The 60,948-nt window shown below is 44.5% G+C and overlaps 1 protein-coding gene and 1 long non-coding RNA gene across 3 annotated transcripts; one reads left to right on the top strand and one right to left on the bottom strand.

The window, feature by feature from the left end:
* Positions 1–23,259: 23,259 nt before the first annotated feature.
* LOC128848578 (uncharacterized) lies at positions 23,260–47,892 on the bottom strand. 2 transcript variants are annotated; one of them, XR_008447072.1, is made up of 3 exons: positions 47,797–47,892; positions 28,024–28,153; positions 23,260–24,203 (listed from the first exon to the last, which is right to left on the bottom strand). It is a non-coding gene; the product is annotated as an uncharacterized LOC128848578 (long non-coding RNA). The 2 variants fall into 2 exon arrangements; XR_008447073.1 differs by lacking the exon at positions 47,797–47,892 and adding an exon at positions 29,472–29,828.
* A 1,035-nt stretch (positions 47,893–48,927) lies between these two features.
* Positions 48,928–55,359, top strand: FOXF1 (forkhead box F1). Its single transcript, XM_054048913.1, has 2 exons — positions 48,928–50,408; positions 53,566–55,359. Exons 1-2 carry the CDS (start codon positions 49,376–49,378, stop codon positions 53,724–53,726), a joined length of 1,194 nt encoding a protein of 397 aa, XP_053904888.1. The 5' UTR covers positions 48,928–49,375; the 3' UTR covers positions 53,727–55,359.
* Positions 55,360–60,948: the final 5,589 nt, after the last annotated feature.

Below are 60,948 nucleotides of genomic sequence, written 5' to 3' on the forward strand. Positions count from 1 at the left end.
CAGAACTCCTGGAAAAACAAGCTTCTGGAGAACTAGGAGGAAATGCAGGCTCCTGGCCTGTTTCATTCTGAAAAGTCTGCACTTGCTTTTTATACCATCTGTGACGAAGTGGGGGATCTTCTTGTTTTTTCCCTGTTTTTCCAATGGTTTGCATGCAGAGGGAGTGGGACTCAGTTTCGCTGGGTGTTACTGGTTTAATGAGGTGAGGGGAGAGGGAGTTAGTTGTTACAGAGGACCGGAGAGGGAACTTGGGATCCCAGCCAATGGCCTGGAGAATGGACACCCCAGCGACTGGTGACCCGGCGACCTGGTGACCCGGAGGCCCAGCCGGTTCTGGCCAGTGGGAGGACAATGGGCCGCGAAGAGAGGACCCTGGTGACCTAACGAGCCGGTTCCAGCCAGAGGAGGACAGAAGAGAGGAGAGGAGACCCAGGCAACCCTGTTTACCTGGAGAGAAGATAAGGGACGGAGGCGGGGTTTGGGGTCAGTGATACCAGATGCCCAGCTGGGAAGCAGGGGGTCTCGGGACTGGAGAGGGGGAGCAGGCAGAGCCCACCTGGATGCAGGGGAGACTTCAATGTGCTGTGCTGAGGGAGGCCAGGCCTGAGGCCCTGAGAGTTTCCTGTGCTGTGTTCAACGCTCAATAAACCCTCCTGTTTTACGCTGGCTGAGAGTCACTCAGGTCTAGAGAACAGGGTTGCATCATCCCCTTTGGGGGTTGGAGGCCCCAGGGTACCAGAGCGAGTGGACTCCCTGAGGTGGCCCACAGCGAGAAACAGGTGTGCTAAGGCTCAGAGAGGTGCGGCTCCAGGAGGTGGAGGGGTTTAACCCCGAGAAAGAGTGGACTCCCGGGAGAAGGGCTGTTACACTGAAAGGGGCACCCCCATGGACCACACGGGGGCAAGAGTGTCAGCGGGCCTGGGCTATGGGGCTGTTTAATTGTGGTGCAGATGTTCAGGCTTGGGCTAGAGCCCGAGCTCTGGGAGCCTGCAAGGGACAGATACTGGACCCTAAATGTCCCTACTGAGGATTTCCCTTGTATAGGTGAATCTCTAGTAGGATAATACTAGCATAGCCTTCCACCACTCTGTTTCACAGCTTAGGCCAGGGGTCGGCAACGTTCAGCACGCGGCTCACCAGGATAAGCACCCTGGTGGGCCGGGCCAGTTGATTTATCTGCTGAAGCAGCAGGTTCAGCTGATGGTGGCTCCCATTGGCCGCGGTTCGCCATCCTGGGCCAATGGGGGCGGCGGGAAGCCGCGGCCAGCACATCCCTCGCCCGCGCCGCTTCCCGCCTCCCCCATTGGCCCGGAACGGCGAACCGCGGCCAGTGGGGGCCGCGATCGGCCGAACCTGCCATGTCAGCAGGTAAATAAACTGGCCTGGCCCGCCAGGGTGCTTACCCTGGTGAGCCGTGTGCCAAACGTTGCTGACCCCTGGCTTAGGCATTCATCAGCTGCCAGAACTGCCTCTTGTCACCTGTTGTAGCTAGGCATAACTTAGAGTAGCCCTTAGGCTGCACCAATCTCCTGTTGGCCCCAGGATCAAGAGAGTAGTGAAGGTGGCTCATGTATCTAGTGAAGCTCAGCTGAATCAAGGGACTGGGTCCCAAGATTTGTCAGTCTCTGAACGTGGGTCTAGGATCAAAACCCTGGGACCTTCCACACAATGGAACAATAATTTATTGTTACTGGGGGAATGAATTGTTTTGTTAAATGCTTTTTGACCAGAACCTGCAATTTGAGATGTCAGTGGAAAGGCAGCATCTTTGACAGTTAATGATTATTCCTGGAAAACCCCGACACAGCAATCTTTCATCCCCTGGAGAATGCAGTGCCCACCCAGCTAGCCCTATTGTTGAGTGATGTTGGCACTACCAAGTTAAAACCTAATAGCACTGGCAAGAATCAAGCTTCTGCAGACAGTGTGTTTTAATACAGAACTATATGTAATGCACTTCAGTTCAGTTCTGCTGTTATATGGGTGGGCTACACCCAGTAGATTCCCAAGATCCAAGAAGAGGTGGAGGACCTTCCAAAAGCCCCCTGTGTGGAAACCTTCTGTCTCTGCACTGACTCTGGGAACTCCCTAAAAACTCCTTCTGGCTCCCTGGTGGTCTGTGAATGTCCCTGGACTTCCCACTCCCATGAATGGGGCTCTGCAGGAAAGGTAGTAGAATTAATTGCAAGCTTTCCTGCAAGCAGGAGGGATAATACTCATTTCACTGCCAACACATGGATCTTGTATCCCACGGGGTCGCAAAAAAAGGGGATGGTGATGAAGAGATGGCTGAATTCCCCCTTCCATGCAGTCAACAGGCAGATTGTTTGTCCCAAAGGTCCCTGTGGGCATGGATTGATAAGAATGATTGGGTCCAGCTTGTAAGTGATTTGGGGCAATCTTTTCGTTTTGTGTTTGTACAGCATCTAGCACAATGGAGTCCTGGTACGTAACCAGGGCTCCTGGGCACTATGGCAATACAAATAAATAATGACGATACACATTAGAGCTGGGTGGGAAATTATTTGACAGCATTTTTCTGATGGAAAATGTCAGTAAAATTTTTCCATTTTCCAGCCAGACCTAGTACCCATGCTGTAAACGAGAGCTGGTCAGAAAATGGGGGAAGGGAGGTAGGGCTGTTTTCCTGTGGACGTTTTTGACAATTTTTAAAAAAATAACTTTCATCAAAATATTTTGCAGAACGCTTTAATTTTTGTATTTAAAAAAAGTTAAACTCTTTGGCCTCAAACGTTTGGGTTTTCAGATTTTGGGGTTTTCCATGACAAGTTGCAGTTTTTGCAGGAAGCAAACAAGATTAATTTCAACAAAGAATTTTCTACCAGAACTACTGCAAACCTTAACTTAAACCTCCTCTGATCCTTTGTATCCTGCACTTGGCTTTGCATATTGGATCCTCTTTCTGTTGCTGTTTACACCAGAAAGCATCTTTAATTTTTTTTGGAAAGCTCTGATTCTCAACAATGCTAGGTGTGCAAAAGGCTCCTAGTGAAATGTAAAGAGATCTGTGGGTTCCCTGCACTTCGAAAAGCCAAGACATTAATAATTAATCAAATGTTTAATCAAATTTTATTAAGCAAGTGCATAATTAGTCTGTGGAACAAGATATCACGGAGGCCAAACAGCTTATGGGATTCAAAAATGGATGTACATTTCTATGGATAATGAGAACATGAGATTATCTTACAAAAACAAATCCAAGCCACTAATGTTTGGAAGGAATATAAACCCTCATGTTTCAGGGCATAATCCAAACTCCAGCTGAGGAGTCAGGAAGAAATACCACTATGATAGGTTATTACATAATTGCCCACTCCAGGATGTCTGGTACCTTCCTCTGAGGCATCTGGCATTGGCCACTCTTGGAGCCAGAATACTGGAGTAGTAGGACAACTGGTCAGCGTCAGGAGGGCAAATTGGTATAGAATAGAATTCCTGAGCTATTAGTTGAAGATAAAAACAACAAGGAGTTCGGTGGTACCTTAAAGACTAAGGGATTTATTTGGGCATAAGCTTTCGTGGGTAAAAAACCTCACTTCTTCAGATGCATAGAGTGAAAATTACAGATGCAGGCATTATATAATGACTGTATAGTTGAGGATAGGCAGCTCATTGGCCTGATTATCAGTCCATCAGGCAAAAATAGGTGTTTTGCTAATGCTTTACCTATCAGCATCTCCCCTGATCAAGCTGTGCCATCTACTTCAACTTGAACTTGACCATGAGTCAACAAAAGGTCTTGATTTTTTTTTCTTTAAAAGCCAGTTTCCTTCAACAGGTGTTTGCTGTGTCTGAGGTTACTTTGTTTATATAACCCTTGTTCCATTTGGAAGGATGAAAAATATCACTCCATTTTATTGTAAACAGACTTAGGTTCTATTAAACACTAAAAGGAAAGGTTACAGGATTAGTCATACTCTCTCCCATTCCCTCATTTTTAAAAAAAAATGCATAGGGGCCAACAACTATTCTTTCCTCGGATGTAATTTGGGGGGCGGCGGGGAGAGAAAGATGATCTTAAGGCTGCTAAAAGAGGGGGTAAAACCTCCATTTTAACTATAGTAGTGAGCCGGGTGATGTCTACAAAGAGCTGTTTGCAATGTGTGGGGTCCTTGCGTGCTGGCTATCAGTTTTCAAATATGAGCTTGGAATCCTGTCCAGGTTTTATCTACTGTTCATTGCCAACAATTTCCATTTTGATTTTTTTTTTTAAACTTTCTTGACAAACAGCCATGAGTGGAAGCTTGATCATGGAAAGACAATCTTTTATAATGACAGAAGCAGAGCCAGGAATCCATGTCAAAGGGCCAAGATGCTTTAAAAAAAGGACAGGGCTGAGATGCATGTGGGGGATGGAGAGGGAGGGATTGTAGCAGGGCCTGGCCTAGATACAACAAGGGTGGGCAACAGGTGAGCTGTTATTAATGGGAGAGCAAGACATATAGTAAGTGATGCTACACTCAGTGCAAGATACTAACCTTCTTTTCCATTAGTCTCCCTCTCACAGAGCTTGCATGTGTCCTGCCTTCCCCCGCCTGCCCCCCCCCTTAATTCAACCTTGCCTAAGCCCCACTCCTAGCATTGCAAGCTGGCATGTTGTAAACTAAGTGAAGTGTATAAATGGGCTCCCTTCAAAGTGGGTGCCTCAATCCTAGCAATGGGGCATAGCAACTGACAAGGCCCCTAACATAACGCATCTGTGCAAAAGCCGTGTTATGAATCATTTGCTGGTTTAAACTGAGCTATTAAGAATCCAGAGTCAGAGCAAATTCCATCATTGCTCTGGGAGTAGGGAAAGCAGGTGTTTTTTTCCATAAACTGTCCTTAGCACTAAAGTTAACTGCAATAAATTGAACAGAGGAGGAGAACAGCAGATGTTAGTACAGGAATCCATGTGCTGTGTCTGAAAAATTAAGCTACATATAGATTTTTTTTTTTATTAAAAACAAAATAAAAAACAATGACCTCTTTCCTTTCTGGGGTAACAATTTTATCCCTTGTTTTTAGTTCCAAGATATGCACTTTTCATCCTTCATTAAAGAATTATTAATGGCTCTCCTCTGCCCAAGCAAATTAAAGCTGACAGCTCATGGTTCACTCATGCATCTTGTCAGCTTAGGTCTTATCTGCTATGTATGCTCCACTCACAGCCAGGCCTGCGTGTAGGTTTTTGCTGCTTAGCCTTATTTGCCAAGGACGGTGTGAAGGGAGTATTCTGAATGTATGTTACTGGAGATTATTCACAGGCTTCTCTAATAAATAATTCCTCCCAACGTAACCCACAATCAGGACACACAGGAAACTGATTTTCTCTAATTGTGTGCTTCCCTAAAAACCTGTTAGATCTTTAAGGATTTTTTAACTACCAGCTCCTAAATGCAGGATGGGTAAATGTCAAACCTGGACTTTGCCAAATGCAGCTTAATAATAATAATTCTTGAGTGTAAATTGTTTAAAATTAGAGGAGAATGGAGTCTAATGCTTCAATTTCTTGAACAGTATCAACAGTTCCCTTATAGTTGCAAATTAATCTCCCTCTGCAGCCTTAATAAGCAAGAGTTTGAGGCTCAAGGTAGCTGAAACAATACCTACGGGGTATCAGGAGTGTTTCAGAAAATTGTTTGTGGGAGGTACACAACTGCCTGAGTGTACTAAGGGACAGACAACCTGCATCCATTGAAGACAAATGAAGGATCAGCCCATGATCTCGTCGTTGATGTTAGATATTTGCATCCCAGCAAAGAGCCCATCTGATTGCGTGCTTGTACGCCTACCAGCTCCCTGAAAGGTCACCTTTCCCAATGCACAACATCATCTTCATTTCCCACAACCGCCATGGACCGCCCCCTGATTTCTCCTAACCTCAGACCTGGAAAGCCTTTCCAACTGATTATTCTGCCAGTAATAGATACCACCCAGGAGATAGTGTGCTCACACACACACACGCTCACACACACTTCTGTTGCAGCTGTTACCAGGCTCGTGCAAGGAGAGCTGGGGGGAGGGTCATAACAGGCTATTTGTGGATTTGTGGGAGAATGGGGGGGGGGCTTCCTTACCCCACCCCCCAAATCAATACAAGGAAAAAATGAGTGAGAAATTGACTAGACTGCATTGATAGCTGATTTTTAAGGAGGAAAAAAACCAAATGTACCTACATGTCTTTATCTCTAATTCCCTCAGCCTCTAGTATTTTCATTTTTTCCCCTACACATGTAAAAAGCCACAATAGAAAAGTTCACCCCTGGATGCTGTTGCTTTACAGTGTTAGCGTCAGCAAAATATGAACTAAAATTGCCCATATGTGTGGAGAAGAAGGGGGCAAAGTGGGAGGAGATATTTCTAAGACAGACACGAACACACACATTACAGTGGTCTAATACACCTCAATCTAGAGGGAGAGGTAATGAACATTTTTTCTTTCTTCCCTCTCTCCTTTTCCTGACGTAGAGAAAACTTGTAGACTTGAAAAGCTGAATCTGCCAGACCTAGTCATCCATTTCCATCCCTTCTCCCTCCCCCAGTTTACCTAACAGACTGTATAAACACAGGAAACGTGGTTATTTTCCAGATATTGATGTACAACTGTTTTGTAAGCTATGTTCCCTCGAAAAAGACAAGGTTTAAGGGAGAAGGAACCAAATTCCATGACTTAACAGGCTCCGGATCAGGTCTTGTACGAGTGGTGGTGTCATTCTAAAAGTCTAGAAATGGGATATTGAAAAAATTGTTTATTATTTTGCTTCCGATTTAAAAAAAAAAAAAAAACAATCTCTGTGCGGGTGGGAGGAGGTTGTCACCGATCGTCTCATATTCTATCTTTCAATATCTTATCAGATGCTGAAAACTTTTCCAAGTCAGGTGTTTCCATAGGGCCTTTTTGTTGTTTTCCTCAATCACGTGACAAAAGAAGAAAATAGGTTGGGAGATAAGAATAGTTTCATGTTCAGAGCCAGCACTGCCTGACTGGTTGTATGTTTGCTAACCTAGGAGGAGAAATATTGCATTGGCCTTCCTAGCTGAGTCAACTCCATTTTAAAAAGATGGTAGAGTTAAGGTTTTGTTTGGAGATCAGAGCTGTGCCAGTCTTTATGTTGCAAAGCTGAATTGTTCTTAACTGTAAATAGGGCTTCTAGGAGTTTTTTGGTGGGGGGTGGATGGGATTTACTTAATTTTGGAAGGTTTATTTTTAGCAATTTTTAAGGTTTATGTAGATGTCCAAAAACTGGTGGGATTGGAAGATCTCTCTTTTTATATACTATAATGAGTATACTCTTTGTGAAAGTGCACAAGGGAAGGTTACGTAGTACTGTTTCAAACACCACTGTGGTAAAGCATACTAGGGAAGCTTTACTGCACACCAGAAGGGTTTATAGGGACCAGATAAGGCACAACACCTTAATGCGCTTTAGAAATCACATCCTGGAGTCTGCATAAGTGCTCCATGTAGACAAGCCCTTGGGTACAAGTAACCACTCCCGGTGTTTATTGGATAAACACGAATTTCATTTTTATGGGGGTTAAAACCAAATATCAGAAGCCCTAACTATCAATCAGAGGGTCTCAACATTATCCATGCCCAGCCCCCATGATATATCAGGAAAAAAGTTCTGGGAACTCCTCCTTCTATAATTTCAGAATCCCTCTCCTGTCTAGCTATAAAGAAAACCAAGATGGTCACCACCCCAGGCTGGAAAACCATGTCCTCAGAGTCCAGAGAGATACTACATAAACTCGGTAATTGGCCAGATCCCTACTCAGGCAAAACTCCCATTGAAGTCTAATGAGGACTGTAATTTAGGCCCCCACAAACCTGTTTCCTTGTTACTATATAAAAATAAAATAAGAACTTTGGGTCCTGAGCATCTCCCAGTCTATTTAAATCAGCCTGCTTCTGAGAGCCTCTACCTGGTCCTCAGTCCACAAAGCTGGCATTGCTGCCTTCATTAGAGGGTTTGGGTTTTTCTTTGCAAGCATATAGATTTGCTAGTGTGTCCACTGTTGCAAGTAATGCGAATAGGCCTTTGCAATTGTAGAGCCTCAGAGGATCTCAAACGGGCTTAACCAACGTGAATGAATTTAGCTCAAAATAGCTCTCTTAACTCTCCATTGTATAGGTGGGGAAACTGAGGCACGGAAAGGTTAGTTCAAAACGCAAATCTAATTCCGATTTCCCTAATCCCAGTCCTGTGCTTTAACCACAAGATCATGCTTCCCGGCATTTAACGGTTTGCGACGCAAAATCCTTCAGGAGTAACTTTCTTCACTGAGCATTATTTGCAATTGACTGAAAAGGTGGATAGGCAGAGATACATTTTAATGGCTCTATCGTTATGCAGATGGCGCGTTGTCAAGCAACCAAACCAAATCCTGCCAAGAGCCACATCTAGGCACGGTATTATTTATGTTGCGTGTTAACGTGCTTTCTGTCCTGCTCCTAGATCCGTTTCTGCGAGCAAGCTGCGGATGAAATCCAGGCTTTCCCCCGATCTGATTATTTGCAACTCAGATGAGAGCCAGTCACGTTATTATTAAACACAAATAACACTCATGCAATGCTGCGTGACAGTTTCTAGAAGACTGAAGTCACAGGAGATTGTAACCGTCGGTTATTTCGGGTTATCAGAGGTACATTTCTGTGGGTGCGCCTCTGATCTGAACTGCTTCGACGTTAAATTGCGAAGCTTCAAAATTAAAAATCACTCCTCCTCCTGCATTGCAGCAACTATTGATTTAAATCCTGCACCAAACTTTGCTCCGCATATTCACTCTCCTTCCTGCTAGTCCAGCTGCTCGCTTCAGTTCCAGTTTGTAGGATGCTCCAAAACTCTCTCGATGGAGAATGTTTCCGGTTCCGAACTGGGAAGGCGGATAGGCATTAGGCAGCCTGGAAAGATACATTTGAAATGTGTTCACACTGCAACTGAGTTTGATTCTTGGTCAGATTCTGTTGGAATTAGCAAGGGGCGTATTAATGTGGGCTCCCTAAGACACGTGTGTTCTTATTGCTTTCAGGAGACATTCAATCATAGGAAACCGACTTCTCCACTCAATCGTCCAACTCACTGGGCTCAGGAAAAAACCTGGGGGTAAATTGAAGCCATTAGTAGCCTCAACGTGATGACAGGGCAATAAATTACTAATTAACCTTTCAGAACAGGTCAACACCTTGGGGATGCGTGTGAAAACATGAAGTAGTCGCCTGACAAAGCCCTTAGAAAACCAGCCCCTTCGCTCGAGTAAGGGGTCGCCTATAACCCTTGGAGAGGTCCCAGAAACAATGCGCTCCCCACTAGGGTGACCAGATAGCAACTGTGAAAAAAACGGGACAGGGGGTGGGAGGTAATAGGCGCCTATATAAGAAAAAGTCCAAAAAAATGGGACTGTCGCTTTAAAAGCGGAACATGTGGGCACCCTACCCCTAAATCACCCTGTAGCTTTATTAAAAGGTGGTGGGTTACCACTCCGGGAAGTTTTAAAAACCCAATCCCTGTGCAACTGTTCAGGAGTGATGCGCCCTAGTGTTCGGCTTCTAACATCTAAACTGTATTATTAGATTTCTCTCTTCACCTACATGTGCGTTATTACCGATTACATACTCTATGTATCCTATGACTTTTAAACACTAACTTTATATTTGTGGCTAATCTAAGCACTGTACCCCGCTGCACAGTAACCTCTGTATTATATCCTTTTTTTAAAAAAACATTAGCTTTGATCACTTTTTGAATTCTCTCCCGGCTTCCCAATACGACAGGCTAAAGCGCATGGCCAAAACCACGCTTTGTTTGCCTTGCGCGTTGTTGGTATTTCGGTAAGTTTATAAGGCGACTTAATTTGTATTGGCAGGATGGCAATAAAGGCCAATGTTGTTAGGGTTGGATTTCTTCCAGCCCTCGGTGGTGGCCAGCTAAAGACACTGCTGGGTCTCTATCCTGCTACGTCTTTCTCTGCGTCTGATCGGAGAGAGACCGCGGCGAGCCCTGGGACTGGATTCCCCTGGCAGTCCCCAAGGAGCAGGGAGCGCTGCTGGGTTTTTCCGGCCCACTACGCACCCGCGGAGCAGCCTTATCGAAGCACCACCTCTCCAAAAACGCCTCAGAAATGCGTCCTGCGAGTTAGGAGGCGGGTCGGGTCTCTCTTCTTCCTGGGCAGCCGAGCGAGATGCCCAGGTTTCCAGGCTGGTTGCATCTAGCTCATTGTGCTTCCCACTTAAACTAAGCTGGCAGCGATTTGGGACTAATGTCCATCCCAGGTAGCAGGTGTGGTGATGCTGTAGCCTCCCCCCATCCAGGGTTGCTTTTGAGGCGGCTTCCAAAGCTTTTTCGGTGACCCATGGCAAGGCTGGGCTGAGCTGTGCCGTGATATGCAGTGGGCTCCAGTCACTCAGAAGCAAAATCTTGGTGGCATGCACTAAATGCGGTGTCACCTCCCCACCCCCCCCCACACACACACACACACTCACTCATTGGGGAGCGTGTAGCGCAGCTTTCTTATCCTGCAGTGACTTCCAAACTTACTGCAAAGAGCACAAGGGCACCCAGTTTAGTTTGCGGCGTCCTCCAGACAACAGCTAATAATTAACGCACCGAGGGCCCTGACTCGCTGGAGGCTGATGGAGTCATTTGCCCGCGCAGGGGTTTCATCACAACGTTTGCGGTAATTAACGCTCTGCCATTCCGAGGTGATTAGGGCAATCCGCCTCATTAGGAGAGACAAGCCGATATTTAAAAAGAATCGCAGCTTTAAAAAAAAATAATCCCTGTCACCTAACGTGAGCCCAATCCCCAGACTTTGCAGCGTGTGGAAGAAAGGGGGGAAATGCAACCGCGACCACCCATGAAGTTCACCGCGAGTTTAGAAACGTGACACGTCTCATTTTCAGGGAACAGCTTCCCGTGGGCTCGATTTTATTGATCATTTCCCCAGCATGCGCCTTGCATTTGCTGCAGATCTCTCTCGAATGTTGTATATTCCTTGAATTGATTCCATAGGGCCAGAGGGATGGTCAAAAGCAATCCATGTGAGAAGGAAAACTACACGGGATTACAACTCGAGGGGTAGGCTTTTCTCGGGCATATTTGTTCGGAATTACATTGATCAGACGCATGCAAAAAAAAAAAAAAAAACAAAAAAAAAAACACCTGGAAACTTAAAAACAAGCACTTTGCTCTCGTGTATATATTTGCTGCCTCTGTTAGGGCAAAAGCTGCTATATGCTCAGTACCGAGAAGGCGACTGAAACCAGTATTACAAGAAGCGGTGCTTCCTGTTAAATGTGTACATCCCAGAACAGGACAACAACATCAAATGGTACCATCAAGAGCTGGAGGGGGGGGGATAGGTTCCTGGTGTTGGGGGATGTATTTGCAATTGGCATTCCTCGATATATTGCTGCTGATCGAGCAGGAGGCTTTGCCAATAGTATCAGCATCAAAGGCTTTTCAATTTTAATGGTGTATGACATTTCTGAGACCAGATATGGCTCAGCAAATCATATTTTAATAGCCCTACCTTTAAAAACGGGCTGGCTTGGCGTGTACCCCGTCATATTTTAATTTCTCAGCTCTGATGAGCATAATTCCAAGCAGGTATTCAGTTTCTACATTTATAAATCTTGCTCCCAGATGTTAAATGCCATAGGACTAGAGAGAACAACTACACAAATATAATATTTAATACCAAATGTCAGCTACGGTGTTCCACTCAATTTCCTGGAAAGATTTTTAAACTCTTCTTATTTAGGTTGAATGCCCAATCAGTTCCATACACAAGTCCTAGCCCAGTTGCTATATAATTCCACATAACTAAGTTCTCTAATTTCTGAAATGCAAATGTAGAGCAGATGTAGGTGGTAGCGAGGGAGGGAAGGTTTCTTCATTTTTTAGCAGCACTAGTTATTAGTGTGCTCCCAATGGCGGGGGGGTGGGGGAGGCTAGAGAGCAAACCCATTGACTACTAGAGGGAGCTTGTACATTTGGGACTTGATCCAAAGTCCATTGAAATTAGTGGGAATCTGTCCACTGATTTCAATGGACTTTGGCCCTGGCCCTTATTGGATGGATGCACAGGCTGGCTTTTCAATAGCAAATCATATATATATGTAACCTTGTGCCTCTATCAGGGCTGGTAAAGGCATAAACAACCCTGAAGCTGGTTAACTTCCAGAAACTCTTACAGTAACTCAAGAGGATGATGAATTGGATGAATCAGAGGAAACAGTTTTTCACCTGTAGCCCATCAGTTGGAATAACTCAGCTCAGGTTAGTACTGACCAAACCTGGTGGCCAGTTAATAGCTGTTTGGTGGCTATATGAGATGAGTAGGTGGCCTCACTCCAGTTTGCAGTGAACCAGAGTTTATAGCATTAATCAAAACATGCCATCATGCAAATTAGACCACTGCCTATCATGTCTCATTGTTTGTTGGTATTCCCCATACACCTGTCTGTATCCGTCTCTTGTCTTATACTTGGGTTGTACACTCTTTGGGGTAGGGACCATCTAATTCAAACCAATGGGCAAATATATAGTTGACTTTGTATAGAAACATTGTAGCAAAGTGCCAAAGAATTCAAGAACTTGACAGTGTGAAAATCCACCTAGTCCTAGATCTACAAGTGTTATAATTATTATTCTTATCCTATATTACATCTATTTCTGTTCCAGCTTCATTGAGCCTTGCACAACCACAATATATTTCCATATTTCACTAGGGAAGGAACAGATTTACCCCTTATTATTCCATAAAGACACTACTCAATCATTCAGGGTATGCCTTACTCCCGGGGCAATTCTGCGCAAAAAAAAAAAAAAAATGCTGCACCAAAAAATTAAAAATGCTGCGCACAATATTTTAAAATTCTGCATATTTTATTTGTCAAAATAACACTATATAATCACGCCAGTTTCAATTATTTTGGTAATTTATTCAAAGTACTGTCAGCAAGTATGTCTGTAATAATACAGACACACACAAAAATTCCCCCAGGAGTAGAGTTAAAGAAACCCCTATGACAGCCTAGTTCCTGTTTCTCTGCTCCCGCCAGAGCCCAGCTGGGGAGCCAGAAACACACATCGCCTCCCCTCCAGAGCCCAGCCATGCCCCCCACTCTGCAGCCCAGACACTCACATCCCTTCTCCCCAGAGCCCAGCTGCAGGCTTCCCCCTGGCCCAGACACTTACAACCCCTGCCCTCCTAGAACCCAGGGATCCAGAGGGAAACAGTCTGATGCTGGGTCCTGGGCTTGCATGGAGTTTCCTGCACACCACCTCCTTCCTTCATGGGGTGATGGGAACTGCAACTGTGGGAACCCTCCAGTTCCTTCCCTCTCCCCCTGGCCTGTCTTCTGAAGAAGTGAGGTTTTTACTCACGAAAGCTTATGCCCAAATAAATCTGTTAGTCTTTAAGGTGCCACCAGACTCTTTGTTGTTTTTGTAGATACAGACTAACACGGCTACCCCCTGATACTTGTCTTCTGATTGTGAGCTGGGCTCTGCTGGGTCCAACGGCCCCTAGTGGTGGCCAGCAGCACTACAGCCCATTTCTGTGCGGGGGAGGAAGGAAATTGTTCATTTCTGCAAAATTCTGCATTGTGCAGTGGCGCAAAATTCCCCCCAGGAGTAATGCCTACAATGCAAGGGAAAGTATGTAGTGTGGGTAGCTACATCTAGCTAACATGGAAATGTAGATGTGTCAGCACAGACTTCAGCATGCACTATCAGCCTGAGTACACACCGAGGTTCCTCAGCAGGCTTGTACTCAAGATGCTAGCCCATAATTAAAGCGAGCATGGGTATACCTATCTGCGCTACAATCACACCTTCCTTTGCAGCATAGACATACCCTAAGTGTGCCATAAGACCTCATTTGGTTTTCAAATGTTAATTGTGGAGGGGACAAAACTACCCTGAAATGTCTTTCTTTCTACAAAACTTGTTCAAATTTCAGATCAAAGAAAATATTTTAAACGTTTCAAAAGTAAGAATTAGCATTTACAAAAATAAGTTGTGTTTTGTGGAGCATGTACTTGCTTTGGTTGATTTCTTTATGGCTTTGGGGATCTGATCCCTTTGCTCTGATCATTTTTCTCATAGGGCTGGAATAAGGCAATCTGGAGCTCTAGGTATGCTGTAAACTAACACACAGCACAACACCCCAGGACTCTGCCCCTGTCCCTTGGCCCCTTCTCCCATTCAGAATGGTATCAAGCAGCTCCTCTCCCTTCCCAGAGATGCATGGGGCTAGCCCCCTTCCCTCAGCCCTCATCCCCCACCCAGAGGTGACAGCATGGCCTATCTCCTGTGGGAAGTTTAAGGGGCAGTATCGAGGGTCAGTGTTCTTTTTCCCCATGGAGAGGCAGAGGGGGCAGTGTGATGTCACCCCCAGTATTTTCCCCAGCAGCTGGGGCACATCAACTCAGATGGGTTCACCAGTCTTCTCCTCTTGCCATACCCAGAGCCCTCTTATGAGTGTGATCCTGACAGGGGCCCTCAGAGCTGTGGGTCTGAGAGATAATACCCCTATGGATAGGCATAGTAGAATTCCATTTTTATTTGTTATGATTTTGATGGGTAATAGCAATGTTTATTTTTAAGCATTATTTTATATGTTTATCCATTTCAGTGTTCACAGTTGCAGGAAATTATGGGAGAAAGGGTCAGACAATTATTTAATGACAGTACACATGGCGATTCAAAAAAGTTAAAGCTTCATAAACCATTCAGACACACACTCTCAACATCACATGTCCAGATATACAAAGTCAATGTCTTTAAATCAACCAACCGTAGCTGTTTTTACTGTTAATTCCTAGTCCGTTTGTAACAAGCCTAATTTAAAAGTCTAAATCCAGTGATTTAGACTATAATGAATAAGTCCTGAAGCAGCGTTTTTCTTCCTTTGCCTAGCTGTAAATTTTTATCATCATCAATGGAAATATTTGTTGTCAGTTGTGGGAGTTCGGTGACATCGACGTTTACCAATTAAAAATCTAATTCTTCCAAGCCTACCTATGGAGATTCCCGGTACAGTTTATAGCTCTCAAACTATTGTTCTAGCAGACTCAGGAAGAAAGTCTTGCATAAATTGCTCCTGATGCATATTTTCAAGCTTTTCTTTGCAACCGAGAGCGCTAGAAAATTACTTACAAGCTGAGTTTCTGAGGTACTCTCCAGGAACTGGGACCTTAGACACCATCCCATTGTGCATATACCTTAATCTAGCTTCATATGTTATGTATATTGTGTTTTTCTCTTCCACACTTTCTGTGTTGTCTATTTAAATTGCGAGCTGTTCAGGGCAGCGATTGTCTCTTACTAAGTGTTTGTACAGCACCTAGCACAATGAGGCTCTGATTCCAATGGAAGCTTGTCAATGCTATCGTTATGCAAACAATATTCAATAATAGTTGGCCAGGAGGTGGACTGGATAATCTAATAAACTTTTTTCACTCCTAACATCCGTTATTTTAGAGTTGCTTTTTTTGCTTGTTTGCAGTCAGATATTGCACTGGTACTTCTTGAAGGTGCATTCAGTCCTAAGGGGATATGTATATTATCTTCTAATGCAAGTATTCATAAACCTACCCCCGTCCCCCATCTTCATGCATTATAAAGGACCTAAGTTTAACTTACTTATTATCTGAGACGGGGGGAATATATGCCTTTATATTGAGTCTCAGTATTGTTACTCACAAACTTTTTTTCAAAAAACCTTTTTTTTCCCCAATGGAAAACCTATTTTTGTATTCTGCCACATAAAAGTAGTTTTACCTTCATTAGTGGCTGCACTGATTACAAAGACTAGAAGATCTTTAAATTGGTTGGGTTTTGTGTATTTCTTTCAAAGAAAACCATCAAAATAGCATTTGTGACTCATGATTATAACAGTGATGTTATCATACTTGTCTTATTACTTTTCTCATTTTGATCAAAACTCTGTATGCCAGGCATACCTTTAACTTTTAGGGTCTCTGTGCAATCCTCTTTTGAGACATACAGAGAATACTATATGTTTTAAAGATTGCAGATGCTGAGAAGTAACTGAGCTTAGACTCACTTAAAGAATACAGGACACATTCTCAGCTAGTGTAAATCAATTATCGCTCCAATAAAGTCAAAGGAAGTGTGCCAGTTTAAACCAGCCATAGATCTGGCCCAATATGCCAAACTCCAGTGAAGTTACACCAAGGATGGATGTGGCCCAAAGGGCATTATCAATAACTTAGAGTTGGATTGTACTCTCAATGAAGTTAATAGCAAAACTACCAAAGGCGTCACTGGGAGAAGTGTCAGACCCTTAGCAACTCTGGAATCCTTGTCCAGCACATAGTGTGACATCCATGACACAAGATATTTAGGAATTCTTTTCAAAAGGGTTCAGTTTGAGGGTTTTTTCTCCTACTAGGGAAACTTAGCAACCATTTTTCTCCTTATTTTTGCTTTAAAGGAAGTTTATGGTAACTTTCTTCACTATTTTCCTATAAATAGTCTAGATAGTGTCCAGAACTACAGAACTTCCAGCTCCCACAGAGTTAAGAATCATTTATATCGGCGTTCTTGTAACTGAAAAACATCACAACTCACATTTGTTTCACATTCACAATAAAAAGAAAATGTGTGTGTGTGTGACTTCACTGGGACCAAGTTTTTACCCTAGAAGTTTAGAGTTTTGTAAGTGCCTACAAAGTGGATATGTTTCCTGGAGGGCCATTGCATGGAATTAATACACTTGTAACTTACAATCATCTCTTGCTAAAAATTGTCCTCCACAAGACACTAAAGCAGGGGAGAGGGATAGCTCACTGGTCTGAGCATTGGCCTGCTAAACCCAGGGTTGTGAGTTCAATCCTTGAGGGGGCTGCTTAGGGATGTGGGGTAAAATCAGTGCTTGGTCCTGCTAGTGAAGGCAGGGGGCTGGACTCAATGACCTTTCAAGGTCCCTTCCAGTTCTAGGAGATGGGATATCTCTATTAATTTATTTATTATTTATAAGCCCTGATATTCTTCAGAGGTGCTGACTTTAACTGCAGCTTCAAGTGGTCAGGATTTCTGCAAATCCAGCCCAAACTAGTTTCAGGTAGAGCAATTGGATGAAATGACCGCATATGCCTTCACTTCACTTGGGATCATTATACCCTGGTTGCGTGCATTACCATGCCTAACTATTCCAGATTTGTGTTCTTCCACAACGTTCCATTATGTCATCATGCTCAGGCTCTTTAAAAAAGGAACGGGAATCTCTCTGCAGCAGGACATAAAGTAACTAGTAATAAATAATGCCACAATAGCCCTGGGCAAAGGATGACCTAAGCATTAAAAAGCTTTTTTGGACAGATGAATTCCATTGAAAATTGTCGGTTTAGAGATTTGGTTTGGTGCCACTGCAGGGAGCAATCCATCCCACACAGCTGTGGTGGAGACCTAGTCCCAAAGGAATGAGACCAACCCTTCATTTCAGATAAGTGTCATTTGTTCTTCACAGAAGGCTTGATCCTGAGCGGTGCTGAATCTCTCCAGCAGTCATTGAAATAAGATGGAGTTGCAGGTTGCCAGTGCCTCTTAGGATCAGGAACAGAGGCTCAGATCTCAGAGGTATTTAAGCACCTAATTCCCATTGACATCAATGGAAATTAGGCACCGACATACCTTTGAGGATCTGGGCCAGACTTTATCACAGGCTCTGTGCTGGTCTATGTGATTGACTCAACACATTAGTGTCTTTACAAGTTCTTTAAACTTTTCATACGTTTCAAGAACCATCCAGCCCTTTCTGAAAGAATGGGAAGGAAGGACAGTTCTGTGATTACATCCCCAGGGGCCTGAGGAGCAGAAGATCTTGTTTTTAGTCTCAGCTGTAACACTTCTCTATGTGCCTCAGCTTCTCTCTCTGTAAAATAGGGATGATATTTACATACAAATACAATTGTTGTATTCACCTACAGGTCCCAGCTGAGAACACGGTACTATTGAGTTAAGCATTGTACAAACACATAGTGAAAAATAGTCCCTTCCCTCAAAAGCTTATAAACTAGACAAGAGAGAGATGAGAAGTGACCTCCCTAAGGTCACCGACAGGGACTAGAGGCAGGTCTCCTAAGTCCCAGTCCAGATTCTCTCCCTACTACAAATCAATGCGAACTGGATGGAGGGTGTTATACAAGTATAAAGTCTTCATAGTCTTTTGTAAATGATTGAGAATATACTAAGCGATTTTGTACTTGTCCTTATTCAGATTCCCCACTGTGATTCCTATTCAGCTCCTGCCTTGAAACTTACTCTCTTTCTGACTTCTTTGTGTGGGTGGGGTGGAGGAATGTCTACCAACCAACCAACCGACACTTCCCTTCTCTACCACTGTTTTCACTTATTAAAACTTTTTTTAAAAAAGTCTTGTTGCTGATTCTGTCCTTTTGATGATTATATTGATTTTAATTGTCATGTGTTTCCTTGTATTAAGTTTCTGATATTCAAGGAAATCCAGGCTGGATAACAAGTGACATGTGGGCACAATCAGTCTCAGACAATTTAGTTTTACCACCGTGTGTAAACACTGTGCTGAAATTGTCACTCTGATTTAGGAGGTGTCAAATTTTTCTGCGGGTCTTTCCCTCTCCCCACTTTTTTTTTTTTTTTCATTTTTCCTTCCTTTCTTTCAGGCCTCAGCCCTCTCAGTTGTGAGCTGCTTTCACAAAGGACTTCACCAGCTAAGCAACACGCACATTCGGTTTGCCCAAAGCCTTTGTGCTAACCTCCAGATGCATTCTTGGATGCTGTTAGAAGCATAGACAGTTGCAAACCTCAGATCTTTTTTTCTTCTCCCTCTTGCCTGGAATTGGGAACCAGTTTGTGCACCAAAAATAGAAGTATCAGTAAGCGGCTCAAAGGGACTTAATCCCCTAGATGCAGATGAAATCAATTAAAAAATTTGAAACTGGCAGCCTCTTATATTTTAATTGCACAGTGCGGTGATATTCTGCCGAAAGCAATTACATTGTAGATCTTCCCACACACAGACAGCCCCAGTTGTGCTCCATGAAGACTAGTGGTTAAGTGTATCAGGAATCACGTCTGCGTTTCAAAAATCCGTTTTCATTCCGGCTTTGAAATAAAGTTTCAGCATTTTTGGACAGAAGAGGGGTTGTGGGATTTATTTAATTTTTTGGACTAGCACAATGAAAATGCCCATGTGCCCAGAGGATAATATTGGTTTTATTCCTATTAATTAATCCATTGCTTTTCCTGCAAGGACACTCTTCTGCCTCTTTGACTATTTTTGAACAGGCAACTGTCGGAAAAGATACCCCTGCTCAGCATCAAATGAACGATTCCACTCAAAAGAAAAATATTTCCACAGGTTGAACAGGCCTTGAAGCCCAGTCTTCCAAATTGTGGTTGAAGTGCTCAGATCCAGTTCATGCTAGTGATATCCCTTGCCCTCCCTTCAAAATTAGCCCATATGAATGGACCCTTTTGTAGCAGAGAAAGAAACAGACAGGGATCACAATGATCTCTTTCTAGCCAGGCCTTCTGTAGCTACTAGTGAGTCAACAAGCCTGCCTGCTCCTGTAGGAGAAGGAAAACAGCAATTTCTTAGTGGTTTCCTTGGCATGTTGGAAATTGCAGCAACTCTCCTGTTATTCTCCTGTTGGACCTCTGGCCTGCTTCTTACCATTAGCCGCCTTCCATCCAATACTGGAGTTAAAGTTCATGAATAATAGCATTTCATAGCAAAGAGCTAGGACCCATCTATGTGAGCACAGTTAATACCAATTATTATTATACACATAGTTAGGGGAGAGTACACTTGCCCTCCCCCTCCAAAACCTTCCAAGGCAGCAAACTGAGAGAAGAGGGGGTGATTACTTAGTACCACCATTAGCATGACCCCAGTCATTCATGTTTCTCATGCGTGCTTTACGAGCAATATCGTAACACTCAGTGTAAAGTTATTCTTCTTTCCTGTTATTCTAAAACTAAGTACTTTGCACATTTGGGAAGTATTATTAAATAATAGTCTGACTGATGGTCTGCGGTTGGAGTTAATTTCTTCCCGTTTTCAGAGCTTCTAGTTACACTTTCCTCAATCGTAACTGTCATAATTGCTTAGCATGTGTCAATGTCACTTGTAACAAAACATTCAGCTCATCCCTCAAGAGTGAAGATCTGGCACAAGAGGCTGCACCCAACACGTCTTTGAAATAAATGCAGTTTACAAGTCTGTATTTCTCTTTGGGTAGTCCCCAAGGGATAACAAAGGGCTGGTGATGTGAAGCTGCATACCCCCATTTAAGCTGCCCCAGTTCACATCAGCTGAAGAGCTGGCTACACATTCTAAGGGCTGGTCAACATGAGAGCCTTGTCAATATAATGAAAATGGTGCAAACTCCTGTGTGGACACTCTTATTTCAGTTTAGGAGCACTTAGGACAGTGGTCTGCCGGTCTTCCACTTGTTCAGGGAAAGCCCCTGGCGGGCTGGGCCGATTTGTTTACCAGCTGCGTCTGCAGGTTCGGCTGATTGCGGCTCCGATCAGCTGCAGTTCACCGCTCCAGGCCAATGGGGGCTGTGGAAAGGGCGGCCAGCACATCCCTTGGCCTGCGCCGCTTCCTGCAGCCCCGCATTGGCCTGAAGCGGTGAACCGCGGCCAGTGGGAGCCGCGATCGGCCAAACCTGCAGACGCGGCAGGTAAACAAACTGGCCCGACCTGCCAGGGGCTTTCCCTGAACAAGCGGTGGACCAGCTTTGAGAACCACTGACTTAGGAGACCTGGGTACTATTTCTGGCTCTGCCACCGGCTTGCTGGGTGACCTTGGGCAAGTCACTTTGCTGTTCTCTCCCTCAGTTTTCCCATCTGTAAAATGGGGGTGATGATACTGACCTCCTCTGTAAAGCACTTTGAGAGCTACAGATGAAAAGTGCTATGTCAGAGTTAGGTGTTAGTTTGATTTAACTTAAACCTGTTCCTAGTCAACTTAAACTAAACCAAAAAATGGCACTCTTCTACCAGCATAAGAGTGGCCATATGAGGGTTTCACCATATTACATTTGCACTGTAAATTATACCACTGCAACTATTTCATACAGATATGCCTTTTGTCAAATAGAATGCATCCTATTGGAAGAATATTTCTACGTATTTCCTCCAAGCATTTTTATTAAAATAACACACTATGCCGTTGATTTTTTTTAAAGTAGATTTAATTTTTAAGGGACTTTTACTGTTGGTGAAGAGTGTCAGGTCGGAAGACTGAAGGCCTGGAGTAATTTGTAGAGCTACTAGTGGCAATGCTCCAGGGAAAAATATGGACAAATTGAAGACAGTCCCGCGGAAAGCAAGAAACATGAAAAAAAGGTTTAGAAATCCTGACCTATGAGGAAAGATGGAAAAATCTGGGCATGTTTTAGTCTTGAGAGAGTCTGGGGAGGGACCTGATAAGTCTTCAAATATGTTAAGGACTAAATATGTTATAAAGAGAACTGTGATCAATTTTTCTCCATGTCCACTGAAGGTAGAACAAGAAGTTATGGGCTTAATCTACAGCAAGGAAGATTTAGGTTAGATAGTAGGGGAAATGTCCTAATTATAATGGTAGTTAAGCTCTGGAATAGGCTTCCAAGAGAGGTTATGGAATCCCCATTATTGGAGGTATTTTAGGAACAGGCTGGACAAACACCGGTTGGGATGGTCTAGGTCACCTTGGTCTTGCCTCAGGATGAGGGGCTGGACTTGATAACTGCTCCAGGTCCCTTCCAGCCCTACACTTCTATAATTCTATGCAAACTTCCTTGCCTGTGTGTCCACCACTCTATGCTAGAAGAGCCCATAGGAATGCCAGGATAACTCCAGCTTCATACCCCTTCAGTCACTAGTCTCTCTATTGGGACTTACAACTAGGCTGACAATTGCCATAGTCATTCTTGTGGTGTCGATTTCTTTCCACTGGGAACTGGAATGAGACACACCCATTCAACTCATTTCACACAGGCCACCAACAATATTCATATATTCAGTGACTTTTGGTCACTGCTGACTTCGGCCAGTCAGAACAGGGAGCTAGTGCTTATAAGGTCTGTGTCCCACTATCAGATCACATAGAGCCCCCATTTTTTATTGGGAAAGATCCAAAAGAATTGACTAGCTGGCCTTCTAGAAATCCCTTCTGGCTCAAGGGAATGTGTTTTTGCTTTATTTTGGCTTGGTGTGTTTGTGTGCTAGAATTTGATATTTTAGGCTGATGCTCTAGTTTGTGAGGTGATGGGCACATTTTCATTTGAATGGTGGACTGCAGAAGTAGACATGGTATCATCCAAGACTTTGTGAGCTAAGATTGTGATTTATTTTTCTTTCCTGGAATTTGTGACTGCATCAGGTGGAGAGAGGAAACGAAGGTTTGTTCTTTCTAAAGATTTATTTCAATACATCTGCAACAAGTCAAGGAGAGAACAGAGTAGAAAGACTTTTTGGTTTGGGCCTGAAACAAAGCACAGTTCCTTGAGATAAACAAATGGGAAAAAAGGAATTATCAAAGAAAGAGCTAGCCATAGACCATATTATGAACTGTACTTTAATCGGGTGGGTAACTTTGGTAACTTAAACCAAACTGAAGTCAGATCAACCTCTGCTGAGTAAAAGTCCTAAAGACCTGCAGAATATCAGTGCACCTACGGCCAAGAATCTTCCAAAAGTCATCATCCATCTTCCACATCTCTAATATGTGGCACTACTTTTCAGCCTTGACATGGAAGATATACCCAAGGTGTATATCTTCAAAGGTGATGATCTTCAAATTAGAACCCCAGTCTTATTCCTTGGTTCTACGCCTAACTCTGCCACTGCCTTTTTTTTTAGCCATGGGAAAGTTATTTAATACATCTGCCCCTTAGTTTATCCATCTATATAAAGAGCTAATGACATTTACACACCTGTAATTAATGTTCATAAAAGGCCTTGAGATGCGTGAATGAAAAAAAACTATGTAAATGAAAAGCATAATTATATACATGCATGAGACCATCTCTCAGTCCCTTTCTCCCCATTCACCATGAGTGCAACATTTCAGGTATATAACTCGAGGCCATTTTTTGTTTTAAATGTGGCCTTTAATGTCTGCACCCCAGTCTTCTCATTTATAAACTGATTATGCTAATTCTCACCTAACCCGTTAATGGTCATGGCAACAAATTTGAAAAATCTCTGAGACATGGAATTTGATTAAATCATGGAGTTTATTTCCACAGGCACTGAAAGGAAAAAGTAGTTAAGCATTCAGTACAACAAGATTAAACTAACAAAGAAAGGGTAATAAAGAGCAAATGCCAGAGTGCATACAAGAGGTCTATTAGGAGCCTAGCAGAAATAAATATTGAATTGTTTCTTTATCACTCCTGCATATTGTTTTGCAAAAACTCAATCTAGCAGTTTCTCCAGACAACTGAGAACAGGGAGGATGTCAGTGCATATATGTGAGCCCAGGCCCTCCATACTCACAGATCTCTGAGAAGAAAAATGGTTGCAACTTAGCATTACAATTAGTGAGGCTCATCTCATTATCAGCCTGATACAATCAATATACACTAGGAGTTAGGAAGAGAAACATACAACATCTTGTTATACAGATATTCCAACAGAAGTGTAGTGGATTAAGGGGCAACCATCCCACTCCCACTAGTGAGGGGATGACCCATTATTTGTGATCTGTCCTTGTTGATGAGTATGCATTAAAAAGGCTGGGTTGGTCTGCCCAGCAATCAAAGGAGGCCTAGTTAGTACTCCAGAATCCCCACAGGTCCACCCTAAATGTGCACCACTGAGGTGATGAGATTGCTATCCCTACCAGTAGCTCAAGCCCAGTATGAACTACTGAAACCAGGAGAGTCATTCTGAGGTAAAACTGGAGTCATGCAATGGTAAATAAAACTGACCCTTGTGCCCCATAGTTACACAGAGAAAATAGGGAAACCTATATATGTAGTTCAACTACCATTTGATAACCACCATTGGCTGAAGCTAAAAGTTGTGCATTTTGAATATTCTTTGGGCAGCGTATCATACGATCATTCTTTCTCTATTACTATACTGTAGAAGATCTTCAGAGAAAGATTATATACACAGCACGCTTGCAAATTCAAAGCCCCATGCACGAAAATTCCTCAGAGTAGGTCAAGATGGCTGGCCAAAAACCTGTAAAGAAGAGGGGGGAAAAACGGTTTGTGGCAGAATTATGAAAGTACAAGAAGAGAAAAGGGCAGCTTGTTTCAATGTCTTTCTGTCTGGGATTGTGTTAACTTTTCCTTCCCTAATGCACAGCAGAGCTGAAACTGAGTTTAGTGGAGGATGACCATTAATGCTTCACATTCAGTGAGTGGGGACAATTACAGATGTTTTTGCTAAAATGTGACATGAAACCATTGCTGGCTTTCTGTTTTTATGGAGACAATTTGTTTTATCCTTTTTTTATATTATGCATCACTGAAATGAATAACTAAATCACGGCAAACCCTGTGTAACTATATTACCTCATGCAATAATCAAGTAGCTAACAAGAACCATAGCTAAATGAACTTAAAGTAATGACATAAGCATGGCTCCATGCAACCGATATTAGCGCGCTGAATATTTCTTGAGCTATGTAAGGCAAGAAATTGTATTAAGCTAAAGTTTTCAAACTTGGGTGCCTAACTTAAGGCACCAAAAGTAACATTTTCAAATGACTTAGAAGCCTGCCCCATTTTCAAAAGTGACAGAGGGCCAGAATTTTAAAGGTATTTAGACACCTAAAGACATACATAGGCAACTGGTGGGATTTTCAGAAGTCTAATGGGAATGCCCTTAAAAGTCTGGCCCATAGGCACTTTTGAACCTAAGTCCCATTGACTTTCACTTCTAAAAATGGAGCAGGTTCCTAAGTCACTTAAAGTGCTTTTGAAAATTTTACACCTAAATCCATATTTAGGTATTGTCTCCCATTCATTTCATTAGCCGTGGTGGGTGCCCAGCACCTCTAAATGATGACCTGATGTTCAGATGCCTAAATCTGGATGTAGGTGCCTTATTTTAGAACTCACAAACTAGCGGGTAAGGAGGAGGGATTTGACGATAGGGCCTAATCTAATGTTCATTGAAATCAAAGGAAAGATTCCTAGTGACTTCAGGTGGGCATTCGATCAGGGTCTTGATGCATTTAGCGGAGAAGAACACCTGTAGAAGGGCAACACGTCATCTTCAGCAGGAAGGCGCATTCTTGCAAATAGAATTCCACTGGTACAATTGTTCCTGGGAAGTGAATAAATAATAATGCCTAGCTTTTATATAGTGCTTTTCATCAATAGACCTCAAAGGAGAGTCTGCAGCATTTATCCCCATTTTAGGGATGGGAAACTGAGGCACAGAGCAGCGAAGTGTCTTGCCCCAGGTCATCCAGCAGACCAGTGGCAGAGACATGAATAGAATTCAAGTCTGAGTCCCAGTCTAGTGGTCTGTCTAGCAGACAACACTGCCGATCACAAAGGCCGCTGGAATTAACTTGTGGGTTTCATTCAAAATTTTGTAAATGTTTTTTTGCAGTATTCCCCCTTATCCACAATATGACCTAAACCTGCACTCACTGAAGACAAGAGATGTTTTGCATTGTCTTTTGCAAGTGCAAGATCTGGTCTTTAAGCCCTGTGAAAATAAAGGAAAACTAGGTGTGGGGGAAAAAAAGACTTGATAAATATCAAGGTGGTAATAATAATTCAGGATGCCTATAGAAGGTGCTTCAGAAGGTCTTCATCTCTGCTCTTTTTTTCTTAAATTTTATACTAACTTCAACAACATCTTAAGAACTAAGATTTGAATCAGTATATTTAACATGAGCCTAAGTTTAGACCTCATCGTCCTTATTAGTACGTATTGTTTATATTGTGGCTGTGGTTTGGAGACCTAATGGTGCAGGGAACATAAAAACCTAGCAAATGACAGCCCCTGCTCCAACCAGTTTTCAATACTCTACAGTGAGGTACCAAAAATTTCAACATGCTTTTCAAACATTCATTCATTAAGCCTTTCAACACACTTGCAAGGTAGATATTAATACTTCACTTTACAGAAGAGGAAATTTCATGGACTCGCAGGGACCGTGAAGTGTTTTGTCCCAGAGCCAGAGCGAAGAATGGAAATGAGAATGCCTGACTCCCAGTTCTACAGTCTTGCTATTGAGGTACACTTGTAAAATGCACATTGACAATGCACTGCAGATAATTAGTGCCATGAGGTAATCAAAAATGGACCCTAGTGAGGAACTCTTTGTAGCCTGACCATATGGAATATATTCATAATACAGTGAAGAAATTGTTCGAGAGCAATTAATTGTTGCCCCAGAAAATATTGCCCCAGTGCCAGGAGTGCTGAAACAGATTTTATAATGGGGGGGGGACTGAGAGCCATTGAACCAAACTGGAAACGCTGCAGATAATGGAAACCTCTTCAAGCCAGGGGGTGCGGTAGCACCCCTAGTTCCAGGATCTATGCCCAGTGCTGCTGCCGAGGTCAATGAGAACATAATTTATCAGCCACATAAGTGCTGGGAGACTGCCCCGGAGGCTTGTGGAATAATAATAATAATAATAATAATAATAAAAACATTTTCCAAACAGCTGTAATGTAGGTGTAGATACAGGGTCTGTCACTGCAACATGTTCATTGATCTCTGATGCCGATATTTCTTGAACAAGGCATGTTATTTGGCCCTTCCATGCCAGTTAAAACAAACATTTCTCAGAGAAACTTCACATCAAATTATTTTTGACTGACTCTCAGTGCGCCCAGTTTCCATGCTATAATGAAAATGGTTTGTATGGGTTCATGCATTGGACTGTAACTGTTCATTGCTTGGGGAATAGTTTTCAGCAATCCACATTCTAACAGAACTCAAGCCAGCTCAGTAAGACAAGTGACACCAAGAAATACACCATGATCTTACATTCGGAGAGAGTGCATTGTACAGCTTTATACCTATGCCCAGTCTGTACTCAACTTCCTTTCCTTCCGAGAAAGATATTTTTCCTCCCATATTAAAAGACTTCAATATTATTAGTACACAGAGCTCCTCTGGCAATTGTAATACCCAGATTGCTTCCCTGAAATCCCTGTGTGGAAGCAGCCACAGCTGTCTCCACGGGACTTCTGCTCTCCCCACCCCACCCCGCTTCCCCCCGTCACCCTCAGGCCTTATGCAGGTTTCTCTGCAGGTTCAGGGTTCAGTCCTGGGGCAACGAAAGGGGGTGGGTGGGCTGGGAACAGGACAGGGACACAGATCATCTCCTTCACAGCATCACCGGATAAGATAATACAGCCCCAGGCCTGGATTTACGCCAGGGAAACCGAGTGCAGAATTTGGCCATAAAATTCTGCATGTTCCCTGGAAGAGCAGTCAGTAAAATTCTGTGGAATAAAAACCTTTCCATCTGTCAATGGTTCCCTTTAAAAAATAAATATATATAACCACCACTCTGCTCTGGACCACAAACTATCACTTGCAGTCTCCAACCCAAACTCAGTGAATTTAAAAGCTCTAGCTAGTTTGTTTCTACTTTAGTTAACCTTGGGCCAAATCCTACTGGTTTTGCAATAGTCTCATTGACCTCAGTAGGATTACTTGGCTAAGTAAGACAGAGATTTGGTTCCCCTGTAGGCATCGATACAGTACTTCTAACTTTGTATCCCATTAATGTCATGGCTTGCAGTAAGCATGGCTTGTGTTCCCACCCCAGATGCCTGTGGTGCAGAAAAGGTAATATGGCTGGGGGGCTATACTATCTCTCCATGGAGAATTCAGCTGGGCCATTGGGTGATGGGATGATGTGTCTTCCCACTACCCTGTCCTGCTCACTCCTCACCCAGCCTAGTCCTTCCACATGACCCACAGAGTCATACTGTGAATGACAGCCCTCCTCACCCAGCCTAGTCCTTCCACATGACCCACAGAGTCATACTGTGAAGGACAGCCCTAGGGTGCACTTACTGTGCTGGCCACATCCTGGTACCACAGCTTACACGTCTGATCGCCCATCCAGTGAAGGAAGAGGTGATCCATGCAGGGAGGCTTTCCGGCCCTCTCCCCGGCTGCCACGTCCCCTCTGATGTACAGATCTCTGGAACGTAATAGAGGCCTAAAGTTAAGAAATGTTGTAGATATGTGGCCACATCTGCACTACAAAATTATGTCGACCTAACTGACGCCGGCATACAGCCACCATTATCAAACCACTTGTGTGTGTGCAGGTGGCTCCTGGTGCCGGCGGTGCACGTCCTCACCGGAAGCACTTGTATCGATTGGATTGTCAGCGTGGGGGCATTGTGCAATAGCTCCTGAAAGTCAGTAACAGTCGACGCAGCGTCTGCACTGGCCCTGCAGTGACCTCATTACATTGACCGTGACTCCACGCTGCTCAGGGAGGGGACGTTACTAACTCCGCAGAGAGAGGCACTTATGTCGGTGGGAGCCAAATTTAAGTGATGACGTTTCCACAACTAGGTCGATGCAAAGCCGCTTACCTCAACCTAGCCATGTCGTAGAGGCCAATATTCGCTGCACGAATGTGGTGGATACATGGTTGTGTTGTGAAGAAAGCTGTGGAGCAGGCACAGCTCAACCACATTTGTCATAACGAAGACAGATGTTTACAGAAAAACAGCCGCACTTGCCATAAAGATAGAGCCACAGTTAACCTTGGTGATTCGCCATAGAAGACCCTGCACTTGCTCCCACTGAAATCCAGAGTAAAGTTCCCACTGACTTCAGTCTTCTTAGAAAGATGTGCAACATGCCTCAGGTGGCACGTAACCAGGATTCACCACTGAATTTGGTCTGTTGGTGGATCCATTAGCTTCCTTGGCCCCGGGCTGGGTACTAACAGGGAGTGCCACAATGCAGATCCATACCTCCCACTGACTTCAATGAGGGCTAGGATCTAGGGGTCGTCTTATGTGTCCATTTACCCAAGCAGGTGAGACTGTTACTCTGTGGCACTATCACAGCTATATATCTTGGAGTCGGTCTATGGCCTAACAGCATAATCTGGGAAGCTCTTTAAGAACATTGTTTAGGTGAGTGCTAATGCATAGTTTAGAGAGAAAGAAAAATCCAGATTAGTTTGGGTTATTATAGAGGCATGATTCCATATTTGAGGTTGCATTGAGACTTGCATTTAACCTAGGATTTAATTTCTTGAGTATACATTAAAACTTCACTGAGCACAAAAACTGAATTGACAGAGTTCTGAATACCTTCTCCTATATTTTCTCTTCAAGCCCTGCTCTGGAGAAAAACTGCACAGTTCCCATAATAAATAAATAATTCAGCCATTTTCCTTCATTTTGTCAACACAATGAGGGCAAGCTCCCCCCCCCCTTAAAACCTATCTTAGAAAAATCGTTTAAATAAATCAGATAACAAAATAGAAAACATACCGTTTAATCAACAGTGTGCAATTATGGGATCTCCCTCAGACACAACAATGGAGCCATTGTATCCACCCATCTGAGCAGTCAGCAAATTGTGGTAGGACAAGGCTGTAATGAATTAAAGGCTTTTCTGCAGCAGATAGGATTGCTGTTTGTTACTAAAAAAAGCACGTCCTCTGAAATCCTCTCTAGTCTGCTGCATGCTAAATTCATGTTAGTGTTTCTAGCACAGAGTAAAACCATCAAAACCAGAACCAGGGGGATGAGGCCAGGGAAATTGCCAGACTGGAGTGACTTAATGTTATGCTGATTTTTCTCATTTTGCATGCTAGTGATTTTCTGCAAGTGATTGATAGGAGTGCTTATGGGTAGATTTCTTGCACCTCCCTCTGAAGCATTGGGACTGGCTGCTGTTGGAGAGGATACTGGAGTAGATGGGCTGGGCTGATCCAGTATGACAATTCCTATGTGGCTATGATAATGACTGTAGTAATCATAATGATTCTCTCAGTAAACACACATACATTTATGCTGACAAAATAATTGCTCTCCAGGCAGCATGGCTTAGAGGAGCGGGCACTGAACTGGGAGTCAGGAGAGCTCATTTCTATTCCCATCTCCGCCAATGACCTGCTGCATGATTGGTCAAATCACCCAGGCCTGGATCCTCAAAGGTATTTAGGCAACTAGCATCCATTGATTTCAATGGCAAGTTATGAGTCTACAGACCTTTGCGGATCTGGGCCTTAGTCTCTCTTTGCCTTGATTTTTCCCTACAATCTATTGTCCAACTGGTCTATTTTGAATCCTAACATATCATTTGGAAAGTAAACATATATTGTTTAGAGAGAATTATATTACAATATTGCAGTTAGTGTTGTGATAAATATTTTGATAGGCCTAAGTAATCCAGAGCAATTATTTTGTTACAATTTGTAGAAATGCTGGGCTGGAAAGGTCCTCAAAGTCATCTAGTCCAGCCCCCTGCACTGAGGCAGGACCAAGTAAACCTAGACCATCCCTGACGGGTGTCTGTCCAACCTGTTCTTCAAAACCTCTAATGATGGGGATTCCACAACCTCCCTTGGAAGCCTATTCCAGAGTTTACCTATCCTGATATCTAACCAGAGTTTTTTCCTGATATCTAACCTCAATCTTCCTTGCTGCAGATTAATCCAGTTACTTCTTGTCCTACCTTCAGGGAACATGGAGAACAACTGATCACTGTCCTCTTTATTACAACCCTTAATATATTTGAAGACTGTTACCAGGTCCCCTCGCTCCCAGTCTTCTTTTCTCAAGACTAAAAGCACGCCCAGTTTTGTAATCTTTTCTCAGCGGTTATGACCAAACAGATGCATTGCTTGGGTTTAAAAATGCCAGTAATTGTTTTAATTGCGAACAGGGACCTTGAATCATTGAAATTGACTTTGGCCCTCATCCAGTAGCCATTGGAGTAAACAGGAGATTGTCCATTGACTTCACTGGGAGCAAGCTCAGGACGACAGTGCATCAGGATGCCTAGAACTGCGTCGTAACTTGTCTCCTCTCTCCCCCGTTCCCACCACACACCCACAGCATGTGTCACATTGAAACTAGACGCACCTGCTAGTGAAGTTGTGTGGGGGCAGAGATTATACATGGTTATAAATCCCCAGCCTATCCACAGCCTTTGGTAAACATTTGGACAATCCTTCCTACCTGTCTTTCGTCCAAATATTTGCACCGTGCAGGGCTGCGAGTCGTTTCCTGACATGTCCTCAGACTGCAGGTCGAATCCAGAACAGGTGGATTAATCGTCTTATTTTATAAAATAATTGCTTGGAAAATAGTCGCTCCGTCTACCCACAGGAAATTCAGGTGAAGACGTGAACTTGCAGCCAGGGGTTGTATTTTATTGTATGCGCGGATTTGGGCTTTTCGGATCTGACTCAAAGCTCTCAGAGTGAATGATCCAAAACCTTAGGAAACGTGCCTGGAAACATCCCCTCGTGACTCCCCTGTCTCTTAGCGATCCCGTAGAGAGACCACTTTAAAAGATGCTGTTCCCTTGTCGCTGAGCAAAGGATCCGAGAAATGCAGCGCCAACCTCGCCTTTTAAAAACGAGCAGCAGTCCTGGATGCTAAAGCCAAGCGTGTCAAACTAATCCTCACAAACTGAGGCATTTTCCAGATAAGGTGCAACAGGAGGTTGCTACGAGGTAAAGTGTTTAAAAAGTACGTGTGAACCGTTTAACGTAAGCAACGGTTGCCAAGGCGAAATAAAACAATCGGTTTGTAGCAAGAGTAAAGCGCTCTGGATTCAGCTTTCCTAGTTGACAGGGCTGCCGACATGTAAAAACCAGTGTTTAAGATTACTGTGCTAAATCCCAGAGCTGGCAAGATTGCATCCTACAAACACAATAATTTTAATCCTCGAGTCCATACAACCCGTATTTTATGGCTAAATATACACTATAATAAGACGGTGGAATTTCTGATAGCGTAGTGAAGAAAATATTTGACCTTAAGTTTAATTGTGGGATAAAATTGCTTCGGGGACAATGTGTTCTCCCTAGCTCCGGCTTTGGTCGGGATCTTTTACTTGATCTTGGCTATAAAATCCACGCAGGGCAAAGGGAACATAACTTTAGGCTGTATGATCTTCGGGGCAGAAACGGCTTCAGGGGGGAGTATTGTCCAAACACTGTCCGCACCAAGTAAGCACATAAGGTCAGAACAAATAACAGGCTGTGGAATCAGCCACTGGTGTTTAGAATTTGAGCATCAGCAAACTGGATGTGCATTTAAAATGGAAACCAGACCATTCTTAGGAAATTGACCAGGTAGGAGTCACCAGTTAGGGCGCCTAAGCATTGCGCGTTTTATTTAAAGCCTTGTTTACTATGGGGTCTAGCTCAGCTAGGCAATATATAGGCAGCGATCCCTTGTACAAAAAGAGAGAGATCCGTGCAAAAAGAGAAGGCTGTGGTGAAGCTGTGTTTTTGCCAAATTTGTGAAAGCAGCATGTAAATTGCAGGCAGGTAATCCCCCATTGTTTCTCAAACATTTCCTCCCTGAGCCATGACTTCCTTTCAGGAGAACCAAAGCATCCCCTGCACAGACTAAACAATAGCTTGAAAGTTTTCTTTTAAAAAAAAAAAAACACCACACAGTTCAAGAGGAGAAAGTCACTGTCCCCCTCTAAGCAAGCTGATTGGGGAGGGGAGAAGCAAGGATGTGGCAGAAGCATAAAGCACCTGTTGAAGGCTATTTACGGATTAGCCAAGTGCTGACAGACAAATTGGCAAGATTAATAAGAGCAATCAAGGCTGTGTGGGCTAGAGTTGTTGGCTGACATTAATGTGACATCACTTTCATCTGCTTTTGCCTCAAGTTGCACAGCGGGTATACAGCATCACTAATGCTGCTGGAAGCTGGAACTAGAATGCACTATAGTTAGATACTGGTGCTAGGAAGGGTGTGTGTGTGTGTGTGGGGGGGGTCACTTATTAGATCTCAATACGGCTGCTTAGCGCTTTTATTATTAACAGGAAACCTCCCAGCCCAATTGTACTGCGCACACGGTTAAACACACTTTGAAATAAACCCGTTCAGGAAAACCAGAAGAGGATTGAAACGCTACAAGTTTAAAGGAGAATTCGTTCTCCGATCCTTTAACTCTTTCTAGATGCCGGCGGAATGGTGGTTTGGGGTTTAACTGATACATTCTTGATTTATGGGGAGGAATTATTACTCCGGCGTAACTGGAGAAATTGCAGGTTTCACGAGAAAATACTTCTCCGTTTTTTTTAAATAGCAAAACTAAAAGGAAGTCAGATAACGTCACTTGAAAACGTGGGCTAAGTCAGCCGAGGTGATTCAGGTTTGGGGGAAATTAGGCCCCTGTGTCTATAATGTATTTTTGCCTGATTTCTGCATCTTTCAAAACAGGCGATCTTGTATTGGCTTCTCTACCCTTAAAAAGAAAAATCTTAACACGTTAGGCATAGTCTATATTTATAACGTATTGCTCAGGCACTAAACTTTAGCGCGATATGCCTGAAAGAACGGGCTGGACCAGGTATAGATCACACAAATGAAGCATCCAGCGAGGAGCACCGTTGGCACCAAGTGAAGTTAGAAACCCCCTTTAGGGTAAAATCTTAAGGAATACAAGAGAACAGCTAAAAACGCCGTTGTCATGATTGGGTCTAACTCCTTGGGCTTTTAACAAGTTCACTACCTCAAGCAGGCATCGCTTTCATCTCTGCCACCAAACCCAATGCGGAAGTTCTACCAGCAACTTTAATTCGGCCAAGCAATCGTGTTTCTTGCATGCGGAGGTTATTGTTTAGATGTTTTTGTTGTTCCTTGTTCTGTTACATTCTGGCCTGCGAACGTTCCGCGCTCATTCCTGAACTTTTGGTAATATCCTCTTCAAACGGGATTTGTTTACACTTCGTTTTTCCTTTGTAGTTTAGTCCATGAGGAAACACAACCGTAATAAAACATATGAATCTAAAACTGCTCTGACCCAGCCCTGCTTTCCTTTAACAGTGTCCTCTTGTCGAGAACTTTTTCCGCACAAAAGGAAAGTAGGAAACCAGCGAAGGAGACACATACCTATCTGGAAAAGGCTGACGTAATTTGTGGGCATGGAATTAATTTTGTACCTAAAGATGAGGACAGGGGAAGTTTGTAAAAATCCTATTTATTAAAAGTAATCTGCACGCAAGAGATTCCATCAAATGCATTGGTTCGAGCGCATGTACCAATATCTCGAAGAAACATTCGAATTCGGTGCAGTCCCTGTGGTCCTAAATGTTTAGGGATGGTGACTGATTGAAAAGTCCGCTAGACTCGACAGCCTGATCCTGCAGTTAGGGTAAAACCCCCTGCTGGGGTCAGTGGGAGCTGTGTCTGGCTAAGGACCTCAGAATCGGGCCCTTTGCCTGCCATTGTGATTTAAAGGGGGTGGGCAAACGATTTGGCCATCGAAGTTAGGGAAATCTTGGGGTATGCGAGGCCACTGATTTTTGAGCAGATGATAATCTCGGGGAGGGTCTGCTTGAAATAGTCCTGAAAAGATCTTGTATTTATCAACCCCATGGTTTCTACAGTTATTACTATTTCAGGTGTGATCATCAAAGACCACGTGCCAATATGTGTTAGCCGTGATCATGGAAAACTGGGAACTCTGTAGGGGGAGCCTCTTGAGGAGTGTTTAAATGCCCGATCCTGCCCTGCCTACTCCACGGGACGAAGCAGAATCGGGCCCTTTGATACTGTACCAAACACGCTGCAAACCTGAGTGCTTTTCATACATCTTTCGTGTGCACTTTCAGTTATTTTCCAAATCCAATCCCAGCACCAAAGCTAGTCTGTCCTTGTCTCGACTGTGTCTTTCTTAGGAGCTGATGGAAAACATATTATACAGCTTGGAGCAAGACAAAAGCAGCAATAACCACACACAGAAAATCTCCCCAAATAATGCAAATGTGTTTCTGCGAAAACTACAACAATCATATTTGCTCACAGAAACTGATTACTTATACAATTTACCAATCCAGCAGCAAAATCCAGGGCATTCGGTGGTCTGTTTGTAATCTCATCCTTTTTTATGAACATAAACACTACTCAACAAAAATATACATGGCCACCTACTAAGCCAGTAAAGTGAATGTAGAGACCATCTCATTGCTTTCAGCGAGCATATTAGCTTGCCTTTAGTGTGTGAATGAATATGTGTGTACATGTCTCTCTCTTTCTCAATACTTCTGCCTTACATAGATTTACAAGTATTTTAAAATATATAGAGACATTCAATCAATGTCTATATATACTAAAATACGTACATTATAGAGATATAGAAAGATAGATATATAGATTGATCCCCCACCTCCAAAAATCTATTTTGGTGTTTTTTACTTTTCTCAAGGGAAAAAAAATATATCCCTTGACATTCACACACAGCCAAACTATCCCTATACAACAAAACTTTGGTAGGTTAATTAAAAAAAAAGAACAGGAGTACTTGTGGCACCTTAGAGACTAACAAATTTATTAGAGCATAAGCTTTCGTGGACTACAGCCCACTTCTGTAGTGGGCTGTAGTCCACGAAAGCTTATGCTCTAATAAATTTGTTAGTCTCTAAGGTGCCACAAGTACTCCTGTTCTTCTTTTTGCGGATACAGACTAACACGGCTGTTACTCTGAAACTTGTAATTAAAAAAAAAAATCTTTGTTCTCAGTCTCTTTCCGTTCTTGTCCCTCAACTTCAGACAATATCTAAGGCTCTGGGTTCAACACTGTATGCAGAATTCAAGCTCTTGGTGACAGTTCCTTTGGGTTAGGTAGGTTGGTCTGCTTTTACTACTGGCTCTGGGGAGAGAAACAGAGAAGGAACAACTGAAACTGCTCCTTCTGAAGTGAGGTGATCGGTATTTATTTGGTTGTTTTACATGCGGGGGCTTTTTTTTTTGACTCGCTCTCGGTCTCTTTTCTCCTTCCCCCTTTACAGTTTCGGAGGGAAATTTACCTGTGCCCCTACGTGTTTAATCTATCTACCTGCACACGCTATTATTCATCGGAACTTGGAAATACTGTTGTTTTCTTCAAACAGATGACTCAAACACTTCACAGTTGCAAGGTGACCTTGGAGAACATTCCAGAGAAATGGCTTCTTTCAATTAAGTGAAATCTGTGCAAATCAAACACATGGCTTCTCTTACAGCTTTGCAGTCTGGAACGCTTTCCCTATGTTATAACCCTCCTTTCTGACACTAATTTCACAACGCACGTATATTTGTTTTAATCAAAGCACTTGATACTGCTTTAACATCCATCAGGGGAGTTGAATGCCTCTGTGGATGGGACACAATCTCTCCCCAGATGCCATCGCTATATAGACAACGGCTTGGATGCGGTTTAAGTGCTTAGCATTTTACCCTCCTGTTGGTTTTGCAATAAAGACATACAGAAGTGTCTGCTGCAATTTGCCTTCTTGTGATTTCTGCTCTCGCTATGGGGCAGTTCTGAGCAACTGTTTCTCGCTCGGGGCGGTTCAAACTCAGTCCTTTTCGTGGCACGGAACAGGGCTCGGTTCTGCTCTGACTCGCGCGCTTCAATCGAGTGCGCTGGTTCCTCCACCGCGTAATATAACGTCGTAGCCTTAAATAAGATTCCAAAGCGACCGGGAGCCGGGTGGCTGATTCTGATGGTTGCGGGGAGCTCTGTTCTGTAGAGACCAGGAACCCAGGCCGCCTTGCAATCACTTTCTGCCTTATCTCTCAGCCTGGCGTTGGAAGTTTCAGAATGATTGGGGCGGTTGGGAGTAGATAGGTAAAGAGGAGGGATCTCGCCCTCCATGGTCGCTCGAAATACAAGCTGCAGACTATGGGATAGAAAAGAAGGCGGCACTCGTTTGAGCCTCGGCGGAGAAAAAGCTCTCTCAATGCTCGGGGTGATTTGAAACCCGGTGAATCGAGGTGGTATAACCTCCCTGCACACAGATCATATAGTCGCTTTAACAACTATGTCTGGAAACGAATGCGACAATTGAGAGCTACATTCATAAACCTTCCGCTCGGAGATGCCTAAAATCATTTTAAAACAACTCCCAGCAGATGTTTTAGGACAACAATTTCATCCAGGACCTCCCTGCTCAAAGGATACATTTCCTGATCGTCGACGATGCTTTAAATTAATGATTTGTAACATTCAAATAATATTACTCTGGGGGGGGGGGTGGGAAATGTTCAGGATTTTTGTTTTTAATCGTAGAATACCCAGAATGTCAGAAAAATAAACAGTGTAAAACACGGTTAATGTATCATTCATTCACTGTTCTTATTCCTTTAAGATATAAATCCCGTTGTTTAAGGCAGTGCTTTCTGAGACAGACAAAACAATACAACTACACTTCTGCCGCGATCTCTCTTTGATTTACCGATTTTAACTGGATTAGCTGCAAACTGATATTTCTGAGGCATATTTTAAGAACTGGAGATGCAGTTGATGTGGAGATTAGCTGTCAGGACCTGAGTGTTTTGCCCTCCAACCACTGAGATATTTTAAAAATTAACGTGTGACTAAGGAGAAGGCAATAGAATTTAAGGGTTGGTATTTTGCATTTTCAATAAATTTCTACAAAGTTTGCCTGGCGCGGACGGAGGAACACACGGAATATAAACGTAGAATGGGAAAACTTAATCTATCAGACCCTATAATTAGAGGGACTCATGGAGAAAACAACTGCTTTATTGCAGAGCACAAGTCACTCCAGAAACAAATACCAGTCTTTTGCAGAGACTCGTGTATCTGCTTTTCTATATTTCATGTTTCCATTTGAATTAACCCCAATCAAATCCTTTGAGGATTTTTTTTCCTGGAGTGTAATTTCTTAGAGTGTTCTTTTGTGTTAATCAAAAACAATGCATATATACTTAGCCTGAAACCGATTCTTAAAAGGAGATTAACCGTTTCAATGATTATTTTTATAGGAAATGAGCGATATGATTGTCCAAACTGTTGTATTTCTAACAAGCACCGCCGCTCTAGTTCGATACAGACTGAGGTTATTGCTTCTAATATACTTGTGTTTGTTAGCACAGTGGGGACTCCATAACATTAATTATAATTATAATTAAACGCTAAAACTATTATAATTAAACGCTAAAACTGTGGTGAAAAACGCCACCAGACCAATCGTTTAAAGCAGGAAGCTTTCGCCCATTCAGATTAAATGAAGAACGACAAATGGGAATCAATTCTTGACCTAAAAGAGAAAGTTAAAGGTTTTTTAAAAAAGGCCAGTTTGAAGATAATTTCTGCGTTAAGGCGCTGGGATAGAGTCCACCAAAAACAATTGCTTAGCCTTAAAGGAGGGGGAGAAGAGAACATTGTATTTTCCTGCCTAGGGAGGAGATGTCAAAATTCGTTTTGCATCGTTTACACAGCAGATAGGCGTCCAGCGCTTTCCTCCTTTGCCTTAATTTCTGTATATAGTTTAAATTTGAGATTTATTATGGAAACAAGAAGGTAAAAATCACGTCTCCTCAGACGTTAATTGGCGGTATAATCTATAATCGGTGAACCTAACTATCGGTGGGGGCGGAGTAATATTATCCAACTCTGTGTATGGACCTACGCCCACTATACATACACTGGTGACATCCTGGCTCAACTGAAATCAATGGGAGTTTTGCCATGGATTTGAATGGGGCCCTGGTTTCACTCACTGTCAGAGAGAGACTAGGTTGAGGGAGGGGGCCCAATCCTGCATCCCAGGGGGAAGCAGACCGCTCACTAAACTCAACACAAATTCTGCCTAGCTGAGCTGTGCAGGATCCGCATCAGGTGGAAGCTAATTCTAATATTGCAAAGTATTTCTACCTGCATTTCTGATGACCGTTATTAAAGGGGGCGGGGTTAAATGGAGTCTTGACAAAGTGACCATTGACTGATCCGTCCAAACATATCCAACTTTACTGTAGCAAAAGAATAGTGACTAATCCCTAGTGCTTTACATTCCCCCAGCTCTGCACAGCTAGCTAGCTAGTTTATCCTTGCCATTCCCATTTTGCAGACGGAGAAAGTGTGGGCATCATCGTGGCGTTCAGGATGGGGTCCAGGGAGAGGTTTATTATGTGCTTTGCCCCTAACCCTCTGGCCTATTTAAAGGAATCTTTAAAAACCAGGAGTTATTCTGGTGTCCTTTCGCCAATGGACACAGTAAGGCAGGGGGGAAAGAACATGCTTTGAAGGAGAAACGAAGTGTGAGGGGATCCAGCCCACACCACGGATGTCAATGAGTCTCTTACTCTGAGGGCTAAACTTTACCCCGCCTCCTAATCCGCTTGGCACCAAAGGGAGCAGAAACTGGCCTCTGGATTGCCACTGATACGTATGTGGATACACGGTCTGAGCACCCAGCCCTGCAACTCCTCACTGACAGGAATAGCAGAGGGAGTACAGGCTATTCCCCCTGTGCGGGGATTTGCAACACAGGACCCTGCCATCCTTGTCTAGGATCTTCATTTTCTATTGTTCTATTTATTTCTTCATATTCTAATCACTGGCAATGCCACCACGTCAAAGAGGCATTGTTTTAGCACGGCACTTGATGATAAATGTTCTTTATATGATGAATATTTACATACGCTTTCCCCGCAATTAGTGTGACGTTACCAGGGCTGGATCCGTTGGAAAACTGAGGCTTAAGCCTTCACGAATCAGATTGCAAAAGAATTGCAGAACCTCCTTATTGCCACCAGACAATAAAGATGCATGCATGTCGCTATCTACGCGGTTATCATTCTGCCTAGAGAGCTGGAGAACTATGGACAGTTTGCCAGAGAGCTGCCTGGAGCTGTATTTAGCACCTACAAGGCGGGAGGGAGGGAGGGGAATTCGTTAGTTCTCTGGAAGTTAAATCATCGATTAATTTATAGGAGCCTTCTCTTAGCAGGTGGCTAACTCACCCGGATGCCTTGCTTGCTGATAATTGTGTATAGTGGGAATTTCAGATGGAGATCTTTCCTTAAGGCAGTTATAAACAATGTGCATCTGTATTAGCCTGGCTTATAGGAAAGGACATTGAGGGTAGAGTTTGCACTGAAATGTATTTTGATTGATCATTTTGTCGAAAATCTCTTCTTGCTTTTACTCCATAGATATGTGAGCACAAAAGCTCACTATACATAGCAGATCTATAGCATGCATTTATTTACATGTGCGTTTTGGGAGTGGCTTTTTTTGGAAGGCCATAATCATCTATTGATGACTGCTACCTATAGTTCATACAAAGGCTTCCTGTCTGAAGATATTCTTTGGTTTCGTAGTGGATGAAGTATGTCCGAACTCTTCGGTTATCTCTTGGGATTTGTCTTAAAATGTTGGTATTTGTGCGAGATTAATTTATTACAGTTCAATACACGTTACTATCCTTAGCTAGTTAAGAGAGGTGATTGTATCCGCTTATTGGAAAGGTATAATTCTGTATCAACCCACGCACATCTTTGGGTTAAGGATACTAAACTCTTTCTATATTACACTCTAGTTGGTAACCGCCGGAAGGGGAAGTGGAGGATGGAATATTTGTTTGTAGGCTTTGAATTCTAGTATGGAAAGGGGTTTAAATAAGATTTCAGGGGAGTTTGTCTCATTCCATTCCGCACGGAAATGTTGTCAGCCCAGGGACACAACTGACACTTTTTTGGTATTAACAAACCTCTTGGCTAGACATAGTTTCTGCCAGCCTGTGAGTGTGGAGTGAAAGGGGCTTTCTGCTGTGTTCCAGGTAACTGGAGAGCTTTGATTGGACACAATGCGTGGAAAGGTTCTTTAGCTGTTGTTGGAGGGACCAGACTGGACTTCCCCACCCATATTAGCAGCTGAGAGAGTTGAACGTTTGCTGTAATGCATTCCCCAAAAGAGTCCCCACAGCTTCCTTCTAAAAATCCAGGGACCCCAAGTCGTTCGCCAGGAACATCTCTTCCCTAGGATGCCAGACTTCGGAGGAGATTCATCGACAGTCATGGGACATATGGACCCAACATCCTGCTTCTAACGTAGCTCTAGTCTCTTCCACTGACCTCTCTGACTCTCCACAAGAGGAGGGCGCTTGGCTCAAAAGCCTGTTAGAAGGCTCTAACAAAAGGATTGCAGGCGGGATAAGGTTTCACAATAAGGCACGGATTGTGCCTGCCAAATAGTCGATACGCACCCCACCTCTGCCGGAGAAACAGTGAATGAAGTCCCTATTGTCTTGCATGTAATGGTGCCGCCTTGTTCTAAACATGTACATTCGGGTATGTTCTCTAGGTATGGACAATCAGCACACAGTTGATCTCCTAAGCTGATTTGGTGATTTATATTTCTACTTTGAACCAACGCCTCAACTATCAGAAACTCGGATCTATTTTTCGGCTCATATAACTCCTTATCTTCTTTAACTTTTCAAAGTCATATTGATATTTCCGTATGATTGTACCAACACACTGTGCTTCTGGACAACACTATGTAACTTATTGAGAGAACTAATTTGGATATTAATCAGTTAGGTATTAAAAAAGTAGGAAGACTCTTTAATGTCAAAGAGAGCAATTAGAGTACATGTAAATTAACTTCTGTAACCTATTTGGTTATTTTATATTTTTTTTACATCCCATTGTGCTATTTATTTAGTAGAAAAATCAATACGCTCACTTGTCCCTTATATCGAATGGAAATATATTGTATTAATTCTTTTCACTCTGCATAACAGAAAAGGTTTTCCTCCCTTCGCTTAACTGTGAATAAATATAAAGCAGTATTTTCTTTTCGGTCCCAAACTCTAACTATAGAGCAGGACTTTTTAAACCACAAAATGGTGTAAGCTTTGCAAAGGGGGAAACAAAAGTTTCTTGCACCATCACAACAATTAAAACTATTTCTCTTGTCCACAAATACAGCTATTTTCCCAAGTCACATAAAATCAAAATCTTCTATCTTTGATGCATGTTGTCGTTTACTTTTGCGCCATTCCAACCACCTGAAATTTGGATTAGGGCATTTCAAATGCATTTTGATTATAAAGGCAAACATTGAAAATAAATTCAAGCATAATTCGGGGGCGGGAAGATACAGTTTATAAATCCTTGTTCTCAAAGGATTAAAGTTGTTCATGCTACAAGAATAATTGTCCTTCTAATGACTCTGTTGCTGTTTTATCTTCATTCAGCAAACCAGTTTAGTTTCTTCAGCATTATTTTCCTTCGGCGCACATAGGAAAGTAAAAGAGATTACTTATCTGAAACACTCGTGGTACCTAAACATTTCTCCTGGACAACAAGTTACTCAGAGCAAGACGATTGTATGGTTAATAACACTAGTTGGGGTTAGAAACGCGTCTTGCCTTAGAAATAAGCTTATTGGTGTGCTACGTTGATCTATACACATATTTATTTGTTCCCAAAGGATACTTTAACCCTATTTTTGTCAACATATTCCTCTCTCTTTAAATAATACTGCACTTTTCATGCAGCGGCTTATTCTGAAAATAGCGTCAAAAATCCTAGGCAATAATGAATGTATTGAAGGGATTCTTGGGTTGGTTCAATAGCGGATTTGCTGACATGGCCCAGAGCGGCGTCACCTTGCAAGAGGTGAAACAGGGAATATCCTGCTCTCTGGTTTAACTACAGGCTGAGCAGAAAATGATCGCGGGAAGGGAGGGTTATCAAACAAAATAAGCTGGGGACTGGTGAGATAACAGACAAGAGTCAAGACAGACCCGATGCTGCAGGCTCACTGGGAACTTTGCCTGAGAAAGGATTGCAAGATCCGACCTAAAATAGCTTTCCTCCAAATACCTGACCATAAGAATACCCTGTCCACGACTGTCGCAGGAATCAGACGTTTGGGTTCAGTCTAATCTCCTTTTCTATAGAAGAGTATTTACAGCTCTTCTTTGTTTTCTCTTGCATCCAACTACCTGATACACCCGCAAAGGCATCGAAGCGATAAAGCCCCTTTTTCACTCCAGAATCAGAGGCTACTGCCCCAGTCTGGGAGTGCTGGACAAAGCTTCTTTTGAATCTAACGATGGTTAGGCCAGATCTACCGAAAGTACAGTATATGGAGACTAGGGGAGACTAACACGTTTTATCAGAAAGTAACAGATTCTGTCTCAAGGCAGGGCCCGATCCCGACCGCACTGAATTTCAGTGAGGGCAGAATTGCCTGGGAGAATGTCACCTAAAGGTGAAATCCTGCTGCTCTCCTTTACTTCAGTGGGGGCTAAGATTTCCCGTTGGGTGCGGAGATTGGCTCTCGGCTTTGCAACAAGTTGAGGCTTTTTTTTTTTGGCCCATATATAGCGAAGCAACCTCAGCCACTTCGCAGCTTAGCAATTCAGTAACATCTTGGCAGGCTGCGGAGTTCGCCTTCTGAATCTCTCCCTCCCCTCTCTATTTATGCCGTGGTAGGCTACGCAAATCTGAGTTCCAGCCAGCGAGAAAATGCTCAAAGGAAAGCATTCTAGTTACCCACCCGTAAGCGAAGATATAAATACACGGAGACATTTAAAGATCTCCTCTGTGGGAAGCGATTGTGTCTTGGAGCTAAATAGTAACGTTTGAAGGTTAATATCTCTGGAACTGGTTTCTGTTTGAGGGACTGTTCCTGCCAGCAAACTCCCCAAAAATCTTGCGCTGAAGAGGGCTGTAAATTCCTGCGCTGTGATGTTGTCAAATATTTCATTGAAGAACGTCATGGAAACTGTGTGCTTTGGGGCAACCTCGGGACCAGGCAGCTAAAAAGCACAATCCTTTTTTCTGACCAAGGCTTGAACTTCTTCCTAGCATACAGCTGCCAGGAGGCCTTAAGTGCCGCATTTATGCTCCAATAGAACCAACAGCAGCTGGGTTCGACAATTGAGCAGCGGTAATTTGTGCAAAGTCGCCCCAAAACTCGGGGTCCAGCTTCACGCTCCCCTAAATTTCACTCAGTCCCAACTCGGAACCTACGCTTGTGAGATCCCACTGATGTGTGTGTAGATCTAGGATAATATCCTACTGAGGCCGTCTACTTTTGTTCATGAAAACCATATTTATACATTCATAACATATGTCAGGGCGCAGATGTACACACCCGTGTGTGTAGACCTATATATGCATAGGTATATGTTGTGTGATAGGAAACACACATTCTAGATGAATGAATACAAAGACCAATTATGGAGTCAGAGATTCCGATCAGGGCTGATTTGAAACCAATAAGAGTTAGGGGAGGGATGAAAGTAGGCCCTGATTTTGGGGGGACTTTCCACAAGCAGAAATGGACCAGGGAATGGCTTATGTATGTCTGGGTGTAGGGATGCTGCACTGTGTGGCTAGTTATATCCTGGCTGCACTCTCATGGCATGGACCTGCATCTGAATCCTGTCCCGCCCAATAGCCTGCTACCCTCTGCCTTTAACCTCTTGTGGCCAAGGCTGGGTTGCTAACGCTGGCTCGCTTGCCTTGCTGGTCTCCAGGGAAATCAGCGGCGCTCCGGGAAAGCTTGTCTTTTCCGCCACATATTTCCTGCATGAACTCACTTACGGTGCTTTTAGCGATGGTGGTTTTTTGTTAATTTTTTTTTCCTACCCGGAGACGCTACAACGCGGATGGTGCGTGAGACCCAAAACTGCGCCGGGTCCGAACGTTAATAATAGCAACAGCGGATGCTAGAACTGCCCTGAGGCTCTGCATTCCCCCCCAGCCTGGCCCAGATCTTCGCTGGTTAATCTGCTTTGCACACGTGCAGTTGGGCTCTTAAAGGTGGGATGGGAAGCAAGCGTCTCTCGGGCTTTTCCCCCTGGAGGAGCCTCTTCTGGACAGTTTATTATAGAGAGGAGATGCCAATGAGCTGCCCGAAGCGCCCCCCCCCCAATAGTGCCCCCTCCTGTCAACACCTTTTAGGCTGGAATATTTACAAGTTAACAAAATGCCCTCCTCCCTCCGTCTGTAACCCGCTGGTTGAATCAGCCCCCATCGCTCCCTCCCCTCCTACCTTATGTAAACGTTTAGGCATCAGTTTGCACGGGGCTAAAGCAAGGAGTTTGGGCGATCGCCTCCAGAAAGCGAAGTAGGGGGGCGGGCTTCTCCAACTGAAGTCCCTGGTGTTAATGAAAAGCAGGGGCAGTGGAGAGGGGGGCGCACGCGTGCCTCTGCCCGCTCCATGGGTGGTCTGCGCTCGGATAAACACATGGGCCTCTTAGCAAAGCAGCACCCAACTGCACAGTCTTCTTACAACAATACTACCTATATACATTTCCATACTCGGATTACAGGCTGGCTTGTTGCAGAGTCTAGTTCACTTAAGCAATTAGCTAGTAAAAATATCTTCAGTGCAGGAAAAGGAAGAAAGCTCAGATTTGTCTATTTTTACACAAAGCACTGCAGATTTAAAAAAAAAGGAGAAAAAAATGTCTTTTGGAAATTAATTTGAAAACAGAGGGTTATTTTTTTAAAAAAAGAAACATTACAGGCCCACGGGGCTGATTTTTAGCCCAACCGTCTGATGTGAAATCTGCATCAAAGTAAGCAACATATTTTAAAAGACAATAATTGCTCCAAATTATATTTTCCCCATCTAGTTTATTTTGCTGACGGGGCCACAGATGAGGAGGGGGGATCTTATATTTTATTCTGTTTGTTTTATGCAGGGAAATATCTATCTACATGAATCACCAGCCTGACGTTTTTCTAGAGCAGGAATTTAAGACATATCCTATTTGCCCTTTAAGAATCGGGGTCTTGACCATATTTTGAATAATTTTGACGTTTTATAACCAACAAACCACTGAAGATAACAAGTTACCTAACAACATGGTCCTCTCAGTCCATAATAAGAGTGACACTGAGGGTTAATATATTGTAAAATAAAATCTCTGTGCTAGATACAATAAATCATGTCTTGGCCTTTATTCCCAAAATCTGTTATTTACTAAATACACTGGTTAGTTTACTACATAAAACGATGTAATATTTCTTCCTTTCCCACAGCTAGGCCTATGAAATACGGAGTAGATTATATGTTTTTTTTAAGTTTACCAGATAAATACGTCGGGAAAAAAATCTTCACACTCCCAAAAGTCACTGGGGGAAACAAAGAAAACAATTAAGCAAAAGATTGTTTTATTTTTTAGAAAATTGTTTCGTTAAGATCACTGAAACAAGCGTCATGTTTGCTCCAGGTGATTGTTGTTGTTTTTTCCTGATACAATAGTGGACATACTTCCTCATGTAAATTACCACCAACATTTTAACTTGAACTGCAATGCAAGCTGTAAAGGCAGAATTTTATTTTTAATGTGTCCTTATCAGCACCCCAAAAACAGTTGCAAAAGATCTTAATACATTGCATCCCTTGTTTAGAATTCTGGAATTGACATATATAATCTGGGTTCTGAATTGTTTAATTTCCAAATTCATTCTTTATATTTCTTTCAAGCAAAGTGGGGGAAGGGAGGGAGGGAGGGAGAGGGAGGAAAGTATCTACAATGCGATTTCATATTTTAAAGAAATCAAGACAAATAATAATTTGAGCTTTAACATAATAGCTGCAATGGAGAAAAATAGGTTAGACAGGCTCGTAAGAAAATTAAAGGCTGATTTAAGAAGGTTATTTTGCATTATACATTTGGGATCTGTAAACAGAGAAAGCATATGCTCACCAAGGAAGAGCTGGGGAAATGTCTGATTTTTTTTTAACTAAGCAACAACACACGATTTGTTATCCCTGTTTGCTCTATGCTTTTTCTGGCATAGAATGGTATTTTAAACCATGTGTCTTCCTGCTTTGAGATGGAGATGTGGGACGGGATTTTCTGCGCTGGGAGATGGTCCCTCCTCCGTATAATATCAATTTATGGGAACATTTCACCGTATTTCTATAGCCGGGGGAGTGGGGAGAAGGCCACATAGAAACAGAGAGCCCCCTGACACATTGCAGTTATATGTGGATTATCCTGCAATCCAGGCCCTGAATCCAAGCTATTTACTAGAGAGCTTTCTTTCTCGCTCGCAGCTTAGGGCATTTGACCGGCTGTGAAATACCAATCAGAAAATCCTTCTCTGCAGTACATACGTGTCATCGATGCTTCACTTTTCTGTATTGTTAGCATGTTTAAGGGCCGGTTGCACACAACTATATACCGAGGCACACTGACAGATCTGAACTGAGCTGCAAAAGTCCCGAAATGCGCTTGTTTCCCGGGGAAACACACGTTCTGCTCCCCCTTGCAAACGCTGGAGATTGCTTCGGAGTGTTGCAAGGGGAAAAGAAGAAGAAGGAGAGGAAAAAAAAAATCCTGATGTGAAATCCCTGTTGGTGGTATCACAGATGTGTCAGGCGCCCTCGAGGCTAGTAACGACTGGCTGCAAATAACGTTAACAGGGATTTTGGAAACCCGATCACTATCTATCTTTCTTTTAAAAGGAATTAAATTATCATAAAACCCTTAAAAGCGAATCTGGGCAGAAGGGGGAGTTAAAGGAGGAAGGAGAGACGGCGGAGGGGGTTTCAGCCTTTCACTCGGGTAAGATACTTTGCAGAGCCGAGAACAGGCAGCAGCAGCAGCACAAACTCAGTTGGGTTTTTTTCGTACTATCTGGCCTTTGCTCCCCCCCCCCCCATCTTGACAAGAAAGAAAACGGCAACAGCCAGCACATCTGCTCAGTTTCTAGCGATGAACTGTGAAAGCCAACCCCCCCCCCCCCCCCCCCCGCCTGGCCCTCCGCACAAGCCCCTCTCACAGCTTCATTGTGCAAAAGTTACCACGCGCGCCTGGTAAGAAGGTGACAAAAGTTTAAAGTGACTTACCTTGATTAGTGAGTGACAGCTTTACTGAGGAAAAGATGGTCAGACTTTTGGGGGGTGGGGGGTCTGAGGAAGGCTTTGCCCTCCTTTTCCTCCCCCCCCCCCATGTGGTGTGTGTGTGTGTGTGAGAGAGAGAGAGCTCCATTACTTCTGAGGATCAAAGTCTGGGCATAGCTGAAAAAATCAACACATATTTATATCACAACAACAACAAACAACAACAAAAGTCTAACCCGGCAGCAAATCAGGCGACGGGCGCTATTTTATACGGCGCAGTGAGGGGCTCTATGCGAACTACCAGGGACTTTTCTTTCTGATTTCTTTTTATTAAAGAACCCCTGAGAAGATGTTTACATTTCGCTGTATAAACATCCTGCCCATGTTCCTGTCTATCTTCAAAAGAAATCAGAAACTGGGTTTTTAAGTGGGCGAGCTTCACTCCTGCTACATTTCAAATTAGATTCGCACTCCAGGGCGAGCCGCCTGTCCCCCTTTTCATAGTTGTGTACAAACAGCCCCGGCGGCGTTCAGAGCCAGCAAACAGCTGTTTTTCTCGGGCGAGACGCGAGTCGCCCGGGAACTTAAACCTGCTGCTACTTGGATTTTTGTCTCTTTTAAATCCTGCAGGCGCGTTGACTCTTCCCCCCCCCCGTCCCCCCAGCCCCGCTCCGTTGCGATCTCTATTATGATTTCAGAATAGAGACGGTAAGAGCAAAGATCTCAGAAAACTGCCTCGTTCAGAGCAACTTTGTCTTCACCGTCCTCCACTGGGCTTTGGAAAAATGGGGCTGACAATCAGAGAAGTCCAGAGGAAAATGTTAGTGACTTAAAAATGTTGCTACCTGCGAGGCAAAATAAAGACAATACAACGCCCTCTCTCCCGCCCCCCCCCCAAATCACCCCCACAGACCGCCTCGGGGGGGGGGCGTATTGAAAAGGGATTGACGCCCAATACGAGAAGGAGCCGCCTGGGAATCAGTTGCAAAGCAGTTGGCCGGAGTGTAAAGGTCCCTTTAAGTGCCCACCAGAGCTGAGCCTGAGCGAGGGGGTGGGGGGAGAAAAGGGGTGGTGGGGGAGTTGGTTGGGGCGGGGAACTCCCGTTGCTTCTTACGTCTGACTGTCAAGATCCGACAGACGCCGCTGACACGAGATAAAGTTAAAGGCGATCGGCTCGGCTGGGGGCAGAACCAGCCCGAGTGAGATGAAAAGCAACTCCCAGCAGCAGCCGAGCTGAGAGCCAGGAGGCGGCGTTGGGGGAGACCGGCCTCTTGCAAAACAACGTAGGGAAAAAAAAAAAGAAAAAGAAAAACCAATTCCAGGGGGCTTCTCTGCTCCGCACCCGAGCCCGGACAGCGGCCCGGTCCCTTCGCCTCTGGCTCAGCCTTGCCGCGGGGCTCGGATTTAGGGGCAGGGTGGAGGGGTCACTTGCGTTTGTTTATTCCAAGGGGCTGCAGGCTCCTGGTGGAAAGACCCCCTGCACCTAGAGGGGGGGCCACTCACAACCCCCAGCAGCGCGGCCGGGGCGGGGGGGAGGAGGGCCGAGCAGAGGGGGGCCGGAGCTGGTTTGGGGACGCCGCTGTCGATGACTGCAGAGGTGCAGCAGGCTCCTTCCTCTCAGCCCCCTCCTCCCGCGGCGCACGGCGGCTGCAGCCTCATGTCCTCCGCGCTGGAGAAGCAGCAGCAGCCGGGCTCGGCCATGGAGTCCGCCTCCTCCGCCGCCAGCAGCACCCCGGCGGGCGGCGGCAAAGCCAAGAAGAGCAACGCCGGGATCCGGCGGCCGGAGAAGCCCCCTTACTCCTACATCGCCCTGATCGTCATGGCCATCCAGAGCTCGCCGTCCAAGCGCCTGACGCTGAGCGAGATCTACCAGTTCCTGCAGAGCCGCTTCCCCTTCTTCCGCGGCTCCTACCAGGGCTGGAAGAACTCCGTGCGCCACAACCTCTCGCTCAACGAGTGCTTCATCAAGCTGCCCAAGGGGCTGGGCCGCCCGGGCAAGGGCCACTACTGGACCATCGACCCGGCCAGCGAGTTCATGTTCGAGGAAGGCTCCTTCCGCAGGAGGCCCCGCGGCTTCAGGAGGAAATGCCAAGCCCTCAAGCCCATGTACAGCATGATGAACAGCCTGGGCTTCAACCACCTCTCCCCGGAGAGCTACAGCTTCCAGGGCACGGCCGGGGGCCTCTCCTGCGGCCCCAACAGCCTCGGCCTGGATGGGGGCCTGGGCATGATGAACGGGCACTTGCCCAGCAACGTGGACAGCATGGGCCTGGGGGGACACTCCGTGCCCCACCTGCCTGCCAACGGCGGGCACTCCTACATGAGCAGCTGCACCGGCTCCTCCGGGGGCGACTACCCGCACCACGAGAGCTCCGTGCCGGCCTCCCCGCTGCTGGCCAGCGGCGGGGTGATGGAGCCCCACTCGGTCTACTCCAGCTCGGCCTCGCCGTGGGCCCCTTCGGCCTCGGCCGCCTTGAACAGCGGGGCGCCCTACATCAAGCAGCAGTCCTTGTCCCCCTGCAACCCCGCGGCCAACCCGCTCTCCTCCGGCCTCTCCACGCACTCCCTGGACCAGTCCTACCTGCACCAGAACAGCCACAACGCCGCAGAGCTGCAAGGTAACAGGGGAGGTGGGGGGCCGGTGCCCGGGGCCTTCCCAGGTGCACTGCTGAGGAGCAGGCCAGAGAGCATGCATGCAACGTAGGCGCAACATCCATGCAAGTGATCTCACGCGAGCCATGCAATAGATCCATGCAAGTGACCGTACGAACACTTCCTGCAAGTGTTTGTATGCTCAGGCATCACACACACACACACACACACACACACACACACACACACACACACACACACACACACACACACTTACATGTATGGACATGCACGCCTGCACACTTAAACATATACACACGCATATAGAGGCGTGGGGCCCCGGCCTCTACCTCTTTTCTCCCACGGCTGTTGTGTAAATTTTGTGACACCATTTTGGCGTCCTTTAGGAAAAGATTTTAAATCTGCCATGGCTAAATGTGAAAAATAGGCAGATAAATACAAGTGTGTGTGTGTGATATTTTAGTTATCTATCTTTCTGATTTCAAATTCCATTTAGGAATTCAGGCCCCAAATCTGATATCACTCCTCCCACCTTGTTCGGTGCACTCTGGTTTACACTGGATTCCTCCAATTTGGGGTTATTTCTCTGCAGTCTCTTCGCAGCCTGTATAACAAACAAGAGTAATTGCTGGCTTGGTACATTAACGATCGCTTCCTACCTCTGCAAAGCAGATCGGTAGAGCTGAATAGCGATATCCACACCTAAGCACTCACATTAGAGCCGTGAAATGCCGTCGCTTTTGCAAACAGAGCTAACGCTGCAGTAGTTTAGGGGGGAATTTGGCTAGGGACAGGAGGATGTCCCGATAGATGACCCCAAAGTAAAGTAATCTAGAGTTCCTTGGGTTAGACTCTTCCCAGCCAGGGATCATGGTTTTTTCCTTGCCAGGGTGAATTAAACCAACGCGCCTACTCCCCTTGTGCTGGGGAGACCAGCTATTCTTTGCAGGGAGGGAAATATCCCGCGAGGTGCGATTTCACCTAGGGAGGGGGGTGCGGTTTCTAGGAGCCAGGAGCTGTTGTGGCCAGGGGCTGAGCCACTCCCGGACAGGGCTTGCTTCAAGGAAACACGCCAGTGGAGAGGGTTTAGGAGGGCAGCGGCCGGCAGGAGCGGCGAGCTCTGGGAAGAGGTTATCTCGGGCCCAGCGGCCTGCGGCTTTGCTGGGGATTCCCATTGCCTGCGGTGGGGACCGTCCCACGCTGCGCTGTTTGCACCATCCCATTGCAGGGCACCTAGGGTGAAATCCCGGCTCCATTGCAGGCCGGGGGAGGGGGGTGGTTGTCCAGAGGCCAGGATTTCGGGATTTCACCCCTGTCATGCATGGCCTTGAAACCAGTTCCGCCGGGCTGTTTTTCCGGGCATGTTTTTCTGCGCGGAGGTTGGTGCTTTCATGTCCCGTGTGCACTTTCGTCCTAGGCCCTGTGCTATTGAGAAAGGCGCGGGGGTGACTGTGGGACCCGAAGAGGGGGAAATGTTCCGATATATTTTCACCCGATCTGAATTAATCGATTAGATCGGGCACTAAAAGCGTCGAAGCAAAAATGAATCCAGATCTCTGGATCAACTCTGACCTCAGTGGCAATTCTGTTCGATCGGGTCCTTGTATCGAGACGCTGTAGACACGATGAACTGTATTAGTGGCCCGCTCGATCATATTTTCTGTTAAGGCTCGCAGTAAGAATAGAAACGAAGTGATCGCAAAGCAGGAAAGTTTTAGAACTGCCACACAGAGTTGCTGTTTTTCAATAGGGCTAAACCCAGGGTTTCTCCTTGGCCTGACTTTTGTGTTGAAACCTGACAATTAACTTCAGCCGCCCTTTAAAAAAATCGCTGCCTCTTTCCCTCTATTTCTCTCGCCATTTTAATCGAGTGCTATTTGGGGGAACTGTATTTTTAATACATCTCCGGGGGGGCCCATCTGGGCTTTGAAATGCGGGCCTGCTGGAGAAACGTACAGTCCGGCGTGTAAACGGAGTCCCATAAAATAAGGGTGAACCGGAATAGCGGCCATGGAATAGCAAGAGTGAACACTGCGGTGTCACCCTTGGCAGATCTCTTTTCCCACCTATCCGATGGCAGGTGGAACGCTCAGCCCCTCATGTAAACATACTGTTAAGGGAACTAAACTGCAGAGCCTGGAGTAATCCCGATTAATAATTTCAGATCAACTGCGAAAATATAATTGGAATAGACTGGATGAATCATTTCAGATTAGCTGCAAAATTCTATGGGACTAGTCCGGATTAATTATTCGAAATTAACTGCAAACTATAATTTATTCCGAATCGGAGAGACACACTACGGGGTTTTTAATACAAGATTTTAAACACCAAGCGTGTAACAATGGCACCAACATGGGAGCACTTGGTTTTGATCGATTAGATAGAAGGAAACGTTTCAGAGTTGATTGATTTTGTGCTGGAAAACATGAATAATTCGGAAGGCTCTCGGCACCCTTGCGCTTACTAGTCATTATTATCCTTGTTCCCACTGCCGTGGCTTGCTTTAATATAGCATTGCTTTGCTTTGGGTGTCACTGGGGGAAATCTCTTTGGAGGTTTCACTTTGATTTCGATGGGAGTTCTGCTTTAAAACCCCAGGCTCGCTGGGCTCCTTCCATTTGACCCCCACGTTTGCTAACTCTTCTTGTTTTCGTTGTCAGCGCTCAGGAGTAGTGGGAGCAGGGAGGGGTAAGCAGTCAAAGCCCGGTAGGTCCCATTGGAAATCAAGGGGCCTTTCCCTCCCCCGTTGACTCCCACGGAAGGAGCATCAGGCCCTCAATCTGTACATCAAGGACGCAGAATGTAAACACACATCTTCGAAATGCTTCTGCTTCCTTAGCCAGCCAGGAAATATACCGCCCCATCCTGCAATTCGCATTCGGGCAAAACTCCCATTAAAGTCAATGGGAATTTCCTCTGAGTAAGGACTGCCATGACAGCACCTGTTTGTGCGCAACAAAAACCCCTGGGATGATAAAGCAGCACTGGCGTGTTCCCTTCCGTGCAGTGAAAACCCTCCTCCCAAATGCCCCCCAGCCAGCACGGGGTGATGGTAGAGAACCCCCAAGCGTCTTCATTTGCTTTAGGCCTCTCTATAGGATTACTGATCTAGTCACTTGTTAAAGCGTCATTTTAATTCTGATCCCCGATTTCTTCCAGGAATCCCTCGGTATCATTCCCAGTCTCCAAGCATGTGTGACAGGAAAGAATTCGTCTTCTCTTTCAACGCGATGGCCTCTTCCTCGATGCATTCAGCAGGGAGTGGATCTTACTATCATCAGCAAGTGACATACCAAGACATCAAGCCGTGTGTTATGTGATAACAGGCAACTAAGCCAACTTTTGGGGACTCCCCCCAATCACGACACAAAGGAAACTTTCTATGTGGAAGGGACCTCCCAAAAGACCCTCTGTGCTAAAGGGACATCCAAATAACTAGACTGATTTTACTCTGGAGGTATCTAAGCCATCCGCAGAAGCCTGGCGTTTGGGAACATTTTGAAATGAATTAACACTAAGCTAAAGAAGCAGGGATGCACGTGCCTTTTTGGAAAGGGTAAAGTGAACACGGGGTGCTGTCTCTTTCCTTCGTGTGTAGCATCGCTCGGGGGCTGTGAGCTAAGTTTCCAAGAATCACGTGTCTGTTTCATTGCTAATACGAGCTCTTATTTTTTATGGATGGGGTGGGAAAAAAATCCAAACTTGTATTTTTTTTTTAAAAACCATGAGTGTTAAAAAAAAAAAAGAAAAGAAAGAAAAAAAAAAAACATCCGGAAAATATGGGATGAAAGCGATCGGGAAGGGTTTGCTTGGACCAGAACTCTAGGCGCGATGAGCTTTAAAAGGAGAATGGAAATCTTTTGGAAATGGTCTGGTTGAGATGTGTAACTGAAGGGTTAAAGGAATTGCTTGGAATCTTCTTCAGAACACAGATGGGATTTCTGGCCAAGGGCTCTTCCAATCCCTCACTGTCTTAAAAAAAGAAAAGAAAAGGGAAAATAATTCCTCTATGTGCCTGTGTTATTCCTTTTCAGCTCTTTACTGGGGTGTGGGGGGCTTTCCTGCACCATCCAAGTCCATGGGTCTATTGACTTCCCTGAGAGCAGAAAAGAACTCCCCATACCCTCTTTTCATGTGATTGTGCATTTGTAGCCTATTCTCCAAATTCTGCAGTATATTTTGTGGTCTCCCTCTCCCTGTTGGGTTAGGGAATGTGTGAATCAGCGCAATACACTAAGGACTAAACATTGGCTCACGAGGAAGTGCAGGGGTTTGGCGTCTCAATAAGGGCAACAAAACGACAAACCCCCTCCCATTGGCTTTATCCTAGTCTCCATTCTAGCCCCTGCGTTAGAGACGGACTTTTTTTTTTTTTTGCCTGCAACCCCGCATTAGGTAAAATCTCCCAAAGGGAGTTATTTGCCTGCCTCAGACTGCAGGATCAGACCCTATGCAGAGAGAATAAGGCACTTTGAGAAAAAAATAGCCAGGCTCATCCTGTTATTTATTCTACATTTTTTTTTTGTTGCTAATAATCGAGACACCAGTAGCCTCAGTTGATCAGTATTAAAGTGGTGTAACTTTGTTGGCAATATTTGCCATATGGATTTTTTTTTAGCTAGCCATTGTACATTTTTTAAAATGTCTGATCTGCGTGTAAAGACAATCCGCCCCGTGTTTTATATAAATATATATATAATGAAGGGTTATTTCCTCTTCCCGTCCCCCCCTTTTTTTGTCCCGGCTTTGGACAGTTCGGTGACACCTATTTTAATTTTCTTCTGCACTGTATTAAATGGTCATTATGATTTTTTTGGCCCCCTTTTGTGTGTTTGTCCTTTTAAAAAAAACCGAACCAAAAATAAAACATGTATGTTATTTGTACATGGGCTTCACAATTGTATGAACAGCAAATAAAGTAGCATGCGGTGTAATACATGGTGAGAGTGTGCGACACCTCTATGGGGGACATAGGGCCCCCCCCAAAGTCTGTGGGAATCTTTCCATTGACAGCATTAGCCTTTGGATCAGGCCAGAGAGGGCCCAACTGTGCATTATTTGGTTCCCCAACTCCCTTTGCGGTGCCAATGGGATGGTAGGGTGGGCAAGGAAGGCATAATAGGACCCTATATTTACAACGAGATCTTCCCCCCTCTCCAAACGGCCATAGCTCGTATCCCTGCAGTCCAGGATAATTTACTTGAATATCTTCACTTTCTTTTTTTTTTTTAACAATGTCATATTTCAGTGCAAACTTGAAAGGAGCTGCTATTGTTCTTGGCTTCTGCTTCCAAGAAATCCTTTATCCCAGTCTAAATTCAATCCCCTTGTTTTAAAGAAATCTTTCAAATAATAATAGTAATAATTTTAAAAATACCCGGAGGCGATTTTTGCAAGGAGAATAGGATTTTTGACAGATTTTTTTTTTGGTCAAAGGAATTTCGTGCTGATGAAGATAAATATAATTCAAGTCTTCCTTTCTCTTTTCTTCCTACCCATTATACAGTGGGATTTTTATCTGCCAACACCGCAGTCTGCTTTTCCTATTCTAAGGAACTAATATGGTGTGTTTTTAAAACGTATGTTGGGATTAGCTGCAGCTAATGGAGGAGCGAAATAGCCAGATATATTTCATGGACAGCGGTGTCCTAAATCAAATGTTCTGTTTTTCTTGCTTAGGACCAGATTCACAGCCAACTGACTTAATGGGGTTGGGATCAAGCCCTTAATGAATGACTTGAAATTAACTAGCTTTACTTTGATGACACTTCTTTTCCTCTTTGAGCTGATCTCTGGACTGGACCCACCGCAGCTCCAGTCGCTCTTGCGATCCTCAGCTCCTGAAACTGGTTCTTTTCAAACTTGACATTTTGGACGTGGGGGGTAATTTATTTGGGGCTCGGTTACATAGAAATTATCGATAAACCCGACGAACGCAATTGATGGCACAAGCCGCTGTCTCTAAAGAGAAGGCAGACTGGTAAAGCCAGGGACTCTGTCTCTTTTTGGTAATTCGGAGTGAAGTCAATAAAGCGACATTCACTTGACCTGAAGGGGCTTTTATTTCGGAGTAAAGACCAAATAAACCCCCTTTCTCTCCCCTCCCCCGCATTAGAAATAATAGAATGAAATGCGAAAAGAAATAGTGGAGAAATAAAGAGAAAAATCAGATCAACGGGCAGAGAAAACGCCTTAAAAACAAAATACTCAGCCCTCCTCTCCGCCATAACCACCCTCCCAAAACAAAACTTACCCTCAAACCCAGCAATGGCAAAACAAACAGCAAAAACAGCCACTACTCAGGAAAATTGCAGGTTTATTGCCCGAAGGAATAAACACTAAACAGCAGTAAAAGGACAGATCTTCTGCGTTGCAACCGCGCTATCAAAAGTCTGTTTGCTTTGCATCCCCCCCCCTCCCTGTTTCTTTTCCTCTCTGCTTTGGGGTGCATGGCTCGTTGTGACGTCTCATTAACGTTTGCATTGTTCTTTCCTCCTGCTGCTAGTGAGACTTTCAGGCATTTTTATAAACTGTAAATTACCAGGTATTTTATTGATTGTGTTTTTTTTTTAAGACACTAACAGAATTAAAAGACCCCCTCCCTCTCTTGAATCAGCTTTGCTAAAAACCCCAAGCGCCCCACATGCCTTGGCTACGTGATTTCGAAAACAACCTAAAGAATTGTCTGCAAGAGGCCAGATTTTTCAGTTTCAGGAAAGCTCTGGGTGGGACCGGACGGGCATCTGAGGGCTGAAGCAGAAGGCGGCTAGCAGTTAGAAAGGAACGGTGCTGCCGCTTTTCTCCTCTCCTTAGCCAGGGAATGTAGGTGTTTGCAGGACAATTCGGAGCTAAATAAAAGTGGTTTACGTTTTGCGTCTCAATTCCCCAAGAAACCGGTCTTATCTACCGATGTATAGCGCACATAGGTCGCTAGATCGGATCTATCTAGCGGATTGTGATGTTATCAATCCAATTATACAGAGAATCGGGCCAATCATCTTACGCTCTCGAAAGATTTTGCTACAATAACTTGCTACCCACTCTCCAAAGCCCCCCCCCCGAAGGAAGGCTTTGCTGTGAGGCGCCCGATGCTGGGCAGGGTCAGTGGGAAGGAATTTGACCCACACCAGCCTTCACGTTCCCAGCGTATCCGCTTGGCCTTGCGGTTGGGGACCTTTCTGACTGCACCATCCCTCTTATAGGCAGGGACACTGCGGCAGGCTGAGTCTGTTACCTTCGGAGCTGGAGCTGTTGTCTTTAAAGCCAACTCTCCCCCCGGGGGACCAGGGCCGGAGCCTGCCACCTGAAGGATCTGGTTGAAGGCACAAAGCAGCCCAATGTCTGAGATCCACCCTCACTGGGCTGCATGTGCGGCTGTGCTGGGGAGGGGAGGGGGGAGGAGGAATCTAGCTGAACCTAACACGAATTTCCCAATCTTAATCGCGACTAATGGCTCGTATTAAACACCAGGGCTCAGTGGAGGATGACACCAAGGGCTGTGATCTCTTCCTCGTCTACTTACAACCCCACACAGCGAGACGGAAGCCAGAAATGGTATCGCTAGCTAGAGATAGGCACGCACCTATGTATAGGACGCGGGTAGTTCTCGCTAAATAGCGAGAGAGCACGGGAAAGGTATTGCGGCAATAGATATTGACAGGCATTATCCATAGGTAAATAGCCATATAGGTAGATTAGCAGTACAGAGACACCTACATTTCTACTTCTGTATAAATATACATACCTATATGGCGCTAAAAGAAGAACAGGAGTACTTGTGGCACCTTAGAGACTAACAAATTTATTAGAGCATAAGCTTTCGTGGGCTACAGCCCACTTCTTCGGATGCATAACACGGCTGTTACTCTGAAACTTGTCTACATGGCGCTGTAATTCATTTCTCTCTGTCTCTCGCTCTTTGTAGGTATAAATACAGTATATAAATTAGATATAATTCATATACTGCTTATGCAGAAACTAGAAGTATATACATGTATTTTGATATAGACCTGTCAATTAATCTGTGGATAGATAGATAGATGAGAGAGAGAGAGAGAGAAAGTGTGTGTGTGAGAGAGAGTGTTTCTGCATTAGAGGTCTATCTATTATTATCTTCAACTTTCTGCATTAAAGAGAGAGAGACTGCAGAAAGTAGAGGCTATAATACATCTACCTCAAATGCAGAAAGTAGAGATGTATAGCACAGGCCAAACAGGCCAGCAGCACTCTGTCTCATACACCTAGAGCCAGGCAGGGAAAAACAACAGCCCCCTGGAGGCTGCTATATCTCTGGGCCAGGCCTTTCTCTTGTGTGAGTTCCTCCTGTCATAGCAAAAGCTTGTCTTGATAATAACTCTGCCCTTTATGGGACTTATTTGAACACAGCTGATCATGTGTGCACACACACATATATATACGCACGATTGTGATGTTATCAATCCAATTATACAGAGAATAAGTGGAATAAGCGTACACACACACACACACTTAATCCACAGGTCCACACACAGGCATAGCTCTAATATCTGCTTACCTTAAATCTCTCTAGTTTGTTTTTTTACTGCTGCTAAAATCCACAAAGATTCATAAGAAATCTCTGCCCTAAATAGATACAGCTATTTATCCATGGCATTTCACTGAGTAGCCCTGCTAGAACTGGGCCATGTAACATAGAATCCAGGGTCAGGGATTTTGCTTCCGAAGCAAATATCTTTACTAGGTGCGTCCGAGATAAAGGTCCCGAGGTTAGAAGTTCAAACGCCACCAAGTGGTTCTTTTCCTTGAAGTCTCCTTATCTTTCCCAAGATTCATTTTCAGCCTTCAGCTTCATTTCAGGCTTGCCTTTTGTGTATACAATAAATCCCTGGAAAGTCTGGTCTCAGGGTGGGTGGAGGGAGAGAGAACGCACCTTGCAGGCTGCAGGCCGAGTCTCCCAGAGGCCTGAACTCCATTCCACAGGAAAGTTTTGCATGGTTAATTTTTTTTTAAACCTGGAAAAACAGAACCACCACATACTATGGACGCCACATATTCCTCAAGTCAGTGAGCGCAGTCTAAACAGACAGGCAGCACTCCATCTCATACACCTACAGCCAGGGAGAAAAAGATAAACCCCTGGAGGCTGCTACATCTCTGGGCCCTTCTCCTGCATCAGGACAGCCCTTTCCCCTGTATGAGTTGCTTCAGAAGATAGAAGACGACTTGATAATAACTATGCCCTTTATGGTACCTATAGGTGTGCACGCCTGATGAACTGTGTCCAAATATGAGCAGACACCAAATACACAAAGGCCCAGATGCTCAAATCTATTTAGACTCAACTCCCACTGATTTCACTAGGAGCCTATACCAATACTTTTGAGGATCCGGGCCTAACTGCTTGGCCATAGTCTCTGGCTCAAGTGTCTCCCAGGTAGTGTCTCCCAGGTAGGCAAGGATTTCCCCTAGCTATGGTTTTCACCCAGCAAAAGTCCTGCCTAATGAGTCGGTTTATAGCTTTTTGAAGGTGCGCCCATGACTTGGATGCCAAGAATATTCTCTAGCAGGTCAGGCCCAGCTTTTCACAGGTTGGGGATACACTTCTCCAGCTAAGTCCCCAGCTGTGCAGCAGAGAAACGACTACCGGGGCATCACTGCCCCTTAGGAAAAAGTAAGATCAGCCACTCCCTGGTTTCATAGCGGGGTTGAGTTTGAACAGGGGCATGTTCCCTGGGAGGATGGAGCCAGAGTTAAAGCTCTAGTGAAGCCAAGTTCCTATTAAACAGAGTAGGAAAGAGGAGCAAAATGCCACCTTGACCTCAGGTCTTGGGCTGTTGCTCTGTATTTTAGCCACCCCACCCCCTTGTTGCATGGCCTCTTGCCTCAAAGAGCAAGTCTGATCACTGTATTTCAAGCCAGTCCTGGCTTTGTAGGCGGGGGCTGCGGTCTTTTGTAAATTAGGAAAATAAAGCAGCGCATGATTTCAAAGGACTTGGTGGGGCTTAAAGGGGAATGGCTTCCGGGATCCCCCCTCCCGCCCCTTCCCCCAAGAGAAAAGAGGCGCAGCAGAGCTAAAAGCGACTAGAGACGGTAACCTTTCTAGGAGCAGAAATACTCGGCGGCAACGCAAGGGTTAAGAGGCCTTCCAGCAGAGCCCTTTAACACGGCGCTAGCGCCATCTGCCGTCCGCTCGGGGTGCGGTTCTTCAGGGCCAGGGCCGTGCGGGGCAGGACCCGTGGCTGGGACTGCCTGCGTGTGGTAGCACCTTAAAGACTAACAGATTTATTTGGGCATAAGCTTTCGTGACTAAAAACCTCACTTCTTCGGATGCATCCGAAGAAGTGAGGTTTTTACTCACGAAAGCTTATGCCCAAATAAATCTGTTAGTCTTTAAGGTGCCACCAGACTCTTTGTTGTTTTTGTAGATACAGACTAACACGGCTACCCCCTGATGCGTGTAGTAGCGTGTTTCCCCCACCGTCACACTGCTTTGTGGGCACGGCTCCCCTGGCCCGAAAGCCCAACACACAACCCAGCAAAGGGCCAGAAGAACAAGAGCGGAGA

Source organism: Malaclemys terrapin, chromosome 14, assembly GCF_027887155.1.
Source record: "Malaclemys terrapin pileata isolate rMalTer1 chromosome 14, rMalTer1.hap1, whole genome shotgun sequence".
NCBI classification, from domain to species: Eukaryota; Metazoa; Chordata; order Testudines; family Emydidae; genus Malaclemys; species Malaclemys terrapin.

Excerpts from the sequence above, each read along its gene's own strand:
- FOXF1 (XM_054048913.1), top strand. The coding sequence starts at position 49,376 with ATGACTGCAGAGGTGCAGCAGGCTCCTTCCTCTCAGCCCCCTCCTCCC. Across the intron at positions 50,409-53,565 it reads CAACGCCGCAGAGCTGCAAG|GAATCCCTCGGTATCATTCC; the intron begins GTAACAGGGGAG and ends GATTTCTTCCAG.